This window comes from Lepisma saccharinum, chromosome 27 (genome assembly GCF_977018435.1).
Source record: "Lepisma saccharinum chromosome 27, izLepSacc3.1, whole genome shotgun sequence".
Taxonomy (NCBI): Eukaryota; Metazoa; Arthropoda; class Insecta; order Zygentoma; family Lepismatidae; genus Lepisma; species Lepisma saccharinum.
Genome location: NC_139255.1, coordinates 54,384,941 through 54,457,029, shown reverse-complemented (window position 1 = coordinate 54,457,029; position 72,089 = coordinate 54,384,941). Strand labels below are relative to the sequence as shown.

Below are 72,089 nucleotides of genomic sequence, written 5' to 3'. Positions count from 1 at the left end.
GTCTTGAAATTGTACAAAAATTTTCGTTAGCGCCAAAAGCCATCCACGGGTAGCCCCACAAACCATTGACGTTAGCCCCAAAAACCATCCACGGGTAGCCCCACAAACCATTGACGTTAGCCCCAAAAACCATCCACGGGTAGCCCCACGAACCATTCACACGAGGTTAGGTTAGGCCTGTTAGGTTAGGTTCCATTAGCACTCATTTCACCCCTAAATTCATCGAAATTTTCAGACGTGACCGCCGGTTTTTTCCAACAGATTCGTGATTAGGAGGTCAAAATTAGTTAGTATACCGAAAATTAACAAAATTGGAGACTTTCTCTATATTGTAAATTCGCTCCTTTTCCAGGTGGACTTTGTCTTTAATTTTAAAATGGTTCGCCCATGTGTCAACACGTGGTAAATTTTTCATCGACCACAAGGAAAAAAACCTTGGGACGAAAAGTCCCCGCGCATCTTTCCCTTCTTCCCTTCACCACGGGCCATAAGGAAGCATGGTCCACTCACCCCCTTCCCTACTCGCGGGGGTACGGTGCACAGGAGTCGCGGGTCTACGCAGGTTGTTTTGCTCGTGGTTCCACTATACCTTCACATCACCCCATATGCTTTCATGCCGTGGGTCCAGTGGCGTGCCCAGGATTTTCGAAAGGGAGGGGTTATATACACTTTTTCTGATAGTCAGCCCACATTTCGCCATCTTTTCCTACCTTTGACGTTCTTTTTTTTTAGGAATACTGGGCCAAAGGGGGGGTTATAACCCCCACCAACCCCCCCCCCCTTGGGCACGCCACTGCGTGGGTCCCTTTACGGATAATTATATTTGGTAAATATGCGATATCGCCCGACCACCTCTCACTCGTTTATTTCGTAAACACTGGCGAAACCGCATGACTTTCGACGCTCGCGACATCTGCAGCTACATAATGGAAACAACGGCATAATGTTGTCAGAAAATGCAATTTCCTTACATAAAAAGTGATTATTTCTTGTTCTGCAGCATTCTATGTTGAAGTTTTCAGTTTCCGCGAAAGAAAATACCTCGAAGTACTTCGACAATGCTACAGAAACTGATTTCAGTAAGTAGTTTCTCCTGTAAATTTGAAGAAATCCGTTCGGGCGATATCGCATATTTACCTTATATTTAATTAAATTAAAATAATATGCACATTAATTAATATTGTATTGTTGTTATTGTATGAATAGGTAAAAAGATGGTAAAAGAATAGAGATATAGCAGCACGTATTCATTATCTAGCTTACGTGTAGTTAAGATCGCCAAATTTGTATAAACACTACTGTGCTGGCAAGGAAATTAATGTCAAATGGAAAAAGAATTGAATATTTATTGAATAACAAAAAAGGAGTTAGATCCAATTGACGAAAAGTAAAGTTCCTGATTAATATTTTATGAATATTATCATAAGTAGGAGTGTGCATAAATCTTTGGAACTGTCCTTCAAAGCAGTATGATCCCGATTCCTTGCCTTCCAATAAGTTCGGCGGAAATAAATTACCATTCAACTGCTATAATAAATTCTAAACAAGTATATTTTGATTATTTAATTTTGTACTTGGTAAGTCTTTCGGGGGGGGGGTCCATCTGAGGGTGTGATACGTTCGCTTATACAGGAGGATGTTATGAGTGAACTTTGAGGCAAAATGGTCATAAACTGGCCCTTTGTGGGAAACAAATTAGGGGTTGGTCGAAAATTTTGGGGAGAGGGTGTTGTGGATGAGTGGATAAATCACTGAAGAAGTTTTATAGTGCCCAAAATGGCCGAAATTGGTCTACACGAGAAAAATTCCAGGCAATGATTTAAACGCTCACCCCCAATCAGGCACGTATGCAGAGGGGGGGCTCAGGGGGCTCGAGCCCCCTCCGAAATTTTTCGATTTACACTAGATAAAATGAGGTTTTTGGCTTGTGTGTGTGAAATAAAGTAACTATTGTGATTATAATTTAAAGAGAGATATAATTATCGAAAAGCGGAGAATGTTCTAGAACCCTGAGGGATAACCCTGTAATTGATAATATTATATGTAAACTTTTCTTGCTCTTTCGGTGTTGTTGCAACGAACTTGAGCATTATTTAAAGATTTGTCAGCATTTGGAAGTTGCACAACAAAGCACTGTTGAAGGCAGCGCCATGAGTAGGGCGATTCGTTGGATTACTAATTCTCTGAAAAGCTCGAGAGGGAACGTTCTTGAATGGTAGGTGGAGTCGAACTACAAAACATTTTATGTGCGGAACATTCCAGAATATAATATGGATATAAATACGCGGATTCAATTTCACGGTTGGTCTGTACAACAGAATCATTCAATAAGACTTCAGGAGTAAGTGTGACAGTCGATTAGTGATCATTCAGTGCCCATTGACAGTTTTTTAAGATGTAGAGATTAGGGGGGGGGGGGGAACTAGTGACACATTTTGCTGAAAAGTGCTGAAGTCTATCACTATTACAAGTTCGGGTCCAAAGCTGAAGACATTGCTGACAGTGTAGTGCTAGTTTCGGGGCATGAGCCGAAGAGATCCAAGGTCTCTAAAGTCTAAAGTAAATATTTCAGCAGTAATGGGCATTGGAGCATCGTTTTTTTGTTTTTTTTTTTAAAGAAAATAAGCTGCATAGATCGACTGAAAATCTAAGTTTTGAGTGACGATTTATTAGTGACTGGACCAAGTTTCCTGTATGCAGTTAGAGAGTTTCGTGGGCTAAAAAAGCACTTTTAAGTCAACTGTTTTGGAAGAACACTCAAACACTAACCACCACAAAGGGGCAGCCATGAAGGCCGAAAATTTTATGAATGTCGAGAAGAGAAAGCAAGAGATTTCTTTGTTCTACCAAGTGAACTACTGAGTCACCCTTGGCTTCGCTTGATCTTTTGCTGTTGCTGCAGAGCATTGGCACGGTATGCCTGGTGGAGCCTGCATTTTCCGCTAAAATTTGTGCATGGCACATCTCTTGTGTATGCCCAACCGTAAGATGTTGCCTGTTTAATTAACAAGCACAGAAAAAGGAGATAGAATAAAACTAAGGGACATTCCCAACCGGTTGACAAGATATTTTTCTTCTGTGGTCAACACGAGCTGCCGTTTCAAGGTGACAATGAGATTGACCCACCAAGTTTCACACCGAAGCTACAAGCTATACGTGTCGCTTGAGGATTTCACAAATCGAACACAGGCTTGTGTAGCCTGTAGTGCCGCTACGGTGTGAAAAGTTTCTGTTGATTGGGTCACTCATTGCAAACGACGTGTGTATGCCTTTGGTCTGAATTCTTCCTAAATGTTGAAGATCCAAGTCACAAGGATGGAAAATTAGGATTTTTGTTAAGGTTACGTTTCGAAGGCAGGCGACAACACCATAAAGGATCATATCCAAACCTGGGAGAAAACATTCGAATGGACCGGACCCTGTGGCTGAGTGGTTAGCACATCGCACTGCGACGCCAAGGGTTCCGGATTCGAATCCCGCTCGGTCATGGTTGTTTGTGAATGTTCATTCATCAATTTCATCACTCATCCCCATCCTCGCAAATTAGCCAAGAGGCACAAAACGCGAAGTAAAATAAAATAAATCAAATCAAAACATTCGAATGGATTGTCCATTGCATAACAGCTTCGTGAAACGGACACATACACATACTGAGATCGTTTCGGCACAAACACAACGTTCGTACATTGCAACAGAGGAGTCGAGTGATAAAAAAATGTCCCGATATCAGGTTCTGAAAGGGGGAAAAAAAAACAGCAGCTTAAACAGTGGCAGATTTTGGAGACAGTTGCTCTCCATTTTTGGCCCCGCACTATGGCTTTTTAATGCTAACCTTTGTCTACCAAGAGAAAGTAAACTTTTCTTGCCCTCCCCCCCCGCACCGTTTTGGAACTGAATCGCCACCATCGACCTTAAAACTTGCGAGGTTCTATCTATACCCTTGTAAAAAAATTATGTTTAGCCCCCCCCTGAAAGGAATTTCTGGATACGTGCCTGCCCCCAATACCCCCTAAAATCACCCACATTTCCTCAACGACCGCCTAAAATTGTTCACAAAGATTTATGGTAATTTTGCTCTATATTTATCCTAACGCTCCCTAAACACGAACTTACAATCTAAGGGGGAAATTTATGGATAAATCCTTGATTCGTGGTACAGGGATTTACCCAAAATGCTCAATCTGTACCGGAGGTGGTAAATTTGATAACACCAGAATTATCATAATTCCAAAAAAAAAATGGGGCAAATGTTAGGGGCACGAAATGGTGTCAATTTTTCAGGTAACCAAGTATCGTGAAATAATTTAGGGTGCTAGACATGGGTGTCTGCAATGGGGGGGATGGGGGCAGAGGGTGCCGCCCTTGAGATATGTGGCAAAAGTTCATGTAATTAGAATCATGTTGACTGCCCTAACTAGGAATGTGATAGACAGGATTGGGAAGAGAAATTTTACTGTATAATCCAGATTTTTCCGGACTGAAAACATTCACCATTTCCAAACCAGGTTGAAAAATCTTTGAAATCTTGATTTCTACGCATTATTCCCTCCTCAAGTGATTGTTTTTGCACTTCTGGAAAAATTAACAAATACTAATCTAAAGAAATTTCAGACACTTATAGTGAATAAAATACCAAGAAATGTAAGATATAAGATCCTTTGGAATTTCTGAACTGTTCGGGATCCAGAAAAGTCGGGAAATTATTTCTCGAAGTCGAGATCTGACCATGACAATTCATTCCCTTTGCATTACTTTTTCCTTTGTTTCTTGCAGCCTTCTTCAGCGCGTGAAGGAGAGCAGATTAAGTGTTCTCTGATATCTATCCATCGTGAAAAAATACAGACTGAGGACTCAAAGTGGTAAACGTTGTAAGTGCCAAAGGCGAAAGTGTTGGGAAATCGCATCGTTCCACACATCAGCCCGTAAGAACATGCACACTAGTGACCTCTTTACACGCCCTTTGAACTACTTAGAGGGCTACCAGCCACATTTCACGTTTACCACATTATAAAGCATGGCACATTTCACAGTTTAACGTGGAAAACTGTGTTTGAATTATTGTGGCACTTACAGCGTTTACCAATTTTAGTCTTCAATTAATTATTTATATACAATTTATGGAAAGGAAGGAAGTCGAATCCAGTTTATGAGGTTGACTCATGTCTGAACTTATCAACAACGCCAAAGTATTTTCATTTCAATTTCAATTTTATGACTTGTAAAATAATAATAATAATAATAACAACAACAATAAGAAAATAATGAAATGGTAAAATATACATTTCAATGACTGAAGGGCAAGAGGTATAATCCTGCAGGCACCGTTGGTGTATGGACAAATGGAAAATACATTTTTGTTGAATTACGAATTTATTAACACAATTCGTTTCATTTCAGTAATCTGAACAGCCATGGGTTGCGGACAAGGAGTGGGGGCAGGCAGTGGCAGAGGGAACATCTTGGTCAGCATCCTGTGGTTGCTGATTCTCATCATCTTCGGATTCTTTATCTCCAGCTTTTGTGCATTTTTTTACATATGCTTCTCCGTCTGGTCTGTGTGTCTCCCATTTCTGCAGGTAATTTTATCATGTAGACAGTGGCGTGTCCAAGGTTGGGTTGGTGGGGCAGTTGAGAGGGGCGAATTTCGGTCGGACACCTCACCTCGGCGAGGATCAAATCTAAACACTCAGGCATGTAGCCAGGGGAGGGCTAAGGGGGCTGAAGTCCCCCGAAATCCTACAAATATCTAATTTAATTATAGTGGTAATTAATTTTAATTCCTTAGCAGGATTAAACTTTAGATCGAAAAGCGTTTAGTGTATAATAGAGGCACCAGGTTATAGTTTTATATTCTACCATTTAATCCAAAGAATAAATGAATCAACAGCTCTCGAAATGTATAGTTTTCTTTGAGACAGATCACAGAATATAAACTTTATGAGTAAAATTTGGCCCTAACTTTTAAAGCCTTTTTTTATCGGCTTGTGTAAAAGTTAATAATAAAATACATTAACTATAAATTTCGGTACACTAACTGTAAGAAAAATATGGACAACACTTGTGTTCGATATTCACTCATACGGTGGATCGAGTAGCAAATTGATTGTTTGATTGATTTGTTTTATTTTACTTCGCTTCTTGTGCCACTTTTGGCTAATTTGCGAAGATGGGGATGAGTGATAATATGATGAAATTGATGGACACTCACAAATATCCATGCCCAGGCCAGGATTCGAACCCGGGACCCCTGGCGTCGTAGGATCGAGTAGCAAAATCTCTCCATTTATAAAATAATAATAATATATTTGAATTGAAATTGGTTTATTTTAAATAACTTATAATAGTTATTATTGTAAAATGACAATTATAACCGTGGTAATAACTATTATTGTCATTATTATTTCTACTAATCAAGTTTTTTTAGTGACCTGCCCCGTCTACAAATATTTCTGGCGACGCCTGTGCTGATAAGTGGCTGAGGCCTCCCCCGAAATAAAATCCTGGCTACCGGCCTGCCTACACTTGCACTGTTTTATAACAATATATAGCACTGTAAACAGGAACCAAGATGACTTCCATGTTCCAGAGATTCGCGTATTGCTGTGCAAAAACAGAGGTTCAGGGCTGAAAGAAATGGTTATTGTTGTATGTCGTTATCATATTTCCTTCCATTGCTACGGTAAACTGAACGATAAGATGAAGATTGATTGATTTGATTTATCTTTCTTCGCTTTTCTGCAACTTTTGGCTAATCGCGGAGATGAGGATGAATGGTGATGAGATGGAATGGATTAAAAGACAATCACATACACATACAGACAGCAAACAACACAGGTCCCGTAGAGGGTTATACTCGCCTTGGCTAGGGTGACCAGACATACTCTTTTTAAGAGTATTAAGCCCCTATCACACGGAACTGGATTTCTAGTTGGAATGCCCTAGTTGGCGATGAACTGACTTTCTAGGTAGAAATCATGGCCGCCTGGGTGACTGCTTGACTGGTTTTGAGGAATAGGACATGTTCTAATGGCTACTAACTTTCTTCGGCTAGATTCTGTGGAACAGCCAATCAGAGCAAAGTTTGGCCATGTGAAGATAATCTGTGAGTTTACAAAGTAGCGTTTTTTGTCTGTGGTTTCCGAGTGCATACAGCGCGAAAGGCATGTTTACAATTGAAAAAGCTAAAATATTCTTCCATACGTGTAGAGTAAACGTTGTAAAGTATGTATTTTATCAGCGCCATTCTTCTCTACCTAAAACCATTTAATACGAAGCGATATTCCTCTCGGTTGAATAGTTATCGTATTTTAAAAATGTGAAGTGATACGTCGTTTACATCTCGCGCGGCCGCCATTATGGGAACGATAGACTATCGACAAGTACGGTGCAACTAGTACCGTGTGAGTCGAAAACTAGCAAATGGGTAGCCAGTCCAGCGTCAACTAGAGTATTCCTACTGGAAATCCAGTTCCGTGTGATTCAGGCTTTATACTTTTTTAGAGGTTGATATACTCTATACTCTTTTCAATTTGCAAAAATCCCCAAATATACTCTTTTCCTTGCTATTTAATTTCATTCATTATTTTACGCGTAAAAATTCCTTAAAATATACAAAACGGAAAACGTCAAGATGTCAACAAACTGAAGTATTTACTCCTTGACTCAAGAATTTCCTATGAACAATTTCAAGTGTCATTTTCATATTCCATCAACAAGCAAAACATATTTCAAATTCATTGGAATTTAATGATAATGATTAGGGCTGAGCCGATACTACTTTGAACCGATACTCTTACCGATTCCCACCGATACCGATACTTGAAAATTGCAATAATTAAAGTTTGTTCAAAATATTGATCAATATTGGTGTGTAAATTTACTCCTCCAATTATATGCATCAACCAGTGGCTTATGCTGAATCTAACACCTGGGCTATCTCACTGACACCTGGTCCTAGGCTATGGAGGAAGGGAGAAGACTTGACTCATTCTTGAGGTCTTCAAGGAAGCCACGTTGCCATCCCAACGGTAGTCAGGTTGCAAACTTATAAAAATTCAGGTTGCCAACTCCTAAGAATTCAGGTTGCCAACTTCAGAATCGCCATTATCTTCTTTTTCAAATCAGCTTCATTCACACAGTTTCTAAGAGATTGTTCTACAGCATTTTACTTTCTAGGCTTCAGGCTTCGCAGATTGCCTAGCTAGCCTGGAATATACGCTCCTGGCAGCAACATACCAAGAAATTTGCTTTAGAATATTCAAGATTTGCATCAGAATATTAAAATAGATATTATGTAGTCACAAAATGTAGTTTTTTGTGCAAAGTTAGTGTAAAAATAAAAAGGAACTTTTAATTTTGCATAATTTCCAGAATAATTATGTCAAGAAGTCGCGCAGGATTTTTGCGACCGTTCCTATCTGAGTGCTCCGACCTCTTCCCCCCACCCCTCCCTGGAGCATTGTTACGAACGAGTGCATCTGTAGAAAACCTGCTGGAACTGAAAACAGGAAAAGGGAATTCCTAGGAGGGACAATTCACGTTTGCATTTGCTTTGAAAAGACAAAACTGCCATTCCAAATCTGCTTAGCGATCTGTCAGTCAAGTACTTATTTTCTTGTTCTTCCTGTTAACAGAAACTTCAGTCCATGTTTATTTGACGAATGTAAAAATATTTTCTCAAATTTTATTCAGAACCAAAATGGCGCGACTGGGGGGGGAAGACCATATTGCCCCCCTTCGATGATGAGTGGGGTTATGATGCCCCCCTCCCCCCCCCCCCCCCGGTTCCGACGTCCCTGCTAGTGGCCGCCTGCCCCAGATACTCGTCCTTGATCCTGTTTGTCCACTGGTGATGGACAATTTTGTGCAATGTGTCTGCGTCTGGCTATTAATTTTGTCCATACAATTAAACAATAAAACTTAAAAACGACAACTACTAATCAACTATTTCTTTCCTCTTCGCAGCCATGTGCAGACATTCTGTTTGCGGGACTTTGCTTCACTAAAACTTGTGCTGAGAAAATGATGAAGGGATAAATACATAGTCGACGCAGAGTTCAAGTTTATCACAAAGCACTAAAGAAAGCAGTCTCCATGATGACTGCAGAATAAATGACCATGAATGTATATTCTTACCAAAGCATAGCAAATGTAAATAAACCTGCTTATAATCCCATGAAGAAAGACACCACAAGAGATTTAAAACTTAAAGGTGAAATCTATCTTCATAATTTCATAAATTTGATGATCCTGTTTGTTCTATTTTTTTAGTGTTATTACCTTCATCCACATGTTCCTTATGTTAGTTTTATAAAATTATTAGGTTCTAAAAAAAACTTCTAAGCTATGTTTCCTTGTAGTATTTTGACTGCTTGGATATTTGTCAATTAACTACAAACCTAGAACATTTACTTCAATGTTTAATTTAACTATATTTTATGTATTGTAAAAGAACTATGTATGTTTTACGGTTGTCTTGATGTGAAACAAATAAATGTGTTTTTTATATTATATAGTATATTTTGAAGGCTTCATTTCAAATACGATAATTTTCTTCACGGTACATTTTCTGTTGTTTTCAACTGTTTTCATTATTACCAGAGCTTGGAAATTGATTCAAATGATTTCAAATTGCTGATTTGATACGTAAAAAATAGTTTCTTATGGCTCATGCCAAGTTTTGTAATTATATAGCTACAAAATGAACGTCGCACCAATGGCACAAGTACACAACGGAAATGAAAGAAACAATAGCTTAAAAACTTTTATTAGTCTCCCATAATTCCCGGTTCTTCAACATGTTTTGTTTATTGTTTTTAGGTAATAATACGAAATATATAAAATAATTGTTTAATAATTGTAATAATATTTATATTGTTATCATGAGTAAGTACACCTGTACTTCAGACTAAGAAACAAAATGGCTGATTTTGTCAGACCTCCAGAAAACTTTGGTTATAGGCCCCTGGTATGCTCCAGGTCCCTCATAAAACCTAACCTAGGGCCGGCCCTGGTTATCATGATAGTTATACATGTTGCACAGTGCACACTGGAAGAAAAGCACTCCAACAGGTTAGATTAAACTGAATATCTCTGGAAACATGCATCCAATCAAGTCTGGGAACTTTATTTGAAATAGTACTTCCCTCAAATCTCGCGCCTGCCTTGTCGTCCTTGCATCTTTTCTATCCCCATATTCCTTCCTGAATTCCATTTCCCCTAACTTTATTCTTCCCTTACACTTTCGTTGTTCTAATTTTCTTTCTGAGAGCTGTAGGGGCAGGCCCGTAGCTAGAATTGATCTCCAGGGGGAGCTCACGGGTTATCAGGGGGGGCTTTGTAAACCAAGTCCATTTTTTTAAAAAAAATTAAATGAAGGTAAATTATGTGTGTGTGTGTGGGGGGGGGGGCGCTTATTCATTTATAAATATCATATACTACATTTTTCTACATCTTTTAAAACATCTCTTGAAGTGTTAATTGACTGATACTGAAATTATCCCTTACACATCCCATACTATTTTAGATGATACAGATATGTATATCACACAAAAAACGCACAATATCACAGTACCTACAGTATATTCCACCCCCGGCTGAAGCAATTAAACTCCCCTTCCTTCCCAAAACTTGGGAGCTGTTGTTGACCTTTGACGCAGATGCGGAGGGAACTTGCATGATGACATCAAAGTCACAGATTTCTGTCTAAACGGGAGGTTGCAACAGGGACAGTGAAGGCACAGATAAAGAAGCTCCTTTATGAAAGAACTTTCTCAAGTCTAGAGATTATTCTAAATACTTGCAGCTACTTCTGCTCATAAACAAAATGAGCGAATGTAATAGATACTGTTCATATTCTGTGAATTTATCCTTAAAGTTGTGAGTTGTCTACATTTTCACTCTTCACTGCAAACAAATTATGCAAAATAGTTTACTTAAGGTAAGGGGGGCTGACGGCAGTTCCAGGGGGGCTGAGCCGCCCCTGGCCCCTGACTGGCTACGGGCTTGTGTAGGGGTGGCCCCACAGGCCATTCCCATGAGGGACTCTAGTGTCAAAAACGCTCTTCCTCAAAACTCTGTCATCCCCCTATATTTTTGCAAGACCACTCAGTTTATGAATTGTGCTCAGGGGCTTGTCAAAATTATTGGGGGGGGGGGGCTCTGATCACTGATATAAATTAATGAATAACTGACTCTCTCCCTTTCTTAACTTTTGGCCTCAGTGTTCGGAATCTCATAAAAGCCCATGAATTCCTCAAAAATATCATTTTTTTTATTTACAGTTCGAATGCAGACTATTAATTGTCCACGGATCGATATGTCACAAGTATCGTCAACCATAATAGAAAAATATTCCCGACTTTTAATATCTGCTACCACGGAACGCAAAACAGATCTCCTAATCAATGATCTCGTTCTGAATGTCATTTGTAGCCCGAACGTCCCTTCCACTCCCTAAGTTCATGCACATCGTCTTTTGAAACTCTTTTTAGTAAAAATTTTAACAATACTCATAATTACGTACATACTTAGTATATAGTAATAAGTCATGTGTTTTGCTGTCTCTGGTCATAGCCTCCCAAAGTTGATGGTTTAGCGTTTCAGCCCCGCAAACTTGATAGTCTAGAACATTTCAAATGTGTATTTAAAGTTAAGTTCATTTCGCGCAAATCAGAGTAAACTTTACAAGAGAAGCAAAATAATACATTACGTTGTAGATCCTCTAAGCAAAATTGAGGACTAAAAGTGGTAAACGTTGTAAGTGCCAAAAGAGAAAGTGTTGGGAAATCGCATCGTTCAGCACATCAGCCCGTAAGAACGTGCACACTAGTGACCTCTTTACACGCCCTTTGAACTACTTAGAGGGCTACCAGCCACATTTCACGTTTACCACATTATAAAGCATGTCACATTTCACAGTTTAACGTGGAAAACGGTGTTTGAATTATTGTGGCACTTAGAGCGTTTATCAATTTCATTCTTCAATTATTTGGGGGGCTCTGCCCCCACATCGTTAACATTGGGGGAGCTCGAGCCCCCCAAGCCCCATGGAGTCGGCGCCTATGATTGTGCTTATGGATTTATGAAACGCGTGACACTTCCGCACAAATTGTGTTGAAACTTTTGATTGATTTAATTATTTTACTTCACGCTTCGACCACTTTTGGTTAATTGTGAAGATAAGAATAAATGGTGATAAGATGAAATAGATCAAAAGACAATAATAAACACATGTGGACAGCACACAACACAAGTCCCATAGGATTATACTGGCCATGGGTCCAGACGCCAGAGCCTCGTTACACCCAACGGCGAAAGAAACAGTATAAGTTACGAGTTGTCCACCACAATTTTCATTCGGTCTGTATTACACAATGTGATGACAATGAATTGAAATAATGACGTCAATAAGCAGAGAACAATGCCTGATTCGAACCAACATAGTTTCATTCCTTAAAACTACACAGGACGTAGAATAAAAAAGTAATGAAAATAGTGGTGGACAATTTGCCTACCATTATCTTTGCCGTTGACTGTACTACGTAGAAGTGAAGTTGACATTTGGGTGTCTTGAGAAAGGGTCACCCCTTCTGTTGCGGTGTTCACAGATATGCCTATTTCAACAGAAGGAAATATTAATTCTTTGAAAACACCAAAGACACCTCTCCATGAGGCCTTAGAAAGATCGCTTCGCGGGCTTGCAGCAGACGACAATATGGGGGTGTGTCTGCGAGAACCAATCAGGTCCGGGAATGAGCGAGCCCGCTGCACCTATCTGCCTCTTGCTACCGGACTGTTTGTTCGGCTGAGGAGCAGACGACGTCTCCTGTTAGCCCGCGAAACGCTCTTTCTAAGGCCTCCTGCAGTATAATATGAACATTCTGCAATTATTATGTTGGATAACCACTATCAAATGAACTATATATAAGTAATTTAAGCTACAATTACTAGGTTAGAGAACCATCATCAAACACACACCCGGGTTCGATTCCCGGTGAAGGTACATAGTGGTTTGGATCTCAGTCCCAATTAGCCTTTCTGTGCATTAAGTCAAACTCAAATTCACAAACTACATTTGCGACAGAAAACTGAAATTCCATCACTTTGAGTTTGAGAAAATAATATGTAGAATATACGTCCTTTGGTCTATGCTTTGGTTTTGGTGATTTGTTATAAACACTTAACGCGTCTCTTCACAAACTCAGCGTCGTCGCCTTGTAATCAAGGGGTCCCGGGTTCGATACCTGGTAGAGGCACAAGTGGTTCAGATCCCACTTTAAACTGTAGGTCCAGTCTCGATTAGCCTTACTGTGCATAAAGTGGACTTAAAACAACATATCAATCTTCACCACAAACTCCTTCACCTGAATTTCTTTCTTCTTATGCACATCATTGTATACAGCCAACGGCAAAACAAATTGTCCACCACCATTTTCATTCAGTCTGTTTTCCACAATGTGATGATCATGAATTGAAGTAAAAACGTCAATAAGCAGAGAACAACATCTGCTTTGCATAAACAGAAATTCAAGCCTTAGAACAACATAGGATGTGGAATCAAACAGTAATGAAAATAGGGATGGACAATTTGCCTACTATTATCTTTGCCGTTGAATACCAAAAGCGGCTCAAGATAAAATATGGCCGAGACTGCTGCCAGGCACGTGTCAGCAGTAAGAATAAGCTTCAAATTTGCTCCTGCCACGTAATCCGTCTGCTGAGATGATGTTACAAATCTTAAGAACAGATTGAGACGAGAGAAATGCAAGTTTATGATTAGTGGGAATGAATGTACAGGTAATTTAGAACCCTTTTATTTAGAAAGCATTTAGCGATATTATTATAATGCTAACAGAACCTAACCTAACTACGAGAGCATTTAGGTTTATTATTAGAAGAATGCTAAGGGACATACTCTTAACACATTTTTGTGAAAGTAATCGCTACAACTTCACAGTATGTGTTACAGACGTAATTACATACATAGCATGATATAAATCACGATAAGACAAACACCGAGTCTGCTGCCACGCGCATGTTTTTTGAGGTTCCAGCAGAAAAAGAACGTGGCAGCAGACACAACCATAAAATATTCACCCTGGCGAGATGGAGTTTTTGCACCGACCTACTGCCCTACTTTCCACCCTCCATCTCTCTACCCTGGTCCTCCTATTTTCCACCTTCCTCCAATAATAATAATAAGAAGAAAAACATTACCATGCAGTAATGGAGATTGCGTGCCAAAACTGAGGGGGTGGGGTGGGTAAGGACCTTTGATTAAGGTACAGCGCCTAGAATAACGTAGTGTGGAAAACGGCATGCTTCTGCGCTCTCAGGCTGGTTCCACTCGAAAATGATCCGCTAGAGGCGCTGGTGTTGGCACCGGTGCTTGGTGTTCGACTGCTTATAATGGAAGTAAATGGAGTTTTCGCTGCAACGTCTGATTCTTTTACATGAAACATTTCTATGAATGTGATAATTGCTATGATATTTGGTACAGTGGTCGCGAAGATATTAACGAACATTCTAGACAGTCGACCACGTCCTGTTATCGTCATACTTTCGTTAATAATACGGGAGAAAAAATACGCGTGGAATGATCTTGGCAACTAAATTTTTGTGTATGAATTAGGTTCATTATTATTATCATCATCATCATTTCTTTTAAAGATATACACACTGAAGAATTTGTATTTTTGATATTTAATGTCTCTTTTCTTCCGCTTTAAACTAATCGCGGCGATGATGATAATGATGATTGCATGAAACGACAAGGGAAACCCCACAAAACTTTGTTAGTGCCATCGACATGAGTGTAAGGCAACTTTCAAACCAATGGGACAAGCGACACGGGATGTTCACACTGTCACACTAGTGACACACACTTCCAGACTGTAAAATAGCATTCATTGCACATGAGGGTCCAAACAGCAAACGACACGTTCATATGGCGTATTCGCGTGCTACTTGTTACTTCGGTCGGAAAGCTCCTTAAAGGAAGGGTGCTGAGTCCGAAGCGACGCGCTATAGGGGGAGTTCCCAACTAAGTGACAAGCGACATGGTGCTTTCAGTCTATTAGCAAGCGTTGCTTGCGAACAACAGATAGGCGACACGATAAACCGCACAATACAACAACAGATCTAGGCGACACGATAAGCCACACGTGTCGCTTTGTCGCTTCTGCGTCGCTCAAACTGGGCCATTTTACCAATAGCTTGCAACATGTTGCCGTGGTTTGTTGTTCGCGCATACGCGATGCAATGAGTGTCTTGCTTTAGTGAGATTGCGCACCAAAGCGACAAGCGGCACGCGACACTTATCGCTTGAGGATTTCACCAACCGAACGCTGGCCTGTGCTTCCCGTCATACCGCTACGATGTGAAATGTTGCTCTTGATTGGCTCGTTTCCAAGCAACATGTGTCACTTCGGTATGAAAGTTGCCTTGGACCGAATGACCCGTGTCGCTTTGGTGTGAAATCCTCGTATCGTTTGTCGCGTGTCGCTTTGGTGTGAAATCCTCGTATCGTTTGTCGCGTGTCGCTTTGGTGTGAAATCCTCGTATCGTTTGTCGCGTGTCGCTTTGGTGTAAAATCTCCTTGAGGAAACGGTGCAGTCAGAGCTTTTGTCCCTACGGTTCGAAAGGCTGCATTGATTTCCGACTGCTCGCTTTCAAGCGACATTTGTGGTTTGTCGCCTCCGTATGAAATATCTCTCAGGATACTATTTATATTCTAATAAAAAAATAAACTCTAATACACAGCCCAAGAGCTGACGTCCGGAAACACATTACGATGTTTCTTCTTGTGTTACGCATGCTATTTATTTATTAATTTTATTTTACTTTTCTTTCCAAATTAATGCCATTTCGTGACTGCAAATCACTCCACAAATATAACTGTTTCCATCATTTCACTTACTGCCTTTCTAGAGAAACAAATCTACACAATATATTCCAAAAACTAACTAAGCCGCATTACTTTCATAACAAAATTAGCACCTGGGTCGATCGCACTGCCATCTACTTGTCATCGTCTCGGGGAACCAGTTTCTTGGGTCGTTTTTCACACTACGTTATTCAAGGCGCTGTAATTAAGGCTTAGTATTAAAAGAGGCCATTGTACGTGGGGCATCTGCCTCCACGCTCCCCTAATCGCCGCCACTGTGACCATGTTACATATTTATGGTTTCAATGAGCTTTATTTTTAGAATACAAGTGCTAAAAGAACATATTAGCTTAAAAACGAAATTATTTCGCGGTAGAATCAGAACAGGCTCATGCCGCAAGCCTGACGTCACATCCTGAGGATCGCAGACAGCAATCTGTGAAGAGAACTGTTTGTAAATAAACTGTGATACGTTGCAGCAGACAGGTTGATAAAATTTGTTTGTTTTCCTTCTATTTTGCAAATGGGTTAATACTAGCAGAGCCATTGTTTAGTATTTGATACAGTTTTGTGAAGTGAATTACATTTATCACAGTGAAGGTACGCAAATGTATAAGAAAGGCTATTTCTTTGTTGTTGCTTTTGTTTGAGAAGTGTCCCTACAGCGGGTGCATAAGAGAATGTCGTCGTTCAGGAGAGAGATTACTTAAAATTAACTGATACAAATTACCTGAAATATTATCTTGCATAAAAAAAAAATGCAATTCAAGCCTAACCAGTAAGCTTTACTTTACCATAATGCAGGAAGAGGTTATGAACGCTCCAAATCGAGTTATACTGACCGCTTAACATTTTGTATTCGAGTTGATATGATCAAGAATATAGATGAATTCCAACCATGTTATTTTACGGATTATATATTAGAAATTTTCTTTAGTGTAGAAGAGGTCAATTCACGGTAATTGTCTGTTATAGCCCGAACGGATTTCTTCAAATTTACAGGAGAAACTACTTACTGAAATCAATTCACCACCTAACGTGCACATAAAGTCTCTCCAAAAGGCATCTTCCTTGTACAAAAGTATTTTGAGAGCTTGTAAGATGCACAGTGACATTTTATCTGTTATCTAGGGTTTTGTTCCCTTTCAAAGGAAATATTGCATGAACATTCTTTGATATGGATTGGATCCAGAGTATCCTTACTTGAAAAACACAGTTATTAATAAGATGAAAATAATGTCTATCTTTATTTGTTTCAGCGATGAGCTCTGGTTTTATCTCAGAGTCTGTAATTGAGGAGAGGAAGAAACTTAGGCAGCAGGAATGGGAGAAAGTAAGAAGACCAGATCAGCCTTTACGTAAGTTTCAAATCATACATGTAATCAAATGATTTTCAGTGATAGTGTAAAATGTTTTGTCAATGACTGTGTAAAATGTTTCCAATATAGAGCCTTATTATGAGGCATTTCGTTTCTCACATTTGTTATTAGGTCTGTGATGAAGCATCACATGTATTACAAATTGAATATGATAATTTTTAATTGGCATCTGTATTCTGTTTGTAATCATTTTGTAATCATTTTCTGTTCATGGCTTTTTCCTTCATTCCTTCCTGTCAAGTCATCAAAATCTTTTCAAGGAATTATTCAATTCAGATCCAGTTGATATTGCATTTCTTGTAATGTGCATTTTAAGAAGCAATTGAGGCTCCGGGGTATCATTCTACACCCTCGATTTTCCACACATTTCAAATATTTTCTTGAAAATATTTAGTTCCTCATACCAAACAGTGTTTGTAAATAGCACGGAAGGTAATTTTTTAGATCTGTGTGCTACGAAACTTACATTTTTCTTAAAATTTCTTGCGTAACGTCAAAGATGTTTTTCAGGGCTTCTATGATGGCGGATGACGGATTCATGTCACAGACGCATGTCTGATTTTTTTTTCTTTTTCTTCTTATGATTGACTTGTGCAATGGGAACTTTTGCGATTGCGATATGTTATTTGTGTGATATATTGGCGGGTTGGACATTTCAGACATTGGATTTCATTTAAGCGACTTCAAAAATTGGAATTAATTATTTCTTTTTGGCAACTGCAGGCTGAAAAGGGGAGGGTTGTATTCTCTAAATGACTTGTGGGATGGATAATTTGAGACTTCTTATTTTTATGATGGGAAGGGAGTGGAGGTTGGTATTCTGTGGAAAAGGACAGCAAGGACTTTCAACATAGGAGTTACTTCATTTTTGGACTTTGAAATTTAACTTTGACCCACAATTCACTGCCTGGCCTTCGTAAAAAGAGGTAAGTTACCTTCTTAGGTTTAATTTTTGGTATCTTCATGTGTCAATGCGGAAACAGTGAGAAATAGTGTTGGGGGCAGGTGACTCCGGCCAATTTCTAACATGCTTTTAAAAGGGACACTATAGATAAAGGCGGGTCCACGGTAGCGGTAGGTCAATTATCCCAGGGGCGGAGCCCGGAATCGGTGGGAAATTTGGACTCAACAATTTCAAACGACAATATCTCAACTTTAAACGGCGGTACATTCGTAAATACTTGTTTCGCGCTCCAAATTTTTGTTCTTCATAATTAGCATCATAATCTTCATACATAAAAAAAAAAAGAAAGAAACTTCCAAAATCGAGGGTGTAGAATGGGACACCAGACCCTCAATTGCATTTAGAATTTCCTTCCTGATGGGATAGTGATAATTCTGTTACCTTGTAATCAAGAGGTACTGAGTTTGATTCCTGGTAGAGGCACATAGTGGTTTGGATCCTACTGTTAACTGTAGATTCAGTCCTGATTCTCCTGCCTGTGCATAAAGTGGACTTAGAACAAATTATCATGTAGAAATTTAGGGCACACGACAACCAATGCTGGTAAAATGGATTATTCCTATATGTGATAGAGAAATGTTAGGTGGGTAACAAATAGTTTGTGTGAAACAGTTTCACTTGTACGAAGCCAGTCTCAGGCTCAAACTCGTGTCTAGGGGAATTGAAATTTTATCCAAAAAAACAAAGATGTGGAAAGGGAATTTTCAGTTTGAACCAGGACAGAAGTGAAAGTTCATGAGTCGCGGATGTGCTGTGATTCCAAGAATATAACCTGTTTCACATAAGTTTCAGACATTTCAAATATTTGAACATTCTGCCTCGATCCTCTCAAGAAAAAGTTTTGAAAATGAGTTTTCAGTTTTGGTTTCTGAACTTTTGTTATTGAAATATTCAACCTCATTCAGTTCCCATCAAAAACTTCAGTCAATAGTAGAAATACGATGACAAATAAAAGAATTTGGATATTTGGACATATTGCATAATCTAGATATCAAAATATCCGATATGCAGATATTAAAAATGTGGCTAGAAAATTATCTGATATCTGGATTTGGCCATCCCTAGATCATACATGAATTTTGACTTGTGTAAGATTCTGTACCGTCTTTTAGAGAATTTGCAGTAAACCAGATGGCATGTAACTAGAATGACTGCTGTTTCTTGCAGAGGCGCCAGAGGAAGAGTACGACTCTCGCTCCCTGTTCGACAGGTTGCAGGAACAGAAGCAGAAGAGAGATCAGGAATACGAGGAGGCGCACAAGCTAAGTTAGTAACCGTTTTTGTGATTGCCAGACGGTATGTACCAGAGGTGATGTTTTAATGACCATGATGTATAGTAGTTCTGATTGCATGATTGATTGGAGTATAAATCCAGGGTGCATTCACATGCTGGCTATTTACACAGTAACACAAGGCTGTTAAGAGAACAGGAACAAGTGTAATAAAACAGTACGTGTGAGATTAAATTTAATCTGGTGGAAATAATCTCCTTATCGCAATTCAAATCTCCGTATCCACAGTAAGGAAAATTGTGAATCGGCTCTCAGCAAATGCCCAGGTGCCAGTCTTGTGGGCATACTGTCAGACCGGAAGGGTTACTCTTGAGTGCTCTCGTGCCTTACCGATGATGTACTATCAAAACTGTCACCTTGTAATTAAGGGGTCCCAGGTTTAATCCACACTGGTTCGGATCCCACTTTAAACAGGTCATCCCAATTAGAATATCTGTGCAAAAAGTGAACTTAAATTTGATTTTTTTCTGAGGTGATCATACATTTCGTAGCTCTATTCAGATGCTTCCGACTGACATTAAAATCCAGCCTTCGCTTGTGATGTTCCTTTAGGTGTGAGCCACAGGATTACCACGTCATGGTAGTTGCCCAATCCCATGTGCGGCAGAGTTGTGAGACTCCTGTATGTTTGGGCTACAACGAGACCTCTCAGGACTTGATAGCGGAAGAATTAAAATATAATTTTCTTACCTTTACTAAAGTTTATTGTTGTTAAATCATCAAATAACACAACAGTTATTTAACACCATTATAGGCATGGGCGTTGCCAAAAATTTTCCTGGGGGGGGGGGGTCAAATCGAAGATGTCGAGGACACCCCCTCCCCTCAAAAATATTCTGATACAGACCAGTGGCATGTGCGGAAGTTTGTCAAAGAGGTTCATTTTTAAAATTATTGAATTATCGGTATTTTAAATTGTTATTATTATTATTAGTAGTAGTAGTAGGAGCAGTAGCAGTTTTAGTTTAGTTTATTTTAGCATCCAATAAGTTTAAGTTTATTACATGAATAATATAGTACTTGTTACAACCAGTGGCGTAGCATGAGCATTTCGGATGGGAACGCCAAGTCCGAAGGATGGGTAGTCTTTTTTTTTTTTTTGCTTAAGAGTTTACTTATGGAATTAGCCGACATATGTATTGTCTATTTAAAATCACAATCTCATTGTGTTTATTACATGAAGTTAGCCGGGTTCCGATAAAACATGATCCATGCTTGTTTTATCTAGAAAATAAGATGCTTCAGTGTGCAACAAATGCTTGTAGCACTGGTGTTTCATCTCATTTTTAATTAGATTGCTCAAGTCAGAAACACCTTACACCATTCGGAATATTTTGCTCCCCACGTATAACACATGTGTATTGTGTAGCAAAAGAGTACTTTATAATCAAGGAAACCTTTCGGCATGATGCAAGTAATTTAAAAAAAAAACCTACCTGAATCACAAGCGCCTCTAGAACAACAGTAGAGTTCATTGTTGTGGATGATACAACTATTGATTGATTTGGGTTATTTTACTTCGCTTTGTACCACTTTTGGCTAATCGCAAATATGAATACGAGTGATGATATTGATGAAGTCACACTCACAAAGAACAAACATGCGTAGGTCGGGATTCAAACCGGAAACCTCTGGTGTCTTAGCGTGCTGTGCAAAACACTCTGCCCAATCGTATACTCTACTGACGTAACAGTGCCTATTAGTAATTCAGAGTTTCAGATCACTGTTTATTGCATCTTGAGAATGCTGATAAACATTTTAAAATAATTTTGTCAAGAGATCATACGATGTTAAGAGTTTTGAAACGAATGCTAAACATTTCCACTGGCACAATATTAGGCAGTAAGATACTAACGAAAAAATATATTTTTTTTAAATAAATAGTTTTGCGGGTTAGGTGGTAGAGCAGCCACAGGCTGAACTTCTACCACGAGGACTTTATCAACTTGTTTGACAAAAACTGTTTTGTTCTTTTAGTTTTTAATGCACTTCGTTGTTCTTGCAATAAATTACACGATGCAGTGGTCATTACAGATACGTCAGTCAATATTGCGTATTGTAGCATCACACAGCACGAGGTTTGTCTATGGGCACGAGAGCGAAAAACCAGGTAGGAATTCTACTTCTGTCGTCTGCATCGGAAGGCAGGAAAGGTCACATGGTCCCTAGAACCAATCAGGTGCTCTGTATGCCAGCGTATGGAGAGAGCATTTCGCCCGTGCTGTAGAGATCCAAGCCACAAGCTTTCCCTCCTCCTCTCTGCCTCCAGGCAGGCATCGGCCTGTACGCCAAACCTAGCCGGCATCCGGCAAGCAGATATTAGAGAAATGCTACAACGAGAGCTGTTAGTGGAGCGTTGTATACGGATCGGGAAATTAGCTTTTATAATGCCATAATGCTCAAATATGTATATAATTAGTCACGTTTTACTTTATATTTACAGCATTTACGCATTTTTAAAATTTTAAATCAGGGAACGCCGGGCGTATGGGCATACTAGGAGGCTACGCTACTGGTTACAACCAAGATTACATAATAGTTACTTCTAACATTAGTAGCAGTAGGAGCAGCAGCAGCAGCAAACGCAGTAGTATAAGAAGCTTCGAAACGTGTGAAAGTTACAAATTAACAGAGTTTCAGTGTTGCAAATTATGAAACTTTCATACCAAATTCGATATCTCATGACCATTTTTAAACAATGAGGTGAAATAAAGTGCTTCGTTTATAAATTGCCATACATTGAAAAAAATATATGGAAATTTCCAGAGGGGTCGACCGATCCCCCTGCCGATGCCGATGCCCATGATTATAGGTACATACACCATCACAATTCAAAGAAACTTTCTGCATAAAATAGTTACTTTAAAAAAATGTCTTACACATCTTAATCAATGTTATTTTTGATCGTGCTCTGTTGTCATGGCAATGCATTCAACAACAGATATATCCGTGTCAGACTGTATAGCTTTCTTGGGAAATGTCTAGAAACCGGAAATGACTTCCGCTCCCGGTATCACTTTTATTCGCACATAAAACCAGAAAGTATAAATTTGATAACGGTAACAACAATATTAACACAAACAAATAAAACATTTGTGTTGCAAAGAAACAAGGCGTGGCACGCTGAAGCATAATGAAGAATGTTGTCACATTGCAATAAAGTGAACGCTAGAGGCATGCATATTTCATTTTTCACGAAAACATGTAATTTGAAATAACACTGTAATGTTATTTTTTTCATGTTTTTTTTTTAAAAAAATGTGCGAGGTGCATTTTCCTGACATGTTTTGTCACGAGAAGATACGAAAAAAAACTTAAACACAAAATTTACGGTTTATTTACCGACGCAACACTTTCTGAATTGTGAATTATTCTGCGAGTTATGCAAATCATGGAAAATTGATTAACTCTGCTGTAAATATTTGAGAAGCAAAAATCTACTCCTAAGGCCAGTCCTGATTAGTCCGTCTGCATAAACCTCTAACTTTGAACTTTTTGAGAAGAGCTGGACTCTTCCACTGTCTGTAAGGGAGTTGTTACGAGTTTTCTTACTTGTTAACATGTTGTGTTTGTCCTGTGCAGGCCTCTTTACAGCCTTGCACTTTCAACCTTTCTCAATGAGTTTTTCCGGATTTTAGATTAGGGGATATTTCCCCGTATACAGGGTGAGCCTAAAAGAAATAGACAGTGTCAATGTTTTACAAAAACAAGAGTTTTAATAAGTATGTCCTGAAGTTTACAAGGCTAAGTTACAAATGTTCTGTGTGTGACCCTTTTGTAACACGACAGATATCAATGAGATAGTCCATTTCTCTCCAAACACGTCTCCACATGTACAGTCAACATTTGCAGCAGCTGTTGTGATGTGTTGTGGGTGGTTGTGTTGCCATACCGTGTTCTAAAATGCACTGTACGACAGCCACAGAATTTTTGCAAATTCAAGCACACAGTAAGCCTTTTGCACCTGACTAGTGGTCATATTGCTCGGCTGACGTCAAGGATGCTTACGTAATGCTGACATCACGAAAACAAACGAAGAGTGGAGATACTAAACTTGAAGACTTTCTGTATAAAACAGTGCTAAATTATTTTCCTGTAGTTTACAGTTATTGCAAACATAAGAAAACAGTTTTTCGTTGTGACATTTCAGGAGAACACACGCTCCCTTCATCAGACATTTATTTTCATTTTGACTAAAGATACAGTTATAACAATGGTTATCAATTTTTTAAACAAAAATAATCCGTTATATAATTATATAATTCTTTTCACAGTTAAGTTGCTATATTACAACAATGTAACATTGACAACATCCATTCTATAAGGGATTCTTTTTGTTTAAAAAATTGCTAACCATTGTTATAACTGTATCTTTAGTCAAAATGAAAATAAATGTCTGATGAAAGGAGCGTGTGTTCTCCTGAAACGTCACAACGAAAAACTGTTTTCTTATGCTTGTAATAACCGTAAACTAAAGGAAAATAATAATTCTACAATGCATACATACAAGAAAAACAGTGCTAGATGCTGCCTGATAAAACAGTTGTTTTTTTTAGATTTAATCTGTGTATTTCTTTTAGGCTCACCCTCTACATTGTAGGTTGCAAAATTGCAATATGTTCCGAAGTAGCCAACAATTTTACTACTCATTCATTCATGATCTTTGCTGTTCTGTTGCAGAGAATATGATCAAAGGTCTCGACGATGATGAGGTGGAATTCTTAGACCTTGTGGACCGCACCAAGATGGAAGAGGAGAAGCGGAAATACCAGGAGGAAGCAAAGGAAATGCAGGACTTCCGAAAAGCAGTGGCGACCCTGAACGAACAGAGTCTGCAAGAGAGAATAAAAATTGAAGTTAAGAAGGCGGAAGTGAAGAAGGCCTCGAGTAGCGTTGATCTCTCGATAGGAGTGAAGAAGAATTCCCAGCTGAAGTTGCTCGCTGGTGCCGTGAAGAAGAGGCCCGCCGAACAGGCAAATGGGAATCCAGAAAAGAAGAAAAAGATGGAGGATGAAGGTAAGTTATTACTTTAACGGAGGTCTTCCACCAAAGTGAAAGACAATGCATGTTGCATGAGATTTTCACTGATCGAATGCAGGCATATGTTGCATGTCTCTTCGGTCTGAAATCTACCTTAATTGCATAACTCCTAACAGTCTGGAAAAGTCATGGAAATGCAGTTTCTGGAACAACTCAACTTTTTTCTAGTAGTGCACTAAAAGTAGGTTTTTGAATGAAGAAAAAAACAGGACAAGCAAGAATTTTTCAATTTGTTGTGGACAAACTTTACCTCAGTTTGATATAAAAAGTATTATAGTTGTCGCGTTCATTGGTTCCCCAGGCGGCTGCCTTTGGAATCATACCCTGCCCGCCCCTCTTCTAATGAGCCACCACCTCCTTAGCAAGACCACCCCAACAAAGCTCCAGGCAACGCGTTGTTGCCATGCTTTAAGAGGGCGGCGGAAGGAAGTCGACGCGCTGCACTCAAAGCATGTGACATAAATAAATAAATCGACAGATATAATTAATTATGGTGTTTCATTATTTCTGTGACCCGAAAATACATCATAATAATCATCTGATTCGTCCAATCTTGCATAGCATTTTATAACGTTTAGGCTAATAAGAGAATTTAATGTGGACCAAGTCTCGTCCAAGTAAATGAGTTTGCAACCATCTGAACGCAGCTCCTGTAGTCTCCGTAGATAATCGGTACCTCCAAGCAACAATTCTCGCCGATTCCATTTTTACATTCTTTTTCCTTAAGCGACCAAACCGAAAACCAAGTTTTTTTATTAGTTCTCGAAGCGTTGTTTCTTCATAAGGGAAGTCCGACACACTTTTTAAAAGTTTCAATAGTTCACTCACTGTCGGTGACTGTCCTTTACTATAGAACTTGTAAATCTCGCGTCTAATGAAATCACAAGTAAACTCGTTCACTTTGTTAAATTTTCTCTTCGCCACATGTCGATACAAACTCTGTTTTCCCGTAATATTTCTAAGATATAACAATAACCTAGATTAAAAAAATACACTTTGTCAATCCCCGAGAATATGAACTCGCATACGCATCTCACACTGCTCTCTTGTTGCGGAGTTTGTGAATGTGAAAGGCAGCGAAGAGAAGGCCTTGGGGGAGGAAGTGACTTGGCAACGTCCAGCCTGTTGACAGCATGCTCACCCTGCACGCGTCGCAGGATTGCAATATTCTCGAGGGTGGGAGGATCAGATTTCCAAAGGAAACCAGCGCGCTTTGATGCCGCCTGGGGATCCAAAGAACGAGGCAAGTATACAGAGTATTATGGGTAGTTACAGTAGAAATTGTATATTAACCCATCCGCATACCATTTAAATTCCAAATTTTTTGCTATGAAATACCATTTAAATTTGGCAATCTCCCGTGATGGTTGCATAGCAAGACAAGATGTCAAATATTATAAAAACTATCCAAGCAATTTGTTTGAAAATTTTATATATTGAAGTTAAAGTACAGTAATAAGTATGAACATATGCAGTTTACTTGAAATATAAATAGAAACTCACCTAATAGTTCAGTTTCGTATGGTACTCCTTAAAGCATTCCGGCATGTGTAGTGCTACTTTGCACTTTTCACACTCCCAACGGCTGCTTGACTTCTTCTTGTGTGTTGCACATACCTTACATTGTCTTGAGGGATTCTGCTTGATAGGATTTGGAGGGATTTGTTGGGGGAAATGTGCCCAATTGCCACACTGCAGTCGTAACGGTGAATCACTAGAAGGGCGGCCTCTCCGGGCATATGCAGGTAATACGAGTTCCTCCAGCATTTGCTCAACAACCAAAAGTCTGAATTGATTGAACTTGAGTCCCTTATCAGATGACCTAATTTTCTTATACATTACATAGGCATTAAAAAATGCCAAATCCAACATGTAGAAGAAGAGTTTCTTGTATGCTTTCAGGTAGCGACGCATAATGGGAAACGATGCCAGTTGCTGATCCATTCTATCCACCCCACCCATCCCCTTGTTGTATTGGATCACTGCTTGAGGTTTCTGAATGGTTTCCCCTGTTTTTCTGTCTTTCTTTGCTGTGTTTGTCATGTGTATATTATCATGTATAGTTGACAACATTGAAACTGGCTTCCTATCCATCCACTTGATGGCTATGATGTTATGACTGAACATGGCTACGGCCTCACCTTTTTTCAGTTTCTTATTTTTTAAGTCTTTTGGCATTTGTTTTCTGTTAAGACGGACAGTGCCCACAACATTTGTTTTTGCCTCTAATAGTTTAGTGCACAAGACAGGAGATGTGTACCAATTGTCAATGAACAATGAGTAACCATTATGAAGGAGAGGTTCCATTAGTTCAAGAACAACCGATTCATGTTCAGGTACCTTTTCATTTGTAACTTTCTTGCCTGTGTATATTCTGAACTGGTGGCAGTAGCCAGTGGAAGATTCACATAATTTGTAATATTTAACCCCAAATCTAGCCCTCTTGCTTGGATTAAATTGAATAAATGAAAGTCTACCCCTACATTTCACAAGACTTTCATCAATGGCAATGTCCTGCTCTGGTGTGTAAATATCCTGAAACCTACTGTTTATGTATTCCAAGGGTTGCCTGATCTTTGCTAGTTTATTTTGTGTATTTACAGTGTCATTATTTACAAAATGTAAATACCTCATAATGCTCACAAATCTTTTGAGTGGCATCACAGTGGCAAAGAATGGAGTTTCTGTGAGTTTTCTAACACTCCAGTAACTTTGAAGGCTTTCCTTCTTCACTTGAGATTGAAGAACACAGAAACAAATAAAGGCTTTTATTTCGTCTGGTGTTGCTTCAAGCCATTTTGATTCATTATTGCTAGAGTCTACATTTTCATCACCTTCCAAAGTGTTCATTTGGCTTTTGGCATACATGTTGGTTTCATCGCAAATGGATTCCCAAAACTCGTCCCGAAGGAATTTTTTTAGTACGTCACATGCCCTGGGATTATCCCCCAATGAACGTAGAACAAGGTTATTGAAACCAGGTTTACCTGAGAATACTATTTTCTTAGGAATTTCGTTTTGATCACACACATCTGTCCATTTCCATTCCTCAACCTTTCGTTTCTTTCCTGCCACAGCCACCTCTTCCTCACTTTCACTACTTTCACTACCTTCTTCACTTTCGCTTCCACTAACACAAAATGAATCGCTGTGTTCATCTCCACTTCCAAATTCCATATTTTCCTCTTCATCGCTATCGAAAAGCAACTTTTCAATCGCAGAATCGTCTACAACATTCTTACGCGACATGTTGGCAAGACGCAACAAATGAAGGTTTGTTTACATGAGAAATTACTGAACAAAACACGCTTGAAATGGTATGAAAAATTTAGCAGCACAAACATACACATCATAGATTCGAAGGATCATACAACCTCTGCCATCTGTTGGCAGAAAAAGAAACTACGTGATGAAAATCGGGAACTCGTCGATTCGACGGCTAGGTATGGGAAGCGAACGTCCAGATAGGCCGTCGATTCGACGACTAGGTATGCGGATGGGTTAATTACTCTAGGAAAAGGTGTTGTGATTTGAAGTGTTTTCATATAGAAAAATAATCCAGTTTCTGGCTGCTGGAATTCACCACTTTCTTTCTGCAATTTTTGGGTTGTGTTTGGCAAATATTAGCATGAATACAGATATTACTAATTATGTATTATTTATGCTATAATTATTGTGATTTTTCATTAAATAATGATTCTTTGTTGACCATTAGTTAATATATGGTAAGTATTGCTTAAAACTCACGTAGATGTAAAATAATCGGTGTTTTATTCTGGTTTCACAAAACTTTTTCAAGCTTACACACACGCAACCTTACATGGCTACTCATTCTACACATTTGTGTCCTTGTTTCCTCCTAGGAAAAATTGTTTTTCCACTTCGCTGTACCTCCATAACCGGTTTGTCTGCTGCCTATGTTTAAAAACTTCAGGCTTCAGGTATCACCCAAAGAAATAAATCACAAGGGTATATGTCAGGTGATCGAGCTGGCCATGAAATATCATCATGTAAATAGATGAGCACAATCACAGTCTTGCTTCTTTAAAAATAGGTTTCCAGCACAAATGCACGATGTTCACCTGTCGAAGCCATGATGGCAACTAAAGTGGCATGGCCTGTGCTGGTCATAGATATATGACTCGAGCGTGCAGTGCCAATACAGCGCAGGTGGCGGCCAAGTCGAATCAGGGAGATCATTCTGCCGGGCCCAGTATAACATGGCCACATCCATGTAAAAAGGGATACATTAATACGAAATGGTACATGTGAATGGTATATATTGTGCTTTCATATAAAATAATATTTTTAGTGGAGTGCAAAAATAAATTATAGTCCTTTTCATTTCCTTTTTTTGAAGGTAAAGTACAGCGAATAATCTTACCATCCGTTTCAATGCAATCTTTCTTGAAACAGCTTACCGCATTCCATAGGTTCCTGCCACTTGTACCTGGCTTCAATATTTCACTGACACTCAATACTGTCGTCACTGTCACACAGTTAAGTTAAAACTATTCTAAAAAAACGTCACAATAAAAGGTATGTTGTCGCATTGTTGCAACAATCGCTGCAACATACTCTCAACACTCAGCAGGAAGGTGAGGTAAAAGGAATTTTTTATTTCTTTTCTCTAAACTGCACCAAATCCAATTGTTGAATGTTTTGTTCAGGGAAAAAACAGTTATACAAAATATCTTGTCAATAAAGGGACCAAGGAAGATGTTTTTTACAAAGGTTAAAAAAGAATGTAGGCTGAAAAACTAGTCAATAAAGGAACCAGAAAGGAAAATGTTTTAAAAGAGGGGAAAAAAAGGGAATGTGGGCTGAAAAATGGAAAAAAAGGGAAGTCAAAACCATGTAATCTTGTTGGTGGAAGATAATTATCAACACTGTCATTATTAATTCCATGATCCCTGTTGAAAAGTAAAAAAGGACTTCCCTTTAAAATCCAGTCCCTATTCATGACATTAAGTGTTAAATATTATTAGAAAATTTAAGTATAGCTTGAATTGTCATAATTTAATTTTTTTTATATATATATATAAGACGTAAGCGAGTTACTAAAGATACCTTGTCAAAAAGTACCAGGAATTTGTAATTTAAAAGGCCTGCGCTAATGATTTTTTTAAAATCTTTTTTTCTGTAAGTTGGTAGCAGTGTACTTAATTACTATGGCAAACGAGCGCGATCTGTCAACCAGTTTGTTTACAGCAGCTGGTTCAATCAGTCCACTTCAGTAGTGCATCACGATTTTTACAATGAATGAAATTATTGAACAAAGAGTTTGCCTTAAATTTTATGTTGCGAATGGAATTCCGTGTGCTGACTCACTAAAAATGTTAGAAAAGACTTAAAGTGAATCAGTTTTATCAAAAACCCAGGCTTACGAGTGGTTACAAAGCGTTCAAGGAGGGCCGAGAAATCGTCGAAGACATGCCTCCTTCTGGACGACCTTCGACCTCTTCAACCGATGAAAACATTGAAAAAGTGAAAGAAATTGTGCTCGATAATTGTCATTCCAGCTTAAGAGAGATAGCTAGTGACCTTAACATCTCTCACAAGTCTGTTCGTTCGAGTTTGGTGGATACTTTGGGCATGAGATGCGTCGCCGCACAGCTTGTTCCAAAAGAGCTGAATTTGATTCAAACACAGTACTGTGAGCATGCTGGATCACGCCAATTCTCATCCCATATTCGTGGAAAGCATCATAACTGGTGACGAGACATGGGTCTATGAGTTTGACATGCAAACAAGTCAACAGTCATCAGAATGGAGGACAAAAGACGAGCCGAAACCGAAAAAAACCATGGCAAAGTCGCTCAAAAATCAAGATGATGCTCATTGTTTTCTTCGATATTCGTGGTTTGCTGCATCATGAATTTGTTCCAGAGGGACAGACTGTCAATAATATTTGGCCGTATTGAAGCATTTGCGTGAGAAAATCAGTCAGAAACTGCCAGATTTGTGGAAGAACAATTCGTGGATTTTACACGACGATAATGCACCATCGCATAGAGCGACAGTTGTGACTGAATTTAAGGCCAAAAACAATAAATACCATCGTTCAACCACCATATTCACCAGATCGGGCCCCGTGTGGCTTCTTTATGTTCCTAAAACTAAAATTGCCGCTCCGGGGTACCCATTTTGACTCTATTGAAGCCATAAAGCAAAATTCGTGGAAGGAGCTGAAGGCCATACCGGAAAGTGCCTATAAAAAGTGTTTCCAAGACTGGAAAAAATGCTGGCATATGTGTGTGTTGCATCAAATGGGGCCTACTTTGAAGGCGACAAAATAAATATTGATGCATAAATTAAAATAGTGCATTTTAACAATTCCCGGTACTTTTTTGACAGAATATATATCCGCGAAACTTACTTGTAAATGTTTAATTATAACACAAGCTGAATATCGACAGTGGTCAGGCTCATGATGTTTGGCTCCCGCTATTACAACAGCTCAAACCCATCACGCGCAGCAGACGAAATGGCTACACCAGCACCCCTAGTGGTAGTCGAGGAAACAGGAACTGGAAGTCAACCTAACAGTAAAGCATCGAGTTCCCAAGTGGATGGTGGCAGAGGCCACCAAAATTAATAGAACATTTGCAAGTAAGTTTCACGGATATATCTTTAGTAACTCACTTACGTCTTATATTATCAACCGCGTTCTTTATTCCCCTCAACATGAATAATTTTATATATTGATGTTGTGATAACTTCTTGATTTTGTTCGCTTGTAAGTATATAATAAATAATAAATAAATGTCACATATATCTAGGGGTAGTATGTACTATGTAATATAATCTAGAGGTAATCTCTCACACTCGTTATAATAATAATTGTAAAAATTCCATCTAATTTTCACAATCTATTTACAGATGTTAATAACCATGTTTCTGAAAACCCAGACAACCAAGAGATGAAGGAAAGCAACCACGAAGAAACTAGTGCTCCATCGGATCCTCAGAAAGTTAGTGAAAGTTCCAAAGCTGATGCAGAGGTGTCCACGGACCACGACCCAGCTCCCACAGGACTCCAGTGCATCGGAATATTACCTGGAATAGGCGGTTACTCGAACTCAAGTGACAGTGAGAGAAGTTCAGACACGGATGAAGAATTGCAGGGGCAGCAGCAGAATTTTGACCTTTGCGGCCGCAGGCTGGTTCTCGTGGCAAAGAAGAACAAAGCATCAGAAAGTTAAGTTTGATTTGGCTGAATGTACATATCTCTTCCACCAAGTCCGTTCGGTAATTTCCTGCATGGATTGGTCCATATTCATGTGATTCACATTTTATTCAATTTGAAGTATCCGTAACGAATTTGTTTTCCAAAAGTAATACAAACCTTGTTGAATATTTCTTGTACATCGGATGTCTTTTGAGGATAAGTTATTGCTGTAATCTTTCTCTCCTATGGCACATATGCCATGTTGTTTCAAGAAGTAACTCAAGATAATATGTTTAAAAGAAATGCTCATGTATCTGTTGTGATCCAATTTCAAGGACTTATGTACAGTGTAAAGATATTTATCATTACATTTAGCATGTAATTGAATGCATATGTATTTTTGGTACCCCATATTGTCAGCCAAGTTTACTGAATAACAATTTTATTCTGATTGTTTCATGGACTCACAATCATGTTTTCTAGCACACAATAAAGAACACCAGTAAATAGTAAAGTTTTCTTGTTTGTTAATAATCTTGGTCGTGACTGTTAGCGTTTATTATTGTAATATCACACCAATGACAAAACCACAAATGTACTAAATCAAGCTCATAGCAATCTAACAGCGAAAACTGATACTGCACTAGATGGAAAAGTCAAAATTTGCACATTCGTATTGGTGCAAAGATGTTTGCCAGCTTGGGCTGCAAGTCGCTTCACCCTTCCGCCCCTGACTCAAGAATGGCCCCACAGTTTTAATTAAAATTTGGTGGCAGTCCCCTCTCGTATGGTAAATAACCTGAAAATGTATATATAATCTTTGGCATCTCAATTTAAAAATTACATTTCCAAAAGTTATTAATATTGAAACAGACTACATTGCCGGTTCAACTGCTTTAGGCCTTGGATTATTTAAATGTGTGGAATTGTTAGTCTTACAAGATTTTCTTTTTAACTTTGTGTCCAAGAATATGGATAAAAAAAGCACTCTGAGACAATGAACAAAGGTATACAGAAAACTCTCCTGTGGAGCAGTATTCTTACCTACCTTTCCCTTCTAGTTTCTCCTACGGGCAATATATATTAAACTAATGTTTAAAGGTGGTAGTAGTAGTAATAATAATAATAACCCATGGGGTGCAACAGTTTGCGAGGGCCAGGTCCTTGCTGGCCTCAGTAGAGGTGGGCCATCATCCAATCAGCACACCAAACCCCAGTCACATGTTTTCTATGACCAGGTTATGCTACTCATTCGTAGCTCCTCAATTTTCTCACGATTGTGGGCGGCCACCGGTCCCATACACAGGCCAAAATCTCGGGAGAAAAGTTGTTATGCTTTCCCCCAGGAGACTCGAACCAGTGTGCATTCCTTAGCCACAGTCTAGGACAAACTGACGATAGTGAACCATGTTAAATCCTGCACAGTTCACAAGCGTAAATCAAGTTTATGATTTAGGACTTGACAGAAAACAGTTCTTGAACAAAGTAAATACTTTATTACACGTCTGTACAATATTTATACACATTTCACTATCACCATTTCATGCAGTGCCCTTAAAAGCCTCCAGGGGAAAAAAATCATGAAATATTTAAACCAAAAATGTTCACTCTTGATATAAGCAGACTTCTGTACATGATGCCTGTCCTACGACCATAGCTGATCAGTGGTGAGAAGAGCCTTCCTCTGGCTTCCCATACTGCTTCTCCCACCATTTTACGAATTCCTTCTTGCGCTCCTCCCTCCTAGCGAAGTATTCAGGGTATGCTGCTTTTTCCAGCGGGTGCCAGTAATCCAACACCCAATCTGGGGGAACCACTTCTCTAGCGAAGGCGACGCCACCAGGGGATTTTGTGACTGAAAATAAAACATCACTGTGTTATGATGATTGGAATAACCTTGTATACATGCCTGTAATGGTAAAAGAGTAATGCTGAGGTAACAAAATCCACAATAATTGGAACGTATGTCTAGCAATCGATAATGCATCTTCATGAAGTCATTTCTCACATTTATAGTGATTTCAAAAATCGCCATACATACATAGCACTCACTGTTCTTTTCTTTCGGGTACAATGTATGGCGACTTTTGAATCACCCTGTAAATGTACACTTACGTTGGTTTTCTATGACTATGAAGATGTACAAAGTATGATCAGTAAATGAGCAAACACAAAGAAATCCATGTTTTATCCAGGATTCGAATCTACAAGGTGATTCATATAAACACATTTCTTTATTTCAACATTAATATATTGTCATGGTCAGTGTTAATTTCAGATGACGCAGGGCATCGGATATTCATATATTCTCAAGATTACGTAGCAGTGCAGGATTTGACATATTGCTTCAGTCATTGCGAATATGCAATACATCCTACAAATTTTGAACAGGATGGTGCTATGTGCCATACGTCAAATGAGAATTTGGCAGTGATCCAAAGTTTCTCTGAAGACAAGATAATTTCCTGAAACTTATGGCTACCAAGAAATCCTTATTTAACACCCCTGACTTCTTTCTTAAGGAAGAATTAAGCACTACACACGCTTGGACAATGGATGAACTGAAGGAGATCATTACAAACAAAACCACTGGTATTGTCAACAGCATATTCCAACGAACGGGCTGGTACAACATATGCACAATAAGGGAGGACATTTTCAGCATTAAATGTTAAATTCCCATATCTATGCTACATTTCAGATCTAATACCTTATTGCTTGTTTATTCTTGTTCACATGCACTAATAATGAAATGAGTCAGTTTTATGTGTATCACCCTGTAGCCCCCTCGCTTCACATCAAATCCACCACAGGGGCCAGCAATTACCGTATTTGCCGGTGTATAAGATGCATTTTACCTTTAAAAATAGGCCTGAAAAACAGGGTCTCTCTTATATGCCAACAATAAGTTTACATCAGCAGGAAGAAGGGAATGGGTCAACGGTTCATGAGATGCCGTGAAAACTAAGATGAGGACTTAAATTAGCTCTGGACATGAATTTTTAACGAAGTTTTTACGAAGGAGATTAAAATATATTCTTTCCTTGTTAGATTAGGTAAGTTATTTGTTGAAAGTACACATACTTTATTTACTTAAAGTTTCAGATACAGTACTGAAAGACCATTGTATACTGAAACTGTAGCAACAAGAAAACCAAAACAAGACAATACAAGATGGCAGGAAAAAATCTTACACGTTTGTCAGAAACTGCTTTCTGACAAGAAAATATCAATATTTACAGGCAGGCTATTTTATTATATAAGTGGGGGAGCCTATAGTAAAGAGACCGCTGTAGGAGGGAGAGCTTTATATTGCAGGTTGGCCGTGTGGTTGACTAGGAATTCAGTTTTAATTTTGCCGTTGATGATTTTATGCAAAATTTCATGTCTGTTAGTCCATGACAAGTGTGTGGTGACTGGATATTCAAAACGGACATAATATCTGTTTTAGAGAGGTATCTGAGAGAAGGTATTCTATGGGGGTGGAAAAAGCTGATACAGAATCAACCCTAGAAAGATTAGTTTTAGAAGCCATAGTCCAGATGGGGAAGCAGTATTCAAGAATGGGAGATAAAGGATTTGAAAAAATATGCTAATGCATGATTGGTTTTGGATTTCAGGGAACCTGTACAGAAGACCAAGGAGACGCATGGCTCCTTTACTAGTATATGTAATGTGCTAATTGAAGTTTAGCTTTTCATCAATGATAACACCAAGATCTTTTTGATGGGACTGTTTTTGAGTATAAAGAAGCGCTTTGTTCCTTTTTTAAGGAAATGGTGAGGCAGGAGCATTTCTGAGGGTTCATTTCAAGTTTCCACTGGTGACACCACACAATGTGTAATAGCTTGTAGGATTAGTGAATCACGTGCAGATGAAATTTCTTTGAAGAGTTTACAGTCATCGGAAAAGAGAACTACATTTATGGGGAGAGAAGACAGTCTGGGAGATCATCAAGAAGGAACAGAAGTGGGCCTAAGACACTCCCCTGAGGGACAGCCGACAGGATGGGTAGAAAGCTAGAAGAGTAGCCAGAAAGGTTAACATGCTGCTCTCGTGCATGCAGATAGTATATTAGCAAAGATAGACGTTCCCCACGGATGTTAAATCTGGATTGTAATTTATGACGAAGGAGATTATGGTTAATTTTATCGAAGACTTTTGAAATGTCCAAATACAAGGTCCGCCCATAAAGAAACCGAACTGTCAAAAAAGAAAAAGAAAAAAAGAACCAAACCAAATAAAAAAGTACCATATTCTGGAAACACTGCAAAGAGCTATATCGAAATGTCCCGTCAGTGCATGTTTCAACCTGTTACAGGCAGTCTGTATCGGGGCAAGCGTGCGTTAGATGCAGGTCGTGTGCAGGCGACGTACAAAATATGCGCACCAAGATGGAACAAAGTTACAACATAAAGTTTTGTTACAAATTGGGTAAATATTTTACTGAAATGTTACAGATGATACTTCCTAAAGTGCATCGTGGCAAGAGATGAAACCTGGTGTTTACAATATGACCCTGACTGAAACAAAGAGTGCGCAGTGGAAAGGACAGTTATCACCCGTGAAGAAAAAACACAAAGGTGCTGCTGATCACATTTTTGATTCCTAATGACTGATCCACCATGAATTTCTCCCTGAAAACCAAACAGTCAATCAGTGGTATTATAAGGAAGTGCTTGGTCGACTCAGAAACAGGATGAAGCGGATTAGGAAGGACCTCTGTGATTCTGGCCAATGGTTTCTGTTGCACGATAATGCTTGGCCTCATACCGCATTGTCTGTACAACAATACCTTGCTAAGCATTCAGTGACAGTGATCTATCACCCTCCATATTCTCCGGACTTATCGTCAGCTGAATTTTTCCTTTTTCCCAAGCTTAAGATTGCTATGAAAGGGCAAAGATTTGACGACGTCGCGGACAATAAATTAAATGTTATGCGTATTTTGCGAACACTTACTGTCAATGACTATCAACAATTTCCAAGATCTGTACAAACACTGATTTCCAAGATCTGTACAAACACTGGTCAAAGTGTATTGCCTCCTCTGGTGATTATTTTGAAGGTGATAAAGTCATCTGAGGGTAAGTACTTGTTTTCTTTCTTAAAACAAAAAGTTCATTTTTTTTATGGGCAGATCATGGATAGAGGTGACAAAAGAGATTGGTCGATAAGATTGTACCGAAAGTTTGTCTTCAGATTTATAGATCGGTACAACATTCGCATGCTTGAACAGTTCAGGAAACACACCTGCATGAAAACACTTGTTTAGTAAGAGACACGGAGGGTGAGCCAAGGAGTCAGCAGTTTTGTGAAGGAAAATTGTCGGAATTTCATCAGGGCCTAAGGACTGGCACAAAGAAGTGAAATACTATAAATTAATTATAATATTCATTGATAAAGCTTTTCCCCCACAAATGTGTACAAAAAAGGGGTGTGGTGCATCTTATGCACTGGCAAATACGGTATTTGTTTAGCCAGCAAACCGCAACCTGCATCAAGCAAGTAAGGATAACAGCCAGACCTTGGCCTGTACATTAAATGTACACTCCCTGGACAAAATGTTTAATAATCTGAAAATAAATAATAGTGATGACACACCCTACATGAAGAATCGCTGCGAACTTAAAAGGAACTGTTAACAATGATATGTACATAAAAAAAATATGTTATGAAGCAATTGACTAGGCCTACATTCAAAAACGAACTACACAACAATGAGCAGATGTAAAAAAATAATATTACTAACAATATAAAGGGTCTGTGAGATTCCAATATGGCCAACAATTCTAATTCTATTAAATTAAACAGGATATATATTCAAAATATGTAATTTAAGGCATGGAGTTTATATTTGACATTTCATATATTCATACTCGAAATACATGTCGAAACACGTCACAAATGTTACAGTATATATTAATCTACGAAAAATTGTTAATCGTATAAGAATTTCAAACTCAAATTTACCTAATCAATTTCAAGATATGTTGCAATAAACTTCTGCAAAGTAAAAGGATTAAGACAATTATGTTATATTTTGCATGCAGCCTTCTTTTTCTCCATTCATAAAATATCATATGTGGAGAAAAATTCATGTATAATTCCCAGAGCTAATAATTCACGCAGAATTCCCAGTAAGTAGCCACCCTGATTGATGTCTGTGTGGCTTTTGTCATATTTAGAGGCTGGCAACCCTGATAACTGCTCTCCCACTACATGGCCTCAATAACTCAGCCTTCCTTACAAAATGCTGGAAAACTTGTTTACGTCCTAGCAGAATACATAAATGAGCTGAAGATTTTTTCAAATGAGTTAACCAGATAAGTAACGAGATAACTGTTACATAATTATCTGGTGTTGTCTTTCATTCATGTGTACATGTTAGAATGCCAAATAAACAGATGCACAAATAATGTGCTTAGTACACACCGTGCTTTAGAAACTACAATGTGTTCAGTGGTGCTAACTTTTGAAAATCATTTTGTTGGCTGAACTCAAAAATTTGTTTCATAATTTTATGTAAAATATATATGTTGTAAGTAGGCCGAAGATTTGCTCTAAAATCCTTTTTTCATTCTCTGGCCAGAAAATTTTGCTTTTATGTTTAAAAACGGTTTCAGGTCACCTCTGAGAGGAATACATGAATTTTATAGTGGGTATTTTTGCCTATTTTGTATTTTTTGGTGTCTTCTTGCCTGCCTATTTTGAGTTCTGGTTATAAGCCCCTATCATTCCTTCCTTACGATGTGACCACAAATGGTATAAATATTATAGCACACTGAAAAACATCATACTTGAGATGTAACAAATTATTATGAAATGCTTTGATAACACTCAGTCAGTAATTAAATTGTGAGAATTCTTTAACCCTTAAAGAACAGGCCATGACACTGTCACAGCAGGTATTTAAGGACAGCTCGCAGGTTTTTCTCATAGAATGTTACTTTTTTAATATACTCTAACTTGGATAATGATCCGAGATACACGTTTTAAGTTCTGCACGAGTCTAATTAACAATTAGTAAAGTTTAATTTCACTGTTACTATTAGGGGGGGGGGGAGAGCAATGTCCGAAAAATTGTTTTTGGCAGCTAGGCGGGGTCGAATTTTTTTGTTCTATATTTAAAAATATTATTTTTCTCCGAAAGTATTGCAAATAAGTGCGTAATCAATGGAAAACATACTAGGCATTATGCGGGTACCTATTGAAAATTCATGTCCTGGCATAGCCTGCATGCGGGTTCGATGAATTTCAAATTTCGTATAAAAAATAGTTACTTTCCCTTTTCCCCATCAGGATCATAGCCCAAAGTATACTGAAGAAAATGAGGTATCATTTGTACCTCTAACGTTCTTAGTCCCGGAAATATAAAAGTTAATTTAGAAGCATGCAGAATTTCAAATTTCCCACTGAAAATGCACTCGGCATTAGTGCAAATACCTGAAAAATCAGCCTCGGCATCTAAAGATAGTGTATAATGATGAAACTTTTCTTTTTTTAACTGCTGGACTTTATTTCTGAAATAACTCAAGGACATAATTGGGTGGGCCACTGGCCCATATAAGTTGGCACCACTGCATGTGCTAATACTTACATTTCATCGGCTGATAATGCTGGTTCTCGAACACCCAGACATCCAGTTCATCCACCAACTCCTTTATCCTTGTTGGATCCTTTTCACATACATGCTGGTCCATTTTATGGCGGAAATGAACAGCTTGGTATCTATAGACTAGTCTGAAAATAAAAATATCCAAATATGTAAGTAGTGGTGGCAATTGGGTGCCAAAACTGGGGGGAGGGGCAAGGGAAGTTTAGCTTCTCTTGGAAGACAAGGTTCAGCATTAAGAGGCCATAGTGTGGGACAAAAAGTTTGGGGGAACTGCCCTTGCTTGCCCCCCTTAAGACAGAAATGCTCTTCCCTTCCGTATTCTGAATTTTTGCAAGGTCTGCAAGAGTGTTAGGAAAGCATTTGTCTTAGAAAGAAATAAGTTAATTTTCTTTGTTTTCGCAAGAAATGACTTTTCTTTTCAGCCAGATTTTTACAATATCTTGAAGAAAAACTTTGCATGAATGAATGAGTCAGTATATTTTATACATTTTGGTTAACAGTAATTAATGATAAAATTATGGATAGCAAAATATATAAATAAAATATTTATACTAAAAAATATGAGATAAATGAAGCTCGGGAGTAAAACTTGATAACCCACAAAAGAATGGAACTTAGAAAAATGTAGCTGAAAGTTAATTCATTGCAGGGTGGCTTATGGGTTACTCAGATCTTTCCGTGTGTTTCTGACTATCAGAGGTGACATGTCCTTTCCGTGTGTTTTGTCTTTAGTTTGGGCTTTGGAATTTAAAGAGTGGTCAAGCTGAATTGTAAGATGCTGTTATTTCTTTCACTGCAATGGATTTATGCACATAAGTATTTATTTTGCAAAGAAGTAAAATAAATATACTTATTTTTCTTTGTGAAAACTTAGACTTCGATTTTATTTGACCAACGGACAGAGATATTACCCCTACCCTGAAAGGCATCAAGTGTTTTCGTGTGATCATTTGTGTGTGTGTGTGATTTAAGTAATGTTCTTTGGATAAAAGAACACATCAGAGGTTACTGAAGGAGCTTCATTCACTATTGTACAGCAACTTTAGACTGTGCAGGATTTACATCCAATGTTAACTCAATTTTGAACAGAATGTGGGTTATCAAGTTTTGCTCCCAATATGCCAGAAACTGAGAGCATTACACAGTGGCATAGCAGTCACAACCGCAACCCCTACTGTGTGAAGAGGTGCAATGTTCTTTTTGTGTTCCTGAAATTTTGGATTGTTCCAGAAATTCAACAGATATTGTGGCTTGGAAAAAATCGATTTGCGAAACAGATGTTGGTCAACAACAATTCAATTCAAACTGGAAGTTCTTAAAGGCGAAAACTAATTTCATTAATTATTGTTGTTGTTGTCACTGTTGGTGAACTTGGAATACATATCCACAGATTTTGCTGTATTGTACACGTCTATGGGAACCAGAAATAACATCATAACTCCGTGTTCATTATTATTAATTTTTAATACATAGGACATTGTTGAATGGGTTCACAGTAGATATCTGACTCAGCCAGAGGATTCCAGGGCATGTGGAGCCCCTCTGAAATGCCTAATTAACTTCCTTGCAGATGGGCATCCATAGAAAATAGAAAACTCATACCGTCATAAACTGTGTCTACAGTTATCAATCTAGTTCTGTAGCCATGTAATAAACAGTGAAACTTCGTAAATCATGAACTTGTACTTCTAATATTAGTTTTTTAGTGTGCCATTTAAAATGTAAGTTCATACCAAATATTTTTGGCATGAGTTTACAACACCGGACCACTCTCCAATTTCTATAAAATTTCGCCTACTTACTAATTTTGGTGTCCTGATGACGTATCTGTAGTTCATATTTGGCCGTCACTTGTTAAAATTGTACATTTACGTGTACAACTTGTAAAATAACCTTGCGATTTACCACGGTGATTGTCCATACACAGCAATTCGGAACCATCTTTCTTTCGCAATTAATTAGCTAATGGTCTTCCTTTACGCACAACAATCTTGTTGACGACAGACGAGGAATGCCTACGAGGTTAGGTTAGGCCTGTTAGGTTAGGTTCCATTAGCATAAATACAAAGAAAAATTAATATTTTAGCTAAGAGAACTATACCTTATCTTGCCTGTTGATTTCTTCATGTTGGGAAAATTGTGTCTTCCGTGGAGCTATTGTTCTTATGGTAGGGTTACGTTACATTAAGAAAACATAGTTTATTTCGTTTTATTCTCGATTTCCATGCTTCACCGCCAATTATTACATGCAGATTCGTGATTAGGAGTTCACAATTAGTGAGTAGACGAAATTTCATAGAAATTGGAGAACGGTATTGTAAACTCGTTCCATATTTTTAAGGTGGCTCCAAGTCTTTTCATATTCAAATTTAACACCTGTCATATATAACACTTTATTTTATATTTAGCTGTACTGTGACAAGGCAGTTGATATTTCTTTAACCCCTTCCCTGTGTTTGCCGTAATATTACACCCTTGGTCACTATAGCTTATTCTGTGGTGGGCATAATATTATGCCTGCAAACATCTCTGACTAAAGTAATCTGTGTTGAACGGAATAATACGTTATTTGTTGGTGAAACATATGTTTTGCTATTGAAGAAACAACAACCTTTTTTTAGTCACGATTTTCAGTGCCGACAAAGAAAAAGAAGTAGTAGTTCAGAGGAAAGTAAGCTGTTCTTGTATTATGCTGACAAAGTGCAAATGTGAGTTCGTTTGTGTGCAGCATTTAGTCAGTTGCTTTATGTACATTTTTTTGGTGTTGCGTTATTTGAACTGTTGGTGATTTATTTTTGGTTTTTGAGTTTCTAATAGTATTGTATTAATTTCTCTTCAAAAATACATTTCTCTGATAAAAACTGCCTGCGTTTCAAAATTCACCTTTGCACCATTCCTTCCAGTTTTCCTTCAACTTTTTCTTCACCCTCGTTAGAAGGTCTGCGTACCAGGATTTCAGATCCAGGACAGGTTGAATTACCCTAGCTTGTTTTGCATACAAATCTGCCATATCATTTCCTAAATTTTGACAATGTGCTTTAACCCAGGTCAAATGAATTATCTTTCCCCTGCTCCTTAAATTTTGTCAAATGAATTATCTTTCCACTGCTCCTTAAATTTTGTCTAGTTTTTACACAGTTTATAATGCATGGGGAGCATTTAAATAATTGGACTGAATTGAATGTAATACACTTTTCAAATCTGTTAATATTAATATATTTTTTCTTGCAATTTTTATGTATAAATTAGTGCTTGGTAGATTGCATAAGCTTCAGCTGTAAAAAAAAATCATAATTGATTCCTTCTTCTGTACATAATAAACAGCACATCCTACATTCTCACTACTATTTGAACCATCTGTATATATAAAGTAATAATCTTTCCACGTAATCATATCTTGTATATTGTTCAGGAAAATAAATATCTTTATAGTCACAAACAGGAAAATCGAGAGTATAAATGGGTTTACTCCTTACTATAAATAATTTTTGATGATCCTCATAGTACTCATTATATAATTGCACCCATCCTATATCTTCGCAGTTGTTAATTTTGCCTGTATCATATAATTCAACCAAGTCGAATAGAATGTCGTTAAATGGATGATTAACTTCTGACATTGTTTTCAACAGATATTTAATGGACATTTCTCTTATTAAAAGTTGGAACGACTTAAGATGACCAGACCCCTCTCCGATTTTCTTCACATTTGGCATACTCACTAATTGAGGCCTCCTAATCACGAATCTGAAGTTAAAAGCTTTGGGAAACTTCTAGAAATTGCAAAATAAGCAAAAATAAGGCGTTAGTTTTCGGAATGGAAACAGTCTATTTTCGTGAATTTTTTTGTTTCACAAGCATATATATATATATATATATATATTCCTGATACTACCACGACACCAAATTTTAACTATGTTTGCCTAACCTAACCACACTTCAATGGCTCGTGGGGCTAGCGCCAATGGTTTGTGGGACTAGCGTTAATGGTTCGCAATTATTTTGCAATTTCTAGAAGTTTCCGACAAATTTTAACTTGAGATTCGTCATTAGCAGGCCTCAATTAGTAGGTATGCCAAATATGAAGAAAATCGGAGAGGGGTCCGGTCATCTTAAGTCATACCTAAAAGAATAGTATCCCCGAAACGTCTGAAATTCCTTTATTTTCTTCTTTTTCACATTGGTACTTATGTATTCTGCATTCCTAAGGATTCTTCAAGGTGGCATTTCGTTCTTTTCACGCAAATAATCTCAATTTTCGACATAGCCAGTAATTCTTGTTTGTTCATTTTTGCTTGTGTTACATGCAATATGGCGGAGAAATCTTGACTAGCGCTTTCCATGATCAGTGGTTATGCAGTTTTGCAACCTTCTTCATCAAAAAATACCTACTTTCGTGTTACTGATTTCGTATTTTTTTCTAGGTTCGAAAACCCCACGAACCATGCACGTAGCCCCACAAACCATTCATAAATAAGCCAACGAACCATGCACGGATAGCCCCACAAACCATTCATAAATAGCCCCATGAACCATGCACAGCAAGGTTAGGTTAAGTTAGGCAAACATAGTTAAGATTGTCATGTTCTTGGAAAACAACGGTGTGTTTGTAAACACTGACCGGGGGTTACATCATCGAACGCACGCAACATTTGATTCACGTAGTGGAAGGACATAGAGGCAACAGCTTTTGCGCATTGGACAGACATCAATCTTCAAAAATACATGATTTAACGGCGAAATAAATTAAGCGATGGGAAAAAAACACTTCCACGACCTTTCAAAAGTGTACAGAAAGTCAGTTTGGTAAGTACTTTCTCCTGTAAAATTGAAGAAATACGTTTCGGGCATACTAAAATTTTACCTGATTTGTATTATTCTTATTTAGCGTTGCTTTTCTTCAAATCTTGGCTGATCGCGACGATGGAGATGAATGGTTTTGTGTAAATTAGCAGTAAAGACAATGGTTCTATTTTTAAAATGCACATACTGAAATATAGGGTCTCACTGCAGAACATGGGCTGCTGTTTTCCTCTAAATACACGAACAAAATTTATATTCACACAAAGTACGTACCTTCTGCATCCATTTTCCAGTGTTACATTCCGGATTACTATTATATCATTGCGTGTAAAAAATGTTTTTCCTGCTACTAAAAGCAATGCATTTGTCCATTCGTTCGCATCCATATTACGCACAGTTGCTTACATTTGTTTCGGGGTCTTCCTCTCCGCACAACAGTTTTGCCACCTTGTGTTCCAACATCATATCCCTTACGCACAGTTGCTTTTATTTGTTTTGACTTATTTGAGGAATGCCTACAAGGTTAGGTTAGGTCTGTTAGGTTTCATTAGCATAAATACAATGAAAAATTATTATTTAGGTTAAAAGAACTAAACCAAGCTAGTCTAACCTGACAACGTAGGCATCCAGCATTAAATTAACAAGCTTTTTCCCGTGACGTCAGAGCTCATGTGTTGTGCGATAAGCGAGACCTTTCGCATACATTTCGTTTAGCAGCATTCGAGTTGATTCTGTAAAAATGGCTTGGCAACAGGGATTCTGAACAGAAGAAAATTGTATTTGGTTTTGGGAAATCACAATGATTGTATATCTTGGTGCGAGAATAACGGTCGAACTTTGGTTTCCAACGTGAATATATATGCGAATTTCCACTAGGATACACTCTTTGAAAATCATTTTTTGATGTTTTCATTCAAAGGGACTCTATAGAAAAAGGTGGGGCCATGGTAGCGGTAGGTCAATTACCTCAGGGGTGGAGCCCGGAATCAGGGGGCAATTAATACTACTTTTTTCCACTTCCAATTGTTTCCTCACCTTAAATTTTACATTTCTGGAATCCTTGGTTCATACCCTTTCCAACGATGTATCATACATATTTCTATTAAGAAGGGTCGATTCGACATCCTTACCTCCTTCATTCCCGAGGTTAGTAGCTTTTCGTTAGGTTAGATTAGGTAACCTTAGTTTTTCTTATGTTCTGTTATTTTACATTATTCATTCCCTTACCTTTTTCTTCATTTTCATGCAGAAACGTGTGAAACAATGTCACTTTTTCGATCGTTTCTCCGCTTTGGAGAACGTCTATCCTGGACACGTAATTTTAGTTCTTTTCAAAGAAAATTTTTTTTCTGCACTTTCAAACTTACTTTAATACCTTACCAAAAAATTATGAAACGCATTCCTCCTAAGCAGCCAATATTCTGCTTTTGAAAGGTCGTGGAAGTGTTTTTTCCCTTCGGTTAATTTATTTCGCCGGTAAATCATGTATTTTTGAAGATTAATGTCTCTCCAATGCACAAAAGCTGTTGCCTCTATGTCCTTCCACTATGTGAACCAGATGGTGTGTGCGTTTGATGATTTTAACTATGTTTGCCTAACCTAACCTTGTCGTGCATGGTTCGTAGCTTGTGGGGTTTTCGAACCTGGAAAAAAATACCAAATCAGTAACACGAAAGTAGGTATTTTTCGATGAAGGTTTCAACACTGCATAACCACTGATCATGGACAACGCTAGTCAAGATTTCTCCGCCATATTGCGTGTAACGCAAGCGAAAACGAACAAACAAGAATTACTTGATATGTCGAAAATTGAGATTATTTGCGTGAGAGAAAAAAAAAACGAAATGGCACCTTCAAGAATCCTTAGGAATGCAGGGAACGAATTGACAATATAGAGAAAGTCTCCAATTTTGTTAATTTTCGGTATACTAACTAATTTTGGCCTCCTAATCACGAATCTGTTGTAAAAAACCGGGGGTTACGTCTGGAAATTTGAAAAAAAAGCTGATTGAATTTTTTTTATATATATATATAGGTGCATATGCATAGTTTTACGAACGAAAATGTAATCTCCTGTCATTGTTTCCAACCACGCCTTTGTTTTACAAGAAAATGATTTATAATAATAATAATAATAATAATATTTTATTGTCATTAAGCTTGCACAGCAATAGACAACGTCAAGAACAAAATACATGTGAAATATAATATAAAATAATATAAAATTATAACCCATTTTATGTTTAAGTTGCACTAAAATACAATATTTTTAATTTCAAGAAATTCTTGAGTTGAGTACAATGGTGTAGCAACTAACCAGGCATACAGTTTATGTTTAAATACATTCATAGGCATATTTGTCACATCAAGAGGTAGCTTATTAAATAGTCTTAATCCTAGAGCTTCATAACTATTCAGGGATTTTGAGAGTCTATGATAGGGTATATTTATACGCCTGCTGTTTCTTGTAGTATAGGAATGCACATCTTGTCTACTCTGTAGCTGTGGCAAATTTTTCTTTACATACAACCGCACAGTGTAAATATATAGATTTATCACAGTCATAAATTTTAACTTAATGAACAGTGGCTTACAATGAACTAATTTGTGTGAGTTGGTAATTATTCTCACGGCTTTTTTCTGCAGTATTAAAATTTCTTGTACATAACTGCAGTTCCCCCAAAGTAAAATTCCATATGAAATAATGCTTTGAAAGAAAGCGAAGTAAGCTGATCTTACGTAATCTTCAGGTACATGACTGTTTAGATTCCTTAACAAATATATAACCCTGGAGAGCTTGCCAGTTACGTATTTAATATGTGGTTCCCATGATAATTTATTATCAATGACAATACCAAGAAATTTCACATTGTCTGATCTATTATCGATTGGGATGCCTCTAAGACTGAAAAACATATGCTGAGTTTTACTTTCATTCAGCAAAAAACCATTAGCTCTGAACCATAAAGAAGATTGATACAGGGTATTATCAGTTACAGTGACGTGCGGTGACGTCTACACTTGGGGTAGCAGTCAGTGGCGTGCTCAAGAAGGGGGGGGGGTGTTGGTGTGGGTCACACCCGTTCTCCCTTTAGGGCCCAGTATTCCTAAAAAAGTGCACGTAACCCCCACCCACATTCGAAAATAAAAAACGATTTGATTTTACTCTAAGCCAGAGATCCTGGGTTCGAATCTCGGCTTGGCCATGGATATTCTTTGTGTGTGTCCCTTTATCAATTTTATCGTACCAAAAGTGGCGAAAAAACAAAGTAAAATAAACCAAATCATGCAATCAATCAATGATTTGATTTCATTTTTGTTCCTTAGCGTCGCTTTTTTTGTCACATTTGCTTAATTGCGAAGATGATACGATAAAATTAATGCCCAGGTCTGGGTTCGAACCCGGAACTCCTGGTGTCATAGCGCGCTGTGATAACAACTCCCCCACGGTTGGTTGATTTGGTGTTTTAAGTGCACTTTGTGCACAGAAACAAAATAGGTAAGAAAACACAACACTTTTTTGTAGTTTCTTCAATGATATTCATTTGACTTTTTGAGTTCCGAGATACATTTTCATTCCAAATTATTTCATTATTCACTGCAACACATAGGACAAGAATGCGCACTCATCACGGGTTCAAATCCTGGCCTGGATTGTTCATATGAGGTCCCTTCATCAATTTCATCATATCATCACTCATCCTCATTTTCGCGATAACCAAATGTGGCAGAAAAGCGAAGTAAAATAAACCAAACCAACAACAATATGAAAGCACGTTCTCTTGCCCAAATAAATACATCCGTATTTATGACTGTTAGAGGCCAAGATTAGTATATTTAAATAAAAAACTACTAAAACGAGAGTGACAGAGAGCCTGAGCACACATTTGTAATTTAATCATTATATGTTCCATATTTGAAAAAAAAGAAAGACAGCATAACATTATTGTCTGCACATAACACGTTCTCATTTCATAAATAATAAAACTACATCCCATATTATACATACATATTGTACAACGTGTAAAAGGTTGTGTAAATATAGAGAACATAAGTACTGCAGAAAATTTTACCCTGAGTTCTTTAGAGGATTTACAAAAAATCTATGAGAAACCAATCCCCTATCTGTCCTATAGGAGATAGACTGGGCGACCTGAAAGCACGGGCTTTCAACCATTGCAGAGGGGGGCGAGGGGACAAGGGAGGTAGAGGTAGAAATCTTCCTTTTCTACCTGGAAACTGGTCTGGCGGAAGAAGAGCGAGCTAGGGTATCCAGCCAGCTTTGCCCGCGGAGAACACCGATGGACGAGAAGAGGGTGGAAAAAAAGGTGTTGCATATGAGCTGTGGTGGCTTTAACAAGACAATAAATATTGTGATTTGAATATAATTCGAGATGTGAGATTGATTGATCTATCTCTGCTAGACTAGCTACTCCTCAGTGCACGTCACTGATCAGTTATGCCTTTAAGAGTGTTAAAGTCAGAGCTGGCATTAAAGAAGGTAGTATCATCTGCATATAGTATTGTGTGAGCAGTGACGCAAAATGGTAAATCATTCATCATGAGAGCAAACAATAAAGGCCCAAGAACCGAACCTTGAGGTACACCACATTTGACCTCTCCATTCCTATGCAGACAATTTGTTTACGGTTCTGAAGGTATGAATGATATAGTTTAAGATCTGTACCACCAATGCCATAGTATTTAATCTTTTTTAAAAGTGAAGTGTGTTCTACACAATCAAAAGCCCTGCTGAGGTCACAGAAAGAGGCCTGAGCAAAGTCCTTAGTTTCAAAAGCCTTAAGTACATTTTTGACTACCCTTCCTGAAACCAAACTGTGATTTGCAAATTAAGTTATTATGGTCCAAGTAATTGCATAATTGATTCTAAAACTTTTGAAAACACTGGAGTCAGTGAGATGGGACGGTTCAACTTTAGTACGAACCCTATTTTTTAGGTGAAATGAATGCTAATGGAACCTAACCTAACCTCCTGTGAATGGTTCGTGGGGCTACCGTCAATGGTTTATGGGGCTACCCGTGGATGGTTTTTGGGACTAACGTCAATGATTTGTGGGGCTACCCGTGAATGGTTTTTGGGGCTAACGAACAAGGTTTCATCAAAATGTACAATTTCCAGACGTGACCCCCGGTTTTTTACAACAGATTCGTGATTAGGAGGCCAAAATTAGTTAGTATACAGACAATTAACAAAATTGGAGACTTTATCTATATTGTCAATTCTTACCCTTGCAAAATACGAACGTACCAATGTGAAAAAGAAAATAAAGGAATTTCAGACTTTTGCCGGATACTGAAATTTTAATAATGTCTGATACATTAGTACCAATACTTACGTCTCCTGATAGACGGCTTGCAATATTCTTAACGCTTGTTTATATAAACTACAAACTCGTCTAGTATGTGACAAAGCACCTGGTACAACACTAGTTGCCATTTTAACTTTGATCTCCTTCTCGACCAGCGTTGCCAGAGACATGTGCACAGAATCCACGAAAGCTGCTGTGAAAATACACACACTGATTTTGAAATGGGGCTTTCATTGCCAAACTTATTTGCGTCCCTAAATAATTTCGTTCGTCATTTGGTTGCCCTAAGCTTTACATTGGAGCTCGATGGGATGGCTATTCAAATGTTATTTTCAATGAAGGTAAGAATTTCTCGTGTAAATCGATAATAAAAATTGGTTTAGCAAAGCTTTAAGATAATGTAGCCAGTCATAAGTTTCCGAAAATTACATTCTCCTGAACCTAAGAATTAATATATTAAAGCGCAACGGAATGGTTGCGAAAACGTGCTAAATATAGTACGTTTATGCACAAAGAACACTGAACTAGCGGCCATGGGTCGATAATACAAAAATTTAGATTATTACACTATCTTTGCTTTCTTTCTGGTTGCGAGCATGTGTAATTCAACGGCAGGTAGGAATAGAAGAAACTCCCAACATTATAAAGAAAAAATGTATTAAGTGCGTAAATGCATGATATATATTATTATACACTCTGACTGACATTATGCCCTATCCGATAATGTAATATTAACGTATGTTTTCATTGTATTAAGGAGATATTCTCCTCGTATTTTCGTCCTTTTTCTTGGTAACAACAATTTTAAAATTATAGTACCTGTAAATAAGATAGCCCTAGAGGTTGCGAGACATGAAATATATTTTATGTAATAACTATTCTTGACGATAAATGTGTGTATATAAAACAAAGGACCATATTTTCTAGCTACGTGGAAAAGTATTATATCAAGTGGAAAAAAAAATCAGTTATTAAAAACAACTATAAAAATAAATGTACAGTCGCGCGGAAGCCCAACCCTGTGGCCGAGTGGTTAGCACATCGCGCTGCGACGCCAAGGGTCCTGGGTTCGAATCCCGGTCGGGCTTGGTTGTTTGTGAATGTCCATTCATCAATTTCATCATTTCATCACTCATCCCCCTCTTCGCAAATTAGCCAAGAGGCACAAAACGCGAAGTAAAATAAACTAAATCAAGCAATCAATCAATCAGTCGCGCGGAATTATTATGCATTATTCTTGACCGGATTCTCAACAATAGATCACTTAATTTGCAAGTGACGTAAAAAAGTGCTGTGCAAATTTTAAGGCTTCTTTGAGTTCCGATATCTCTTCTGTTGTTGACGATCGTCTTTTCAAAAGTCTTACTCTTACAGCACTGATTATTCAACTATCATGTTCAGACATCATTTGTGAGGTTAAGATGATATTAAACTTGCAATTTAATGTAATAGCAGCACGTTCGGCATAAAATTCCCCATGTATTTAAATGGGAGAACAATTGCCGATCAAAAGCGTGGGGACGCAACAGGTGGATGTCCAATTTTAAAAAAGAGAGGAAACTAAAGAAGTTAGAAATGTCATTTTTGCATTATTTGATTCAATTTGATTGCTTTATTAAATGCTTCATAAATGCATCCGGGGGGATGGGGCGTTGTCCCCCATGGACTAGTTCGATTTTTTTTTACTTCGATATGAATCAGTGATTTGGAGGAAAATGTATTTCTTATACTATTTAAAAATTCGTCGCTTGGAAAAAAATCACGCCCATTTTCGAAAGCGAAGTAGTGGGGAGTAGAATGAGAAAAGTGATCATGGGTGCGTTCCTAGGGTTACCAGATCGCTACAAGGGAAAAGTAGGACATAATGTCCCAAAATGTAGGACTTTAGGTCAAAATGTAGGACCAGGGACGTAGCTAGGTTGATCAGTTGGGGGGGGGGGGCAAACGTAAGATTTTTTCTATCAAACTATTATAAATTAACAAACTATTTACACACCATATAGGCCTATACTGTATACATACATTATATATTTATGTGTGTGTGTATATATATATATATATAGTCTTGGAAAGAAAAGGAGCAAGGGCCTCCCGGTGGCGCATGGTAGCATCGTCGCATTGTAATCAAGGGGTTCCGGCTTCGATACCCGGTGGATGGTCATAGTGGTTCGGATCCCACTTTACATTGTAGATTGTCCCGATTAGCCTTACTGTGTATAAAGTGGTCTTAAAACACCAACTCAATCAATCAATAAATTTGAAAGGAACATCATTTTTTTCTGTAGCTCCCAACAGTCTACGGATATACTCTCGCGAAATCCACAGCCATTATTCGGGAAACTAAATGCAGAATGAACTCATTAGCTTAATGGCAGATACACCAAGAACAATGTTATTAGTATTTAGATTTGTAAATTTGCTGGAAGAAAATTGAGAAGTAGATAAAACCCTTTTCCGTGGTTTTAGATATAAAGTGCTGGAACCAGGTTTAAAAGTATTGGCAATAGTGCAAATATGATATGTGTACGTAATGAGTTCTAGCTAGGCATCTCATGTATACGTTTATACCGGAATCGAATCCGGTATCTCTTAGTTCAAGGCGACCGCGTTAAGTACTATTCTAAAGGGCGGGCCCGAGTCTTCTATGGCATCTGATTGTTCACTTGGGAAATGATGACGATAAGAAATTATAAGCACACGTCTAATTTCTTAAAATTAATCTTATTTGTGTGTGGAAAACTGAATATATGATGGCACTGGATAAAACAAAGTTCCCACACGCTCAAATGATTACGCTCTCGTCAAGAACCTGCCCGGGTTCGATTCCCGATGGAGGCACAGAAGCCCATTAATCATCTATTAACATTATCAAATCAACCTGTAAATATCAAGTAGATACAGTCCCTATTAGCCTATTTATGTTAAACTTTATATTCTTTTCCAATCTGGAAAGGTCATTATCGAAAAATGTCATTTGATGTTGCTCGAAGTTGTTTCTGTTGTCCGTTGCAGTTTCAAGATATCATCCATTTCCTGTTACTTATCTCTTTTGGGGGAGGGGTCAAGTGCCTCTGTGTACCCTGCTATATCTGCCAATGCGACCGACACAATATATTAAAAATTTGCCTCCCTTCCCCTACAAAGAATTCCTGGCTACGGGCCTGAGTGTAAGAAATTTAATTTACATTAAGTCCCAAATTTATATCTGACCACAGGCGCACCAGTGAGGGTACGACGGCGCTCGCCACTGCCTGCTGGAAAACGTGGAGAGAGAAATTTGTTTTGGTTCATTGTGCTCTTTGTGTTGGATAGTGAAATAAATGCTATTCAATTTTTAAATAATTGAAAATAAAGCATTGCCTCAACTTAGAAGTGAAAATCCCTTGCTTTCCCTTGCAGTTAACATGCCATGCGTTTATTTGCACATGTTATTTCGTTTTCTTTTAAGGCAAAGAGGCACGTGACTCCCAATTCCCTAGTCTCTCATTTAGTATTTGAAAGATAAACTCTCAAAAGCGCCAAGCGTTTTTTCCAAAGTTTTGTAAGGGTAATGCATATGCATATTATTAATTAAACATATCGACAGTATCCCATGATGTTTACTCTTTACAATCTTGCTTTGCTCGTTCGGCGTCCTCTTTACCTCACCACATGCCCCCTGCCCCCTGCCCCCTCCTGTTCTAACAGTTAGAAAATATGCATGTATAATTTTAATAGTTCTATGTAGCGAGTGAGTTCGAAATTCTGCTGGTGTTTTCAAATCTCTGTTTAAACCATGATTCACAAACTGAAATAAAATAATGAAACTCGATATATTTAGAGCATGGCCATGAAGACGTTAAAATATAGTGGGAAGTTGGGATGCACGTTTGATAGATACCTGATATTGCTTTTGAATGAAATCGGTCAAGGAATTTCATATTGAAGTCTTCAACGAACGAGCAAAGCAAGATTGTAAAGAGTAAACATCATGGGAAACTGTCGATATGTTTAACTAATAATACGCATAATCAGTTTGCAAAGAAATAGTTCTAAATATTTTCTTTCTCGCTTCGCTGGCAGTGTCATAATTTATTTAAGTCATATTATATCTGTATTTATTACTACTACTTCAGACAGGCAAGTGCGCGCACACCCATGCAATGCATTCTCACTGATATTTCAATTGGACACCCCCAAGATGAACTCCCAGTTACACCTACGGCAAGAACGATACAAATAAAGTTAAAATATTGCGCAAGTGTTCCTAATTTCTTTATAACTAGCTTAAGAATTGCATGAAATGATTCCTGGTAAAATATGTTAAAATTTTGTGTTTTTTAATGTAATCCCTTGTGTTTTGTCTAACGATTGATTAAACCAAGTACTGAACATTATCGGAAGGAAAGCAATACTCGAAACGATAAACTGAAATGTTAACATTAATCTATTTTCCATCTTTTCCTGTATTTGACATCTTTTTTCTTCTGAAATGTTACGTGAAGGGAAGGGAGGGGGTTAATCTCTAGAAACATCCATGAAGAAATTGAATTAGGGCGAACATTTTTAAAACGGTCCAAAATATGCACTTAACTTCCCCAAACTTACACCCCCCCCCAAAATTTTCCAGCACCCCCAAGTGAAAAATCCTGGATAAACCCCTGACCCCTGGCATCGTAATGCACCTTGTTAACCACTGTACAACAAATAGAAACAGAAAATGCTTGATAAGTAATTTGGTTCTCCATAAAGCCCCTATCACACGGAACTGGATTTCTAGTTGGAATGCCCTAGTTGGCGATGAACTGACTTTCTGGGTAGTAATCATGGCCGCCTGGCTGACTGCTTGACTGGTTTTGAGGAATAGGACATGTTCTAATTGCTACTAACTTCTTCGACTAGATTCTGTGGAACAGCCAATCAGAGCAAAGTTTGGCCATGTGAAGATATTCTGTGAGTTTGTGAAGTAGCCTTTTTTTGTCTGTGGCTTCCGAGTGCATACAACACGAAAGGCATGTTTACAATTGAAAAAGCTAAAATATTCTTCCATACGTGTATAGTAAACCTTGTAAAGTACGTATTTTATCAGCGCCGTTCTTCTCTACCTAAAACCATTTAATGCGATGCGATATTCCTCTCGGTTGGATAGTTATCGTATTTTAAAAGTGTGAAGTGATACGTTGTTTACATCTCGCGCGGCCGCCATTACGGGAACGAAAGACTATCGACAAGTACGGTATAACAAGTACCGTGTGAGGCGAAAACTAGCAAATGGGTAGCCAGTCCAGCGTAAACTAGAGCATTCCAAATAGAAATCCAGTTCCGTGTGATAGGGGCTTTAAACTCATGATTATATTATGAGTATTATTCGCTGTATGACTAGGGATTAATTATGTCTAGCCAACCTAGCCACCTAAGCAGCGGAAGCTTCCGCATTTGCAGGTGGAGGCTAAATGAAGAAAAATCCCAGAAAGTCAGAAAAAACAAAACAAATTTTGTAACATAATACTTAGAGAGCATGCAGACGGCTGTAAAAACAATTGCTACATACCTAGTTTCCTTCCTTAATTGAAACGTTGTTTATTCTTCATTATACATGAGATCAACCACCCTGGAAGTCAAACCCAGGATCTTGTGTGGTAGTCAGACTCTCTTTTAGAATGCCAATATGTTGAATATTTGGTAGATCCTGATCCATTGTCTCCAGAGGAAGACAATCTGGCAGCTTCTCATTCGACATTTTACTCGCGATGTAGGAAAACGAGATCACAAACACTTCGTGATGCTATCTTCTCGCGTTTACAGAAGTTTACACCGCTCGGACCACAAATCCTACTTCAAACTGTCTGACAGATATCAACTGTCCACCAAATCAACAGATTAACCGACCGCTTCGATGTTTCTCCGAATTTTCAGAAAGTGGCCTTTCCCCTCCTTTGCAGGGCAGGTCATAAACAGGAGGGTTGAGTGCATGTGAGAAGAACCGCTATGTCATTCATTCCCGCGCCGAAAAAGGGACAAGCAATAGAATTCTGTTCTTGGAATTTGAAATGCATGGGGATATCTTTTCTGAACCATAAAATAATTAACCCAGAAAGTTCTAGCCACCCGTAGCAAAATCTTCCTGTTTGTGTCGTCTTTTCGGCGGCCATGGTTCCAGTGCAGGGCCAGATGAAGAGAAAGTGCGGGTTTTGGGGGGATCCTGGACCTGGTGTGCGGCAAGGAGGAAAAAAGTATTTTCAATAGGTCTTAGACTTCCCTGACCGGGGCGGACCACAAAAACCATGAACTGCATCCCCTCCCAATACATCTGTTTGTGTTCAACAAGCAAGAAACAGGGAAATAGAAAAGAAATGCCTTGCTGTGAACACTATTACTCATTTTAATCATATTGTAAGAACAGTTATGGCACACTCATTTTGCGCATGTTGCTTCATATCGCTCTCTGTTAAAATTATAATACATTTTCCGAACTAGTGCAGTTTGAAGTCATCTTGCACGCGCGAGGTCTGCAAGCAGCAGACGATTCTCACTGAACAAACACGCCTCCTGGTCCATGCGTTTGGTGAATCTCGTTCTTTCACGAGACGCACGGAATGCGACTTTTCGGACAGCATAATTAACCTCACGAATCGCACGGAAGCTCTTAGGACCTGATGGGCTCGTGGCTGCGCGTGCCGGGTCTGCACATGCTCGCTATCTTCAGGAAGAACGAAATGTCTGACTGGGTGTTCTTTTCAGAGCATCTGGTCCGACCGGGCGTTCTTTTTAGAACTTCTGGCGCCATATTGGAAAGTGCAATAGTCTACGGCAACTGTCTCTCATGAGACGGTTGTTTATGGAACGTGACCGAACGAGCACCAGACTTCACGGCAAAGCGGAACGATCTCAAACTCTCTTCACCAGGCCCGTGGGATGTAAGCAGTGGATCTATCTTCGGCGAGCATCGCAAGGGCTAGATGGCAGTTGGGAGAGATCCAGGACGGACCAGAGAGACAACCAGGATACGAGACGATACATCCAGCAGACGATACACCCAGACAACGAGCCGCTTAGCCAGACTAGGCAGTTAGGAAGGGCGTGCGGTGTTATACCAAGGCCGCGTCCGAATCGGCAGCAGATGTCACCTAGAGCACCGTTCCATCCGGGGACTCAGCCAACCTCCGTTGTCCGAATTCGCGGCAGACGTGGAGTCGGAGGGGAGAGCAGAGAGGCGCGACAGATGCACGCTTGAACTCGCTGTGACCCTGCGCTTGGCAGCCATATTCTAACTTTCACTTTGTACAGACAACATTTACTGATTAGACGATGTAAAACTCAGTGATACTTTAACATTTTATCGATAATACTGAATGTAGAAAAATTATAAATGATGAAATAGCATGTTACATTTTTAATATGAGTAGTAAATAGGTGGAAATCATTGTGATGTTTGTTTGGCGTCTGCCTTCTGCTTCCGTGCGGTGCGCCTGCACCACAGAGCGCGGTGGGTGAAGTTCGGGCTGACACCTGGCGGGAAAAGTGACAACCATACTACAAGGGGACATGCAGATTCGGACGACTTCGACGTGACTTCTACGGCACGCGAGAACAACGGGAGAGAACGGTACGGAGCGCTTGCCAATCCGGACACGGCCCAAGTCAGCATGGGGTGAGTTGGTGGTCCTTAGAAGGGCCGCTTGGTCCGACTGAGGGCCGCACAGAGTGAGATCGTCTAGGGTCGGTCCTTCCGGTGGCCTGGGGGGGGAAGCCAATCCAACACCTGTCATCTTGCTAAAGTCTAACTGAGGAGCTCCCCAGTTCCAGAAGAGGACCTCGATCGAGGAAGTCCTTGTCGTCCTGTGCTAAGCTATTGCCTGACTCAGAAGCACACCGGGTGATTGGGGGGGGGGGGCTTAAGTCGGAGCAGCCTACTGGAGTTGGAATCCCAGAAGCTAATCCGCTATCTCTCTGAGAACCCACACAATTATACTCTTTGGGGGCCGGGAAAACTTAAAATTTCTGACGGAAGCTCTTATGGGACAGCCAGTTACCATAACTCGTTTAACGCGTTAAACTCGTGCGACTTTCGGAACGGGCCCCATGTACTTAGGTATAGAATGTATGAAAGCAGGATCGTTCAGTAAGTCTTTTATAAAAATTTACAAAGCAAACCATGTAGCATACACGACTGGATAGTGTATCACAATTCATCGGTTTGTGACGTATTGGAATAAAATTTTTGAGCCTTGACTAACAAAATATTCTAAAAAAAAATCAATCCGTTATTATAGTGATTATTTCTTTGTCCAAATATTTTCATAAAAGATAAGATGTTCCTATTTTTTAATGGCCGTGCTGTGATCATCGTGGCATTTTTTTTTAAAAATTGAGTTCCGATCTCTTGGCCTCAAATATCCCCCCAAAAAAGATTTCCGGGGGAAAGTTTTTGTTATAATAAACAAAAGATAAACAATTTTTATTTATATATTTACTCAGAATTTCAGATACAGTCTTATTTGGCCATTTTACACTGAAACAATATAAAGTAGAAACAAAAAATAACAAAACATAAAAGCAATAACAAGATGGGATAGATTTACATGTTCTTGGTCAGTAATATACAAAAATTACGTTCTGGAAGGAAAATATCTACATTCAGGGGAAGTTTGTTGTAGATTTCTGGGAGCCTGTAAAACAAGGAGCGTTGTAGAAGGGATAGCCTAGTGGTTCGGTTGTGGAAGAGTTGCAGGTTGCGCGTTTGCTTTTGGGGTACCCTAAGTGTGAATTCACTGATTAGGAGATCTGTTCTGATTTTGCCATTTATTATCTTGTATAAAAATTTCATGTCAGCTAGATCACGACGAAAGGATGGAGTGTGAATATTCAGAGCAGCCATGGTGTTTGATTTGGATACATGTCGAAAGGAAGGTATTCTATGGCGAACAATTGCAAGAAAGAAACTGAGAACAGAATCTATTCTGGTGAGATTAGTTTTTGAGGCCATTGCCCAAATTGGGGAACAGGATTCAAGGATGGGCGAGATGAAAGATTTAAAGAATAAAGCAAGAGATTATGGGTTTTGAATTTCGCTAAATCTGTATAGAAGACCGAGAAGGCGCATGGCTTTTTTAGTGGTAGCTACAATATGATAATTAAAACCGAGTTTTTCAACCATGATAATACCTAGGACCTTTTGGGTGGAAACGTTTTGGATTGGATTGTTTTCAATAGAACAAGTAGACAGCACTCTGTTCTTTTTTAGGGAATAAGTAAGGAAAGAGCATTTCTGAGGGTTTAGTTCTAAATTCCACTGACGACAACACTTAACAAGTTCTGTGAGAGCGTTTTGAAGAATCATCATGTCATGATGGGAGATTTCCTTAAAGAGTTTACAGTCATCCGCAAACAAAAGTATATTGATAGGGAGGGAGGACAGTTTTTCAGGGAGGTCATCCATGTACAGAAGGAATAGGAGCGACCCTAAGTAACTCCCCTGGGGAACTCCAGACAAAACGGGAAGAAAGTTAGAAGAGGTGCCTGAAAGAACAACACGTTGTTCACGCTCATGGAGGTAGTCCTGGAGTAAAGAGAGAAATTTGCCATGGATGATAATTTATGAAGAAGAAATTTATGATTAATTTTGTCAAAGGCTTTCGAAGTGTCCAAATATATAGGGTCAAGTTGGGATTTATTATCAATAGCTCTGGCAGCATGCGAAAGTAAGACGGAAATATTTGTTAGGCAAGAGCTGCCTGGAAGAAAACCATGTTGTGCTGTGTTGATATAGGGTGACGTAACTAAAGTAACCTGTTTTTTATGATTTTTTCACAAATAATTGATAGTGGCGATAGAAGTTTATAGGATTTTACACATTTTTTATCTCCAGTTTTGTGAATGGGCACAATGTTGGCCCGTTTGGAGTTTTTCGGAAACACACCCTTAGAGAAACATTTGTTGAGTAAGGCAGACAGAGGAAGAGCCAAGGAGTCGGCAGTTTTACGTAGGAATATTGTGGGGATTTCATCTGGACCTAGGAACCGGTGGAGGGGCAATGAAGCGAGAAGGTATTTTACTTCCTCGGGGGATGTTTTGATTGAAGATAGTGTGCGAGGACAGACAGCATTTAAGTGGGGGAGAGGGTCGGAAACTGAGGGAGGTGAGAAGTTCTGATGAAAAAAAAAAACATTGAAAAGTTCGGCTCTTTCTTCTCCACTAGCAATATCAGTATTATGAACAATTTCTTTAGGTATACGTGGGCGTTGTTTTCTGGAATTTAGTAATGTGAAGAATCTCTTAGGGTTTGAAGTACATTCGGTTGTTATGTTATTTATATGTTCACTATATTTTTTTCTGAGTAGATATTTTGAATGACGTCTGATGTCACAATAGGTGACTTGAGTGTGAACATTAGGGTGCTGCTTCCATAGGTACCAAGCCTATTTTTTATTTTTTAACACAAAGAGAACTTCTCTGTCGAACCAGACGGAGTATTTCGTAGATCTCGGTCTCGCAGTTAAGACGACGTGTCTCTATATAGACAATAACAAACACGTCACCATTATAGAATAATGTGCCTATCTTTTCGCTATCGCAGTAGTTACAATTTCACCTTAGCAAGCCATAAGAATGGGACTTGAAAATTGTTATTGAACTACATCTTGCAAAGATAAAATTGCAGCACGATTGCCTAAACTGTGGTGAAATATCGTAGGTTATATATGATAAAAATTAGAAATTAAGAATTTTTAATTTAAATAAAATTATATCATATCAGAATTTCAAGTCAAATATTTAGCTTTACCTAGTTACATAACTCAATAATCATATTCACTTTAAGTGTCATAAATGAAAATACTAGAAATCAAAAAACAAATGAACAATCTATTAAAAGATAAAAGAGAATTACATTCAAGCTTGTGTCTCACATGTTTTTTTTATTATAATGATATCACAAATTAAATTTTCAGATTTGAGATTTCACCCTTTTACATGTTTTCATGTTCCTTTCCACTTAAGCGAGATATCATATCATAACTATTACAAAAAATAAAACATTATGGCATAAGAGGCATCGCACATGATTGGCTCACATCCTATCTTAGCAATCGCATGCAAATAGTCGAGATTATCCACAGAAAGGATGACGGTGTGCAATCTAGCTTTGTCTCAAAACCCTGCACAATATCAAGTGGAGTTCCACAAGGTTCTATTATTGGACCATTACTCTTCTTAATATATATTAATGATTTGCCAATAAATTTAAATTCAGCAAAAACCACTCTTTATGCAGATGATACAAGTGTAGCCATCACTGGTGGTAAGGAACAAACCCTAAACTTTAATATCAAACATGTAACAATCAAACTCAGCAAATGGTTCTCTGACAATAATTTAGTATTAAACAGCAGCAAAACTGTGGCTGTCAATTTCCATCACACAAGGGATAAAATGATAAATGAACCAAATGTTACATTAGGTAATATGACAGTAAATCACGCTAAAACAGTCAAATTCCTGGGAGTATGGATTCATGAAAGCTTAAAATGGGACCCACACATAGATCACCTCTCCGTAAAACTAGGTAAAATTATATTTGGCATTAATACACTGAAAACAATATCAAACTTAGAAACATTGAAAATACTATAATACACCATGTTTCAATCTTTATTAACATACGGTATAATCTTCTGGGGAAATTCCACTAATAGTAATAAAATTTTTGTGCTGCAAAAGAAAATTGTCAGAATAATAGCAGGAGCTAAGAGAAATACACCCTGCAGAAGACTGTTTAAAAATTTAGGCATATTACCCTCACCATGCTTGTATATACTTCATATGCTGATGTATGTGAAAACTGACTTAGATTCCTTCAAATGTAACAACTCTTCACATAAATATTATACAAGAAATGGCAGCAACCTCACAATACCATCACACAACACCACATTATTTGAGAAAGGACCTAAATACATGGCTGTTCACTGTTTCAATAACCTTCCGAGTGACATAAAAATAATAGAATCAGCTACCTCATATAAAAAGCATGTAAAAAAATACCTATTAGATCATTGTTTTTATTCTGTTAAAGAGTACCTGACAATAAATTGCAAATTGTCACATTTTAAATGAACTCCTAGGACATGTATATGTATGTATTGATTTTATCTATTATATGTATGTAAATTTAATGTAAACCTTGCAACTAACAGCAAGAACAAGGAGAATCAATTATAATGTAATCAATGTTTTTTTAAATGTTATGTATAATATCTTCATACTTGTACCTATTTGAAAATAATTATTAACGGTAATGTGCTGACATGTTCCATACCATGTGTGGAAAACAGCCACTGTACAATGGTCAAAGGAATGAAATAAATCATATCATATCATATCATATCACTTTGTGACCATATGTATTATCATTAACTTTACGTAGATTTCATCAAGATAACCAGTATCAATTATACGAGTTAGTCGAAGAACAAAATTACCACATGTTATTTCAAAGTTCAGTGGATGTGTCAAATATAAAATAAACGATTGTACTACACCTTATTGACTTATATCTTGTGTATTCGGAAATTCGAAGATACTTATCTGATGTTCCTGACGAAGATAAACGGCCGCCGTTACAATTATATCTTTAGCGGTTCGATATTCGTTGGTAGCATATAATCCCTATTAGTCCAACTCTTATTTCATAGTTGTGTGAGACTTATGCACTGAAATAAAAGGGTTACTGGTTCGGCCTAGATTAATGAATGCTATCTGAACATAAATCGGTAACAGTTCGTTATATCGCAGACACATTAAAATCGGATATTTTGTGTTTTGCATGGTTCGTACTTACCAACTGTGTACTGCGGAACACGAACAATTCACGGATAGCCCCACCAAGTATATCCGATAAGATTAGGTAAGGTTTGGTTAGGTTAGGCAAGCATAGTTTAGAAAAAAAAAGGTACCGGATGCATCATACGTCACCAAACGTATGATGCATCCGGTACATGTAGCGAAAGCAATGGCAGTTGTATGTCGGTGAGATATTTTTCTTGAAAAATACCTGATTTCCCGGTCATATAGATTCCACGATGAAAGACAATACCTCGATGAACGTTGGAAACCTTATAGAAACTCATATCCGAAGTAGTTTCTTCTGTAAAATTAAAGAAAAGCTTTACTACTAGGTGGACCTGAGTCCACAATCCCCCCCTCCCAACCCAAACCCAAACACAAGCAGGAACAACATGCACCCATTTCAAAGACGGTACCACTTCCACCCCTACCGAATCCATTCACCAAGGAATGCGACCATTAAACTCTTATATACCAACCAACCATCCTACCAACCACCTTCCCTGGGGTTCACGTTATCCCTAATCTTGAGCAGGGTTTACCACCAACCAACCCCAACCAACCAACCAATTATTATCGACTAAAATGTTATTTTCATTTGGGCTACAACATGTAACAAACGCTCTCCAACCCATCAATTTATCATCATGTTTACACAACTTTTCTGTCAAGGTACTTTTTAAGCATTGATTAGATATAGCATGTATTCGAATATGCATTAAAAATCCAGACATAAGATAAGGGGAATTCCTTGAGCTGTAAGGACACACTTTAGTGCTACCTTCATCAGAAAGAAATGGTTTTGCATTGCTAGTGTTTTGTTACCACCTCCCTTTTGAATGAACTTTTAAGATGTCAGATACATATGAATGGCACAAACTCATGAAATTCAAGGATGGACACAGCACTGCAATCATATGAACTAAAATATATTCTAACACATTTGATATGGGAAACTGTTATCAGTATCCATGCTTATTTCTGTATACTTTTCAATAGCATACCTTTTCCTTCTCTTTAAGATCATCAGCTACTTTCATACCTTGTATTCCAGTGGTTCTCTTCTTATATTTCACTAAAAATGTTTTTGGTTAATATGTGTCGTTTATATGCATTCTCACAAACATTATGACAACAAATGCTGAAAGCATTGCTTGGAAACAAAATATACACACAAACATACACCTACATATTGAATTGTTAAATAAAGGTCAGAGAATTCAATAACACCTCACATTGTTAATGCATGGCTCAGATATTCCATTATTGCGATTACAATGTAAATCGAGACTGAAAACAATGATCACTTGGAAACACTATGGATGCTATTGGAGTAGTTAACTTTATGCAGTAGGAATCAGGCCATCAACATGTGGGGAACATGTACAAGAGATCCCGGAAACATCCCACCAAGGAAATTCTACATTTCATGCCATTCAGACCTGAAGACTGCTACGTTGGGCCTCTCTAATTCTGAATTCTTAACTTGCGACGAACTGTGGTATCAGATTCAGAATCTTTTTTAAAAAATCATAACACAAGAGAATCATCCATCGAGGTAGCAGCCATATTGGGAAGATGTTGTCGCGTGACGTCAATGAGAGGTACTACGGTTGCAGGCTGTCGCTCAAATAAAACTTGTTCAGTTACTCTTTACATTCGTGCACAACATATTAGCATATCTCAATAACATCACAAGTTAGTCATTTCAAAGTGTAAGCTTCTTTGGAATAACCCTGTACATCGAATCGAATATTTCACGTCGGTTCATTTTCTATTTTTAATTAACTACTTCTAGAGAAACTTAGTAACACATGTCGTCCCAAGTCTATTCTAACAATCATAGTTTTCATTACAGGAAATTGAAAGCAGAGTTGATTGTGTAGGACGATAAAAATATATGCAAAACTTTGTGATAAAATGAAATGGCATTTGCAATATATTTTTGCACCCAAATAAAAATCGGATATTGAATCATGCATAAAATGCAGGAACATGAAAACGTCTCTTTATCTAAGTTACAATCAGTGGCGTAGCGTTATAGTACGCCTGTACACCCGGTGATCCCAGATTTAAAATTTCAAAAATGCTTAAATGCTGTGAATATAAAGTAAAACTTGACTAATTCCATATATGTTTGACCTTCATGACATTATAATAGCTATTTTTCGCGATCCGCTTGCAACGCTCCACTCTCAACACTCGTTCTAACATCTTTTTACAATGCCTTTCCTGGCCGGACGCCAAGCAGGTTCGGCGTAAGAGACTATATTCCTTGCTGCCTTTCTGGAGGGAAAGCTTCGATGTCTACAGCACGCGCGTAAATGCTCTCTCATACGCCAGCGCACGGAACAGCAGAGGTCTACCGTGATTGGTTCATGTGACCCTTCCCGCCTTCTGAAGCAGACGACAACTGTAGAATTCCTAAATGGTCCTTCGCGCTCATGCAACTCGTGCTATGTGATGCTACAATACGCAATATTGACTGACGTAACTTTACCAATCTCAAATACACCGCTTCTTAATGACCACTGCATTGTATAATTTATCGCACGAACAGCGATGTGCATTAGAAACTAAAAGATCAACACAGTTTTTGTCAAATAAGTTGGTGAATCCTCGTGGTAGAAATTCAGCCTGTGGCTGCTCTACCACTTAACCCGCAAAACTATTATTTTTTACTGTTATTATTTTTTCATTATTATCTAACTGCTTAATATTGTGTCAATGGAAATGTTTACCATTCATTTGAAAACTCTTAACATCGAATTGTCTCTGGACAAAATTATTTTAAAATGATTATCAACTTTCTCAAAATGTAATAAACAGTGGTCTGAATTACTAATCGGCACTGTTATAACAGTAGAGTGTACGATATTTAGATCATCCACCCACCTCCGTGTCAGAGTGCTTTGCACAGTGCGCAAAGACGACAGAGGTCCCTGGTTCGAATCCCGGCGAGAGCACGGGTGTTCTTTGTCAGTGTACCTTCATCACTCATATTCATATTCGCAATTAACCAAAAGTGGTAGACAAGCGAAGTAAAATAAACCAAATCAATCAGTAGTTGGATCATCCACAACAATGACGTCTACTGCTGTGCAGAGGCGCTTGTGATTCAGGTAGGTATTTAATGACTTGCGTCATGCACAAAGATATAAAAAATGTATAAAACACCAGAATTCAAAGCATTTGTGGCATAGTGAGGCATCTAATTTTCTAGCTAAAACATGAACGGATGATGTTTTATTGAAAACCCAGCTGACTTCAGGCAAATAAATAATACCTGTGGCGACTAATACCATAAGTAAATTATTAAGCAAGAAAGGGCCGACCCTTCCTTCGGACTTGGCGTTCCCACCCGAAATGCCCATGCTACGCCACTGGTTACAATTATATGTTTAGCAGTTCGATATTCGTTGGTAGCATATAATCCCTATTAGTCCAACTCTTATTTCATAGTTGTGTGAGACTTATGCACTGAAATAAAAGAGTTACTGGTTCAGCCTAGATTAATGAATGCTATCTGAACATAAATCGGTAACAGTTCGTTATATCGGAGACACATTAAAATCGGATATTTTGTGTTTTGCATGGTTCGTACTTACCAATTGTGTACTGCGTAACATAGTTCAAGGTGCGATTATGCTTTTTACACGAAAACAAACACAATTTTTCACATGGAGAGTAAATTTTTTTATTCCTTTTTTCACTTCCGTAAAACACAACATGGCGGGCAGAAATTGACTAACATTGTACGTATGCAGTGTTTCCAACTTTCTTCACCGAAAAATACCTAATAGCGTGTTCGTCACGTGTGCAAATTGTACATTATGAACGAGTAGGTGACGGATAGCCCCACGAACCATTCACGGATAGCCCCACCAAGCATATCCGATAAGGTTAGGTTAGGTTTGATAAGGTTAGTCGATCATAGTTTAAAAAAAAGAAAAGTTTGGAAACACTGACAGGGGGTTAAGTCATCAAACGTATGATGCATCCGGTACATGCAGCGAAAGCAATGGCAGTAGTGTGTCGGTGAGATATTTCTCTTGAAAATTACATGATTTTCCGGTCATATATATTCCACGATGAAAGACAACGTTGGAAACCTTATAGAAACTCATATCCGAAGTAGTTTCTTCTGTAAAATTGAAGAAAAGCTTTACTACTAGGTGGACCTGAGTCCACAATCCCCCCCTCCCAACCCAAACCCAAACACAAGCAGGAACAACATGCACCCATTTCAAAGACGGTACCACTTCCACCCCTACCGAATCCATTCACCAAGGAATGCGACAGTTAAACTCTTAATACCAACCAACCATCCTACCAACCACCTTCCCTGGGGTTCACGTTATCCCTAATCTTGAGCAGGGTTTACCACCAACCAACCCCAACCAACCAACCAATTATTATCGACTAAAATGTTATTTTCATTTGGTCTACAAGATTCCCAAGCTTCTTGTGGTTACAACACTTTTCGAACTAGGATCTAAGCTTGAAAATGAGTATATACAAATAGCAACAACTATTGTAAAAGTACCTCTTAGATTGTGAGCATGTATCTACAACATGTAACAAACTATCCAACCCATCAAATTATGATCATGTTTACACAACTTTTCTGGCAAGGTACTTTTCAAGCATTGATTAGATAGAGCCTGTATTCGAATATGCATTAAAAATTAAGATCTAATATAATGGGAATTCCTTGAGCTGTAAGGACACACTTTAGTGCTGCCTTCATCAGAAAGAAATGGTTTTGCATTGCTAGCGTCTTGACTAAGGACTGGGTACCACCTCCCGTTTGAATGAACTTTTAAGATGTCAGATGCATATGAATGGCAAAAACGCATGAAATTCAAGGATGGACACAGCACTGCAATCATATGAACTAAAATCTATTCTAACACATTTGATATGGGAAACTGTTATCAGTATCCATGCTTATTCCTGTATACTTTTCAATAGCATACCTTTTCCTTCTTTTTAAGATCATCAGCTACTTTCATACTTTGTATTCCAGTGGTTCTCTTCTTATATTTCACTAAAAATGTTTTTGGTTAATATGTGTCGTTTATATGCATTCTCACAAACATTATGACAACAAATGCTGAAAGCATTGTTTGGAAACAAAATATACATACAAACATACACCTACATATTGAATTGTTAAATAAAGGTCAGAGAATTCAATAACATCTCACATTGTTAATGCATGGCTCAGATATTGCATTATTGCAATTACAATGTAAATCGAGACTGAAAACAATGATCACTTGGAAACACTATGGCTGCTATTGGGTAGTTAACTTTATGCAGTAGGAATCAGGCCATCAACATGTGGGGAACATGTACAAGAGATCCCGGAAACATCCCACCAAGGAAATTCTACATTTCATGCCATTCAGACGTGAAGACTGCTACGTTGGGCCTCTCTAATTCTGAATTCTTAACTTGCGACGAACTGTGGTATCAGATTCAGAATTTTTAAAAAAAATCATAACACAAGTGAATCATCCATCGAGGTAGCAGCCATATTGGGAAGATGTTGTCGCGTGACGTCAATGAGAGGTACTACGGTTGCAGGCTGTCGCTCAAATAAAACTTGTTCAGTTACTCTTTACATTCGTGCACAACATATTAGCATATCTCAATAACATCACAAGTTAGTCATTTCAAAGTGTAAGCTTCTTTGGAATAACCCTGTACATCGAATCGAATATTTCACGTCGGTTCATTTTCTATTTTTAATTAACTACTTCTAGAGAAACTTAGTAACACATGTCGTCCCAAGTCTATTCTAACAATCATAGTTTTCATTACAGGAAATTGAAAGCAGAGTTGATTGTGTAGGACGATAAAAATATAGGCAAAACTTTGTGAAAAAATGAAATGGCATTTGCAATATATTTTTGCACCCAAATAAAAATCGGATATTGAATCATGCATAAAATGCAGGAACATGAAAACGTCTCTCTATGTAAGTTACAATCAGTAGCGTAGCGTTATAGTACGCCTGTACACCTGGCGATCCCAGATTTAAAATTTCAAAAATGCTTAAATGATGTGAATATAAAGTAAAACTTGACTAATTCTATATATGTTTTACTTTCATGGCATTATAATAGCTATTTTTCGCGATCCGCTTGCAACGCTCCACTCTCAACATTCGTTCTAACATCTTTTTACAGTGCCTTTCCTGGCCGGACCCCAAGCAGGTTCGGCGTAAGAGACTATATTCCTTGCTGCCTTTTTGGAGGGAAAGCTTCGATGTCTACAGCACGCGCGTAAATGCTCTCTCATACGCCAGCGCACGGAACAGCAGAGGTCTACCGTGATTGGTTCATGTGACCCTTCCCGCCTTCTGAAGCAGACGACAGCGGTAGAATTCCTACCTGGTTCTTCGCACTCATGCAACTTGTGCTATGTGATGCTACAATACGCAATATTGACTGACGTAACTTTACCAATGTCAAATACACCGCTTCTTAATGACCACTGCATTGTATAATTTATCGCACGAACAGCGATGTGCATTGGATACTAAAAGATCAACACAGTTTTTGTCAAATAATTTGGTGAAGTCCTCGTGGTAGAAATTCAGCCTGTGGCTGCTCTACCACTTAACCCGCAAAACTATTATTTTTTACTGTTATTATTTTTTCGTTATTATCTAACTGCTTAATATTGTGTCAATGGAAATGTTTACCATTCATTTGAAAACTCTTAACATCGAATTGTCTCTGGACAAAATTATTTTAAAATGATTATCAACTTTCTCAAAATGTAATAAACAGTGGTCTGAATTACTAATCGGCACTGTTATATCAGTAGAGTGTACGATATTTAGATCATCCACCCACCTCCGTGTCAGAGTGCTTTCCGCGGTGCGCAAAGACGACAGAGGTCCCTGGTTCGAATCCCGGCGAGATCACGGGTGTTCTTTGTCAGTGTACCTTCATCACTCATATTCATATTCGCAATTAACCAAAAGTGGTAGACAAGCGAAGTAAAATAAACCAAATCAATCAGTAGTTGGATCATCCACAACAATGACGTCTACTGTTGTGCAGAGGCGCTTGTGATTCAGGTAGGTATTTAATGACTTGCGTCATGCACAAAGATATAAAAAATGTATAAAACACCAGAATTCAAAGCATTTGTGGCATAGTGAGGCATCTAATTTTCTAGCTAAAACATGAACGGATGATGTTTTATTGAAAACCCAGCTGACTTCAGGCAAATAAACAATACCTGTGGCGACTAATACCATAAGTAAATTATTAAGCAAGAAAGGGCCGACCCTTCCTTCGGACTTGGCGTTCCCACCCGAAATGCCCATGCTACGCCACTGGTCACAATTATGTGTTTAGCAGTTCGATATTCGTTGGTAGCATATAATCCCTATTAGTCCAACTCTTATTTCATAGTTGTGTGAGACTTATGCACTGAAATAAAAGAGTTACTGGTTCAGCCTAGATTAATGAATGCTATCTGAACATAAATTGGTAACAGTTCGTTATATCGGAGACACATTAAAATCGGATATTTTGTGTTTTGCATGATTCGTACTTACCAATTGTGTACTGCGTAACATAGTTCAAGGTGCGATTATGCTTTTTACACGAAAACAAAAACAATTTTTCACATGGAGAGTAAATTTTGTTATTCCTTTTTTCACTTCCGTAAAACACAACATGGCGGACAGAAATTGACTAGCATTGTACGTATGCAGTGTTTCCAACATTCTTCACCGCAAAATACCTAATAGCGTGTTCGTCACGTGTGCAAATTGTACATTATGAACGGGTAGCTGACGGATAGCCCCACGAACCATTCACTGATAGCCCCACCAAGCATATCCGATAAGGTTAGGTTAGGTTTGGTAAGGTTAGGCGATCATAGTTTAAAAAAAAAAAGTTTGGAAACACTGACAGGGGGTTAGGTCATCAAAGGTATGATGCATCCGGTACATGTAGCGAAAGCAATGGCAGTAGTGTGTCGGTGAGATATTTCTCTTGAAAAGTACATGATTTTCTGGTCATATATATTCCACGTTGAAAGACAACGTTGGAAACCTTATAGAAACTCATATCCGAAGTAGTTTCTTCTGTAAAATTAAAGAAAAGCTTTACTACTAGGTGGACCTGAGTCCACAATCCCCCCCTCCCAACCCAAACCCAAACACAAGCAGGAACAACATGCACCCATTTCAAAGACGGTACCACTTCCACCCCTACCGAATCCATTCACCAAGGAATGCGACCATTAAACTCTTATATACCAACCAACCATCCTACCAACCACCTTCCCTGGGGTTCACGTTATCCCTAATCTTGAGCAGGGTTTACCACCAACCAACCCCAACCAACCAAACAATTATTATCGACTAAAATGTTATTTTCATTTGGGCTACAAGGTTCCCAAGCTTCTTGTGGTTACAACACTCTTTGAACTAGGAACTAAGCTTGAAAATGAGCATATACATACAGCAAGAACTATTGTAAAAGTACCTCTCAGATGGCGAGCATGTATCTACAACATGTAACAAACGCTCTCCAACCCATCAATTTATCATCATGTTTGCACAACTTTTCTGTCAAGGTAATTTTTAAGCATTGATTAGAAATAGCATGTATTCGAATATGCATTAAAAATCCAGACATAAGATAAGGGGAATTCCTTGAGCTGTAAGGACACACTTTAGTGCTACCTTCATCAGAAAGAAATGGTTTTGCATTGCTAGTGTCTTGTTACCACCTCCCTTTTGAATGAACTTTTAAGATGTCAGATACATATGAATTGCACAAACTCATGAAATTCAAGGATGGACACAGCACTGCAATCATATGAACTAAAATCTATTCTAACACAATTGATATGGGAAACTGTTATCAGTATCCATTCTTATTTCTGTATAGTTTTCAATAGCATACCTTTTCCTTCTTTTTAAGGTCAGCAGCTACTTTCATACTTTGTATTCCAGTGGTTCTCTTCTTATTTTTAACTAAAAATGGTTTTTGTTAATATGTGTTGTTTATATGCTTTCTCACAAACATTATGACAACAAATGCTGAAAGCATTGCTTGGCAACAAAATATACATACAAACATACACGTACATATTGAATTGTTAAGTAAAGGTCAGAGAATTCAATAACACCTCACATTGTTAATGCATGGCTCAGATATTCCATTATTGCGATTACAATGTAAATCGAGACAGAAAACAATGATCACTTGGAAACACTATGGATGCTATTGGACTAGTTAACTTTATGCAGTAGGAATCAGGCCATCAACATGTGGGGAACATGTACAAGAGATCCCGGAAACATCTCACCAAGGAAATTCTACATTTCATGCCATTCAGACCTGAAGACTGCTACGTTGGGCCTCTCTAATTCTGAATTCTTAACTTGCGACGAACTGTGGTATCAGATTCAGAATTTTTTTAAAAAAATCATAACACAAGAGAATCATCCATCGAGGTAGCAGCCATATTGGGAAGTTGTTGTCGCGTGACGTCAATGAGAGGTACTACGGTTGCAGGCTGTCGCTCAAATAAAACTTGTTCAGTTACTCTTTACATTCGTGCACAACATATTAGCATATCTCAATAACATCACAAGTTAGTCATTTCAAAGTGTAAGCTTCTTTGGAATAACCCTGTACATCGAATCGAATATTTCACGTCGGTTCATTTTCTATTTTTAATTAACTACTTCTAGAGAAACTTAGTAACACATGTCGTCCCAAGTCTATTCTAACAATCATAG

The 72,089-nt window shown here is 38.2% G+C and overlaps 2 protein-coding genes across 2 annotated transcripts; one reads left to right on the top strand and one right to left on the bottom strand.

Annotated features, from left to right (window-relative positions):
• The first annotated feature begins 16,348 nt into the window (after positions 1–16,348).
• LOC145980430 (PSME3-interacting protein) lies at positions 16,349–32,228 on the top strand. Its single transcript, XM_083113524.1, has 5 exons — positions 16,349–16,486; positions 17,146–17,244; positions 19,397–19,495; positions 24,202–24,537; positions 31,444–32,228. Exons 2-5 carry the CDS (start codon positions 17,148–17,150, stop codon positions 31,764–31,766), a joined length of 855 nt encoding a protein of 284 aa, XP_082969650.1. The 5' UTR covers positions 16,349–16,486; positions 17,146–17,147; the 3' UTR covers positions 31,767–32,228.
• Positions 32,229–33,205: 977 nt separating this feature from the next.
• On the bottom strand, positions 33,206–49,634 carry ND-B22 (NADH dehydrogenase (ubiquinone) B22 subunit). Its single transcript, XM_083112996.1, has 3 exons — positions 49,511–49,634; positions 39,333–39,475; positions 33,206–33,587 (listed from the first exon to the last, which is right to left on the bottom strand). Exons 1-3 carry the CDS (start codon positions 49,609–49,611, stop codon positions 33,394–33,396), a joined length of 438 nt encoding a protein of 145 aa, XP_082969122.1. The 5' UTR covers positions 49,612–49,634; the 3' UTR covers positions 33,206–33,393.
• Positions 49,635–72,089: the final 22,455 nt, after the last annotated feature.

Excerpts from the sequence above, each read along its gene's own strand:
- LOC145980430 (XM_083113524.1), top strand. The coding sequence starts at position 17,148 with ATGAGCTCTGGTTTTATCTCAGAGTCTGTAATTGAGGAGAGGAAGAAA. Across the intron at positions 17,245-19,396 it reads AAGACCAGATCAGCCTTTAC|AGGCGCCAGAGGAAGAGTAC; the intron begins GTAAGTTTCAAA and ends TGTTTCTTGCAG. Across the intron at positions 19,496-24,201 it reads CGAGGAGGCGCACAAGCTAA|AGAATATGATCAAAGGTCTC; the intron begins GTTAGTAACCGT and ends GTTCTGTTGCAG.
- ND-B22 (XM_083112996.1), bottom strand. The coding sequence starts at position 49,611 with ATGGCAACTAGTGTTGTACCAGGTGCTTTGTCACATACTAGACGAGTT. Across the intron at positions 39,476-49,510 it reads CAAGCCGTCTATCAGGAGAC|ACTAGTCTATAGATACCAAG; the intron begins GTAAGTATTGGT and ends TTTTATTTTCAG. Across the intron at positions 33,588-39,332 it reads GCATTATCAGCCGATGAAAT|TCACAAAATCCCCTGGTGGC; the intron begins GTAAGTATTAGC and ends TTTTATTTTCAG.